The 72,089-nt window shown below is 44.8% G+C and overlaps 1 protein-coding gene across 1 annotated transcript; it reads left to right on the top strand.

The window, feature by feature from the left end:
* The first annotated feature begins 32,859 nt into the window (after window positions 1-32,859).
* Window positions 32,860-58,996, top strand: dipk2ab (divergent protein kinase domain 2Ab). Its single transcript, XM_053412888.1, has 4 exons — window positions 32,860-33,305; window positions 39,277-40,165; window positions 52,170-52,473; window positions 56,627-58,996. Exons 2-4 carry the CDS (start codon window positions 39,512-39,514, stop codon window positions 56,971-56,973), a joined length of 1,305 nt encoding a protein of 434 aa, XP_053268863.1. The 5' UTR covers window positions 32,860-33,305; window positions 39,277-39,511; the 3' UTR covers window positions 56,974-58,996.
* The last annotated feature ends 13,093 nt before the right edge of the window (window positions 58,997-72,089 follow it).

The raw sequence follows: 72,089 nt of genomic DNA, 5'->3' as shown, positions 1-72,089 counted from the left end.
GTCCGGTCCCCTCGGGAATCGAACCAGATGGCGGCTGTAGATTTCACAAAGCTGTTATTATAGCACAGCTTTAACATGTGATGAGTGTCATTAGCAAGCTGATGGCTCTTTGACATCATGGCTGTGGCTGCAGTGCATTGTGGTCCACAGAGGCTGCTGCACAAAATAGATTTCTGCCTGTGTGACAGTTACTGTAGATGTTTTAAATAGTGTTTCACTTTCCTCCTGTTAAACTACGCTGTATCTGAATGTGATGTCAAGCTGCCTAATAGAGCTCCAAATATATTCTTTCAATTATTGATTATAAGCTGATTCCAGACATGCACTGAGCTCTTGAGTCAGTTGCTCAGTTCATTTTCCTGCCAGCCCCGAGTACAATGTCACAATGAGAGAATACAGCAGGAACATTTCCAGAGGATTTAGCATGAATGTGTGGACGTGTTGACGACGGAGATAAAACTGAATTAAAAACCAAAATTATACAAATATCTTTAGGACAGAAAAGATGGTTGATAACACAAACAGTTTTTAAACATCACGTCCTGTCTCCTGAAAGCTCCAGACATTTTTCTTGCTGTCATGAACGTGTCTGACCTGGACAAGCTCCTCCTTCATATGTGAAAGAGAAACTATGGAAAATCTCCAGACTCAGTTTTTTCAGAGACTGTAAACTGTTGTAGTCATTTGGAATTAGCAAAAGATGCTCGTCATAGTTTCATTAGCTGATTAAGTTGATTTCTCGGGTCTTGGGAAAAAGAAAAAAAAAAACACACACTATTAAACAAATCTTGCATCACTGTACATCCCCCATAGCAATTTGATAAAGGAATTTGAGAGTGGATTTTCCCATTACCAAGATTGGTATACCAAGAGAAAGAGCACAGTCCTCTTTCAGTGGAGTTTCTAGAACTAATAAGATTTAATCTTCAACCTCAACAGGGATACAGTTCTTAATCCTCTACAAATTAAAGCACTGTAAGCTCATTACAAACGGGCAAACATCATTTTTCCACAGAGCTTTGCTGCTCAACAGAAAACAAGCGACTGTAACAATAATTAAAAGAGCCGTTTAAATGTCACAGTTTCACCGTGAGAGCAAACGCTGCACTGCAGCATCTCAACCTGCAGAGACCTGACGGTGCTGAACACCTCTGCTGAGCTCACACCACCTGGGTTAGGTTCAGGAGAGAAGTGGCAGAGGAGTGTGCAAATCAGAATAATGGCCGACGGTGTGGAGGGGACGCAAAACCATCAGTGAGGTCGGAGCTGGGGCTCCACAGCAGGGAGTGAAGACGCTCCATCATGCAGCAGAAAGAAAGGACACAACTGCCCCAGTAAAGAAAGAGGGCTTTGAAGACCTGGTGAGGAAATGTCAACAATAGGTATCCCATGTAGCCGAAGATGGAAATCTCCCCCAGGAAGCTGAGGACTTCAAAGAGCTGCAATTTATAAAAAAAAGGGATTGAGAGGATCGTGAGAGAGGAGGTCATCCCGAGAGGAGGAGACGAGTTCAGGGTGGAGGCTGTGTGTGTGTGTGTGTGTGTGTGTGTGTGTGTGTGTGTGTGTTTGTGTGTGTGTAGCAGGGGTGAATGTGAAGGACTCCATCTGAAATGGGTAAACAGGCTTAGATTTGTACAAACACAACACATCCAGTGTTGATGTTATTCCCTGATCCTTTGAGGCGGCAGCTGAAAACGGACTCGAGGATGAAACGTGTGTTTAATAATCATTTTCATAGAAAACACAATTCGGAGGCTCTTCGTGGAAACATGTGTGAAGAGGAGTAGAATAGATTCTCTGCAAAGATGACTGGTAAGTTCCTCATGATCACCTCCTGCTCTACAGATCCTGCAGTGTTTCCGATTCATTATCTAGACTGCAGCGGCCCGCCATATGCTAATATGTCCTGCCACAGTTTCATAATAGACCATAAAAAACAAACAAACAACATGAGAGATCTCTACCTCGGCTGTTTGCTTCGTTGCAGCATTGTATAGCTTTGTGTTCGCTCACTCATGCACTCGTGGTATCGTCCACAAAGCTCTTACAGTCCATGCAGACGGTCAGACCTCATAGTTTCAGCTGCAGCTCTCCCTCACACTTTTTCTTCATTTCAGTCTTTGTACGTGTCACTCAGAATGTTTAGTGCATGAGACCGATGATCGTGCGCCCTCACTTCCACCATAAATTGAATTCATTCTGTGGGAACAATGGTCCCTGTAATGGTCCAAGGCCATATCTAAGAGCTTTTTCCTTCAGATGTAAATATGATTTGAAACACTTCAGCGTGGCATTTCTGGAGAACAAATCAAACACTAATGAGTCCCCTTGTGTTGTGTCTGGATTGGAGCAGATGTTCTGATTCGATCCACAATTCATAACCTTTTGTTTGTGTCAATAAAAGCAGCTTCGCTTTTTAGCCTAATTGAATAAGTGCACCATTTTTTTTTTTACCCCGTAAGAGCCACATCCCACAAGGACAAGAGGCGTCACGAAGAAAAATAATTCTCCCACTAGATTCTCAACTAGTGTCCGCTCAAGCTAAATCACTTTGAGCTGCAGCTGCACGTCCAATATAAATCATACGAATGTGGATAGAGGTATCGTGCCAAGTGAACACGCTGCACCACACACAAACACTCACTACTGCAAACCCAATCCACTTTATGGGGGAAAAAAGCTTGGACGGTGCCGCATCGCCTTCTAAAGGGCCTTTCTGCGATAAACAGTTAGCTGCGCTGTGCCACCGATAATGAATTATAAATGAACAGATGAGTACATGTGTGTACTGCTGATTTAGCTGCTGCTCTGATGTGAAGCTCGCCGGGTACCGTGCGGCCCGGGGAGAGAGCTGGAGACTGCAGACACCCAACTGGACAAACAAATATAAATCCACCTGCCTGAAGCTGGTCCGGTCCTCAGAGGAGAAGTTATGAATAGTGTATCTTGTCTGGCTCAAGTCACAGCACCTGGAAAAAGATGAGGAAACATGCCCAGTAAAATAAAGAAAACTTCAAGAAGGAGATTAGACAAAAAGCCACGTCTATTACACAGCCGCCATATGTCAGTAGCCTCCGCCAGGGAAGTTCTGGTTTCATTGTTATTGTTTGATTACGCAAAAACGACTGAACCGACTGAATTAAAACTTTGCAGCCAATCCAGTAATTTTGTGTTTATTTTTATTAAAATTGCAAGGTCTTTGGTGTGGATCTGGATATTGATCCACGTGTTCTGATAAAGAGCCCTTCGGCCTTGGCTAGTTGTAACTGTGGGCATAAATATTTGAAAACAGCAGGGAGTTAAAGGAGACATGATTCTTTTTCGTTTGATATGTTTTTTGTGCATGTAAAAGTTCTGCAAAGATAAAAAGTTAAAAGAGGAGATGCTGCATTAGACAATATGAGGAATGATTTTTCTGAACAATGTCAAACTTTCTAGTAATAACACAAATTTAAATTAGCAACCTTGATATGAGCAGCATCTTCTCCTTTAAAACAATACGCGGGATCTGATTAGTACACAATATGCACATTTACATGTTCCTATATGCACGTGCACACAGGGAAATGTATGTTTGTGCTGATTTAAGCAGCTTTGGGGTTTATTATAATGAGAATATGCTGCAGGAGGTTCTCTCATCACTGGAAAATGAGCTGTGCACTGCCCTGAAGGCCAAACAGACTCCCGGAGCAGCTACATCTGCATTCGGTTATGGTAAGTATGTGACACCAGATCAGACCAACCCTGTATCCACCCATTGTCATGGTTCCAGTGGATTGCAGCTGGATAAACAGATGAATCCGAAATGGGCTTTCCAACCCAACTCACGCGTCCTCATGTTTCTGCCCATAAACTGCACTTCCATTTTTACTCCAGAGACATAAAGCTCTGGGAATAATAAAAGCCAAGGGATGACATCAGCGCAATACTGTAAATCATGCCAGATGAAGAGAGGAACAAGAGAATAATGAATGACAAGAACAGTACAGGAGAGATAGAAAAAGAGAAAGAGAGTGATTATGAGGCCGGCTGGATCGGAGACACAGAGCATGAACGGTGGGTTCGCTGCCTCACAGGACGTCCGTGCTCTGCTGCAGAAATTCAATTTCACCATTTATTTTTGTTGCTCCCCTCCGAGGGAGAATCACAGACGACGGGGAAATGTGAAAATACAGGGATGGTTAGCAATAGTTAGAGGGCAGAGCTGGCAGTAATAAATACAGCAGCAGAGATAGAACCTGGGATTCTGGCTGCAGAGTGAAGCCAGTCCATTACTCTCTCTTTTCACCGCCGCCTTCGCACTGAGACGCCGACCTGCACATGCATGGCGCCAGCACCAGTAATCCCAGCCCACAGGTTCCTTTCCAGTACCGTCTCATGGAGCATGCCAGTGCAGCATCTCATTTTGGTGCTGTTTGGTTTCAGGGCAAAAACAACCCCTTCATTGGTTTACATAACACCGACAGACACATCATCCACGTGAAGATTCTTCCACACGGGGCCACCAGGCAACACATGAGACGCATCCCATAATGAGCAGTTGTGAGGGGGCACAGGATTAATGACAGCGGGGCTCCCTGTGAGGCTGAGGGTCATTAGTCCCACCCAGGGGCGTCGTTAGGCCTGTTTTAGGGGGGCTGAAGCCCCCCTAAAATGTGCTTCAGCCCCCCAAAATAATTATTGTGATTTTTTTTTTTTTTTAATTAAACTATGGTTTTACACATGGACAAGTTATTTATAACTCTAACATGCTACATGTCATTTTAAATTGACTTCAGGGCCATGAACATGTCTTCTGATCTGATATTGACCTCAAACATGAATAAATTGAAAAAAATGTGTATATATACAGTAAATATATAAATGATAATGACTTGTTAGTGTGTGTGTGCGTGCGTGTGTGTGCATGTGTGTGTGTGCGTGAGTGTGTGTGCGTGTCAGATGGGCGTGGTCAGTGTGATGGGTGGGCCCTCAGATGAGATGATAGTATTATTATTGTATTGTTGTCATAATTAATATATAGATTTGACCAAATGTAAAAAAGTTAAGAAACATTGTTTGTCTATGCTCTGCTGTGTTCATACGAATAGTAGCAAACTAAATGAATCACACTGATTTGTTTCACTCCAACACTGTGTTAATTGATCAATGAATCCTGTGTGTATATTCAGAAAGACAGAGGTAGATGTTACTATACTAGTTATTTTTATTCAAAAAGTTTAACATATTTACAACACATCATTAGATCATTTCAAATATGTACAAAGGGGGACAGGGGAGGGGTTTGTTTTGAGGAGTAGAAAAAGGGTGAGGGCGGGGGCTTCTCCACCTCTTCTCTCTCCTCCAGCTCATCTCGGCCTCCTCCTTTCTGTAGCTCAGTCCCATAGTTGGAGTTTTCTCCTGATGCAGTTTCGTTTCCTTTCGGCCCTGAAGCAAGCACCTTCTCGTTCTCCTTCTCCATGTTGACCTCCACCTCACTGCTCACTTGTGAAGACTTGCTTCCAGAATTTTTGCCTTGGCCTGACAGTCAGTGAGCTCGGCCAAGCAGTCAACATAGGCCCTGAGGCGAGCATGCCCTTTCTCTACCTCCTTCGTTATGACAAGATCTTTGTCTTTCAGCTGGTTTTCCAGCTGCTCCACCTTCTCCGTCAGGGCCTGGATCTCATTCTCCTTCTCCGTCTCCATCTCCCTCTCGGTCTCAGTCTCAATCTTAATCTCCTTCTCCTTCTCCGTCTCCTTCTCCTTCTCCTCCTCCTTCTCCTTCTCCTTCTCCTTCTCCTTCTCCACCGCCATCTTTATGATATCATCTCTGTCTTTAAGATGGTTTTCCAGCCGCCACACCTCCTCCTTAAGAATCAAAATGTTCCTGTTGGCTCGGAGGATTTCGACATTGTAGATCGTCACAAGTTTCTCCTTCTCCTTGTCCTTCTCCTTGTCCTTGTACTTCTCCTTCTCTTTCTCCTTCTCTTTCTCCTTCTCCTTTTCTTTCTCTTTCGCCTTCTCTTTCTCTTTCTCCTTCTCTTTCTCCTTCTCTTTCTCCTTCTCTTTCTCTTTCTCCTTCTCCTTCTCCTTCTCTTTCTCCTTCTCCTTCTCTTTCTCCTTATCCTTCTCCTTCTCTTTCTCCTTCTCCTTCTCTTTCTCCTTCTCTTTCTCCTTCTCCTTCTCTTTCTCCTTCTCCTTCTCCTTCTCCACCTCCACCTCACTGCTACATCCTGTATCAGGATGGGGTGGCTCCTGGTGCAGCCTTGCTTCCATCAGCTTAATCTTGGCCTGACAGTCAGTTAGCTCAGCAAGGCAGTCCAGATAGGCCCTGAGGCGAGCACGCCGTTTCTTCACCTCCTTCGCTATGACAACATCTTTCTCTTTCAGCTGGTTTTCCAGCTGCTCCACCTTCTCCGTCAGGGCCTGGATCTCATTCTCCTTCTCGGTCTCGGTCTCAATCTCCTTCCTCTTCTCCTTCTCCTTCTCCTTCTCTTTCTCCTTCTCTTTCTCCTTCTCTTTCTCCTTCTCTTTCTCTTTCTCCTTCTCCGTCTCCTTCTCCTTCTCCACCGCCATCTTTATGAACTCATCTCTGTCTTGAAGCTGGTCTTGCAGCTGCCACACCTCCTCCTTAAGAGCATTGATCTTCCTGTAGGCTGTGAGGAGTTCGTCATTGAGGATCTTCAGAATATCTGGTTTCTCCATGGTTCACCACAGAGAGTAGATGTATCTTTTGAAGAAGCTGTTGGATGAGTTGATGCACTGTTTTCCGAAGAAGTTTCTGCTCTTGTCTGGAACTTGAAGTCAAAAGGCTTTATGTCTGCAGGTGACAAGATGAAATAGTGTGTAAGATTTAGGTGAATTTGATCAATCAAACATTCAATATAAAACAATTGACACAGATAGAGACACACACAGAGAGAATGAGAGAGAGAGAGAGAGACAGACTGGCTGGTTTAAGCGAGAGATTGAGAGAGAGAGAGAGAGAGAGAGAGAGAGAGAGAGCGAGAGAGAGAGAGAGAGAGTGAGAGTGAGAGTGAGAGTGAGAGAGAGAGAGAGACTCCCCTCCTGCTACGTGTGTATCTGGTTGCCATGGAAACTCAACTGAATGCAACTGCTCTCTCTAAATCTAAACTCTGAGTGCACCACTCAAACAACTATAATTCACAAACTATAAGTCCTATCTGTGAAATAAAGACATCGGGAGAATTCCAAGACTTTGCCGGATACACAGATATATTTGAAATTTGTGAGAGTAAAAAAATGGGACCGTGTGAGCAAGTTATGCAAGTTGATGCTCCTTCCAGAAATGTTTTCTCTGAAATAACATTAGAACCAATAGAGAGGGATTGTTTTTTTCCTTAAAGGAGGAAAAAACTTAAGCTTCCGTCAACTTGTCCTTCAACACATTCAAACTACACATTAACCAAAAAATCACCAGTAAATTTTTTGGGGAAATAAAACTTCCCTCATCAATCACCATGGCACCAAGCCCCTTTGATTTGAATTTGAATCTGAATTTGATTGGCAGTGATGGAAGCTGTTGTTTTTTTAACTTGTCTTAAATACTAAAGTTAAACACCAAGGTTAATCTTCCCAATGTTACAAAACACATCGTTTGGTAGAATAAGATGTGAAATGGGAACATTTCCTGGTGCTACAGGTGTTTTGTCCACAATGCCTCGCTCTGCCTGGCCTCGGCGACTTAAAGCTACTTAGCATCACGTTAACACATATCACTCATTAAGATAAGCAGCAGAAAACACAAAAGAAGCCAGCAACAATATTTTCACATTTGTCATAAAAGCAACAGAAAACCGCACATTATCAACATGTAACAGCAGAAGCTTCATATTATACAGTGGTTTAATTTCAAACTTGAATAATGAGCCTGAATTGTATTGGTTAGCATGCTGGGTAAATACAGAGAGAGGGTGAGACATGACTTACCTCAGTCAAGGTCAGAGTGCAATAGCAGCTGTCTTAAAATTTAACAGTATTTAAAGCAATCAACAGCCAATCAGAGGTCTCCTATCAAAATACCAACTTTGATGCTGTTCATCAAAGCATCAAAGGAGGTATTGAGAGAGTGTCCCTGTCAATCAAAATAATCTTCTATTTCAAATCTTAGCATCTGGTTGCTATGGTGATATAACCACCTACTGATGAGGAAGTTTTGCGATCATTTATTTCTGTAAATAAATTTGTTTCATTTTGGTGGACTTTTAATTGCGTCATTCTTGCAGCATCTGATCTTTAATTTTTTTAATGGCTCCTGTCTTATCACCTTCTTGTCTTAGTATTTATATATATATATATATACATATTATATATATATATATACAATATATATTTACATATATGTTTATATACATTAACATATGCATGTAATAAATGAAACAAAATACATTGTTCATTTCGTCGTGTAACTCTTAGCCGCAGTATTTCATCACAAACGAACATGTGAACATTATACAACCAAGGATATTTCCAAACAAAATTCAGACTTAAATAGTTTAAATTTATTTTACCAAGAGGTTCATGTCACACTGTATGGAGAATATTTAAGATAAGACGATTTTCTACAACCACAAATTCCATTGCACAAGTGTTTTGCAGCAGAAAATACCTTCATAGGTGTCTATAGATGAGAGTAATACAACTCAGAGCTCAAACAAAACCTAAAGAATCACCGAGACGGATGACCAATTACAATACATATGATTAACTGGATATGAAATGACTTCTACAAGAGGATATGACATTTTGATCATTTTGCGCAGCCCTAGTTTTCATTGAAATGCTTGTTCTCTCACATGAAAATACTTTGTTCTTTAAAATGCACAACAATGTTTGTCAGTAGGACTTCCTGATATCTTCCTCAACGATGAATGGACACACATTCTGTTCATCCACCGACTGCCCTACCTTACACATGGCATGACAGTATGATTTTGAAGGTCGGATTTCAAAAACATCTCAGAGTTAATTTTTACTGTTTTAGATTCTTAGTACTGGAGATTCTTAACATCTTTCTGTCTAAAGTTGATTTTAGGTCTATTTAAGAAGACGTGTACTGTTTGTAGTGATCTATTAATGCAAAATGAAACAAATTGGCAGCTAACATGGTCTATCAATGAGGCTTAACTGGTTTGACCGCTATAGAGGCTGTTGGAATATATGAACTTCATTTGTTTGGTTAATCTTTATAGTTATTTCTAGTTTCTTGGTAGTTGTTTGTTCTGCCTTAAAAGATATAAAACAAGCACGACGATCTCCATGACTTTTATAACTTCAGACGACAAGAAATAGCAAATAACGATTCAAAGGGAGCAAACAACATGGAACCTCGAACAAACACAGGAGAAATGATACATGTAAAATGATTTAGAACAGTCAATTATATTAATGATTAGATAATAAGATATAACAAATACGATTCTTAGTTTCAAAATGTACTCAAAGGAGAGACGTTTAAATGTGCAAGAGTATTGACATTGACAAATGTGACAACTGAAACAATAACATTTGTATTGGAAGCTATCAAATCTGCACCATCAGCAAATGTAGTCATCCTTATAAATCCTAAACATCTCATTTAATTCAATTCAAAAATATATCAGGCAGCACTATTTTGACATGTGACCATCAAATACTACAAATTGCAGCACTGACTGAGCTTTCTCATAGGTTTGACCCAATAGTTAATACTTTCTCTGGGCTTCAGAAGAGACTTTCCCTTTAAGTGCCACAATAAGAATCCTTTTCCAACAGTTTGGACATCTCCATCCAGGACAGGTCCCACTTTACCTCCGTCACATCCAACTTGGTGGCAGGAAGCACCCCTGCTGGAACTTCCTGTTTGGAAACTGGCCAGCAGCTCCAAGTGCAGAACTTCTGGTACCTTCAGGAAAATACAACAGGCAGTGAATCATTTACTTCACCACCTGTTGGGCTTGTCGTTCATGCAGTAGAAAGTAGGAAGTCAAGACGGATGAAGATTTTATAAATACTAACCTGTACTGACAAACGAGCTAAACAGTCAAAGGAATGACGATCAGAAGTAGAACCCCACATGAAGCAATGATCCATTTCCAGGAACCTGATTAAGACGACATAATACTTGTTTAAATAAATAAAACTGTTATAATAACAACAACAATTGGATTTCCAATCATCTTGGCAGTCAGATGTAGTAAGTGTCAGGAAAGGGCCCACTGTATTTTAGTATTAAGCTGATCCAGTCATTTTTTAACTCTTTCTTTAACATTGTGCTTTTAAAACGTTTTCCTAGGGAATAATTCTTGGACCTTAATGAAAAAAATCTGCCGTATGTAGAGGACTGATATCTATGAGTGTGTGAAATTTGGTGCAGCTTGATTGTATTTAAGGGGACTGCTGGGCCTTGGTGAATATGCGCTCTACTGAGTCCCATTGTAGTTTCTTTCATCTCATTAGATCCTGAGGGATCTTCCTGATGAAATTAGACCTTGATGAAAAGACAGAGCAGGACAACCAAAAGGCTTCACTCAATAATGGAAAATGTGTTGATTAATATTGAGTATTTCCTCCAAAACAAGTAGATGTATATGAATAAGAAAAATACCAGTGGAGGCTGGAGTCTCCTCTGATGTGAAGTTTCCTAAAAGAAACAACAGTTGATATGTGACACTGATCCACTTCTATAGAACACACAGCAGAGTGATGATGTTCAGCTGACCTCTGTCCGGTCTCACTGATAACCAGCTCTCTGGACTCTGCAGCTGTCTGACGCACACCTGTAGAAGCCTTCATCTTCCCGTGTCACATTCTTAAGAGTCATCTTTATGACTCGGTCTGAACCGGACGAACTGTTAGAGTCAATCAATGCTCTGTTTTTAAAGAAGCTGGTTTGTTTGTGTTTGCCGCTCTGATGCTGATAACACAAGGTGACATCGTCATCCGTAAACACAGGGGAGGCTTGGGTCTTCAGAATGATGTCGCCATCTGTGGAAGAAAAATAGAAGGCAAGATTGAACTCTTACTTCTTTTAGCCCCTAAGGATGCTGAATGTTTGCGGGCGCAAACATTCAGCATCCTTAGGGGCTAAACCCCCCCTTTCTTTCAACCCTAGAAACGCCCCTGGTCCCACCCTCACTAAACTCTCGCAATTAACCCAGACAGGCAGAGCCTCGATTAGCAGAGGACACGGGGGACGAGTCCCATCGCTCAGCGGGGCCACGTCACCCCACATGCACCGTCACAGGCCGGTAGAGGGAGAAGAGCTCTGCAGGTTGGTTCTGTAGGTAAAGTTTCGCACCAAGAATATTTAAGGTTGCATTTTTAGGTCAGTATCAGAATAGTTCTTACACAAGCAGTGGATGTTCTCAACCTGCCTGTTTGGAAGGGGCTGTTTGGGCCGGTGCTGATGCTGGTTGCACGTTATCTTGCTGAAATTGAGAAAGAAAGAATGACCTGCAGGAATTGAGCTGTGGCAAGAAAAGTCCGACGAACACAAAGAGCAGTTCACCTGTTTACTCAACGTTCAGTGAATCTCAAACTGGAGTATCAGTTTTCATAAAGTAACAAATACAATCTTCAGACACAAGTTTTCAAAATAAAAGCTCTGTAATTCAGCTCGATATAAAGTATTTTAGCAACAAAATTAAGAATGTGCTTTTATTTTGTGGACAAATTGCTTAAGATAATGATTCTGTGAATGGTGTCGCCATGAGGGAGATCAGCATCTGCGACACACACGAACACTCAGGTCAGTTTGATGTTGTTAAATAAAAAAAATTCATAATTATCAAAAGGATCTGGCAGAGCAGAAGATAAGTTCATCTCGGTCCACAGACTGAGGCACGCTGCCCAAGCCCCTCTGACCGCAAGGCACTGTTTATACTGTTTATACTGAACCTACTGTGTGTGCTAATCACATCAAATTCAAAACTGCACATGTCAAGTGTGAAGCCTAAGACACGTGTTCCAAATACACACAGACTTCTGGAATCATCAGCTGAATACAATTGGAGTCGAAATTATATATTTTACTATCAGCTCTGGAAATCCAGAACAGAAAAGTTGAACCTCTGCACTAAAAATACCCAGGGCTGTTTCAGCAGATACTGAGAATCACCGCCCCAGGTTGTATTAGCTGCTGTTTGCCTCCCACACTGAGCAGCATTCAGTTGTGGTGTACTTTATAGACAGGGCATGCGAGTGCAATAGACAAAGGTCAAGCTATTTCATTAAAAACATCTCCTCCTCCTCCACAGGCCACTGGGAGCGCTGCCAAGAGCGAGTGAGTGGAATCCCTCCGACACAATCAGGGCAGGAGGGACAGCGGAGTTACAGCGTCCATATGCATGGCCACATTCATACGTCAGGGGCTGCATTATGACCGGTGGACAAAGAAAGCTGTAAATCAGTCAAAGTGAACACAAAAGTGCAGTTTACAGGGAGTGAAACCTGCCCTCGGAGATGGATAAAGAAGTCAGTGCCAAGATCGGAGGAGCAGGTCACGCTGTATCCATTTTTCTGTGACCTGAAAGAAAGATGGGACAACATCTAGGGCAAGAATGTTATTATACCTCGCTGCTATCTTGGGTTCCATCTCCAAAACTAAAGGTACCAGCGTGTTAGGACACAAGAGGGCGGGACACGGTTTCAAAGTGAGTTATGGGGGTGGAGCACCGTGGAATCGGTACCTTCAGTTAATACTCGTTCTTCTGGGCTCATATTCATCAGGAATAAATAAATAATATGTTTTACACCTAAACACTGATGGCCTTAGTATTTTTCCCATGATTGTCTGCATTGTGTGCAGTTTTCTGGTGCCTGCAGTTTTCCCTGTAGAGAGAAGAAGGCCTTATACTTTCTCATCTGTACATTATTGACTCGCTCTAATGCCAAGGACTCAGAGGGTACGCTGTGTGTATGTTAGGAATGTGCACAAGGAGTGAGTTGGTTTTTAATTTTCCGTGAACACGCCTGTGTCTGGACGGCGGAGACGTGCACACATCGTTCCCGGGTTTATGTGGAGCAAGTGGTCGCAGGTGCCTTCGGGGGGGGGGGGGGGGGGGGGGGGGCAGGGCCTGCCAATCAAACAGCTGCTGGTGTCACCGATGCTGTTGAGGGGGTAAGCGAGCGAGTCCACGTCGCTGGGAAGGGACGGCTGAGGGGCACTGGTTCACGAAAAGGGATTTGTGTTCTGTCTGACCTCCGACTCACTGATGTGACGACACGGCACACAGGCAGACTGTCAGTTATATAGCCCTCATCAAGGAGTAATGCAACAGGGTAAACAAAGCAGGTGACTGACTATAGGGCCCCTACCTGAGAAGAGCCCCCCCCCAAGAGTGATTAATTGCGTTAGTAAAACCCCTCGAGTTCAATGATTTTCTATGTGTGAAGCCTCTTTACAACTTAGACAACAATAAAAGACAGACAATGCATCTCCACTTCCTCCCTCTATCCAGAAATGAAAGTATCCCAGGTATAGAATTAAAACCAAACTTATCATTAAAACAATTTATTTTTATAATTTGAGTTTTTAGGTTGGTCCATGTCCCATCCACTAACATGGAGGCTGCTTGATTTATGAGTTATACAGCAGCCAGCCGAGAAGTCATTACTGAGAACCTTTGGCTTCACTTTTAAGGAGCAGTTATGTTGTCTATCTATATATAGTCTATGCTTTATCCATGTACATGTACTTGGTTTATAATTTTCATTGTAAAGGAATACTTTTTTTACATACACACTGCAAGACGTGCAGAAACATTTAAGTAGACGTCCAGTTTCTGAGTCCACTTCCCACTCTTACCCTTCCACCATCCAACCCCCTCCAGCAAAACGTCTTTACACAGACCTGCAGGCAGAGCACCACAGACTGGACGTTCTGGATTTGTGATAGTGACACAGAAACTGAAGATGTGTCTGTTTAAATACTGTAAATATCACAAGTTTAAAACGGTTTGTTGCTCTGTGTCCCCGGCTCCCTTCTAAACACCCTGCTGGCTCGCAATAATGAAAACATCCTCGGTCTCGATTGTTTCTTTTTCTAATTAACTTAAATGGGCACTGTGAGCAATTACACGATAACCGAGTAAGTGCATTACAAACTCAATCTCCTTAAGAAGCTGGTGTCTGAAGGACGGCACACAGAGCGGGCTGTTGCTGTGGTTAGCATCAGCAGAATCTAATAAACGCTCCCTTTGTGCTTTGCCTGCACCAGGAGATCAGTCACTGTAAATAGGAGCCGAGCTCTGCCCCAAACCTCCCGTGACACGTCCTCATTTCTCATCCCGGAGTCTAATTACGTGAAGATCAGAGAGAAGCGCCGGACAACGGGGCCAATCCAAACGTCATCAGAAGCCATCGGCGTGATTGACGACCCCTCCGCAGCCATTAATGTCACGGGGAGCGTGTGAGACTGAGCCGAGTTGCTTTTGTTGATAAAGAAGGTTTGTTAGAGAAGCAATTACCAAGCGGAGGAAGTGGATAGATTGCAGCGGATGCCGAGGTGATAATTGACTTTGGGGGTGCAGAGGCAGAGATGGCGGGGGGGGGGGGTTTGAAAAGGATATGAGCTCTGTTATGACTGTGAATATGTAACCCAAGAGGAAGGCGCCGACGAGCACTCCGAGAAAATGTCCAACCGAGCGGAAAAAAAGGGCGGGGGGGGGGGGGTCAAAGGCACCCGTCTGGCTGTAGGTGGTGATGGAGCCGCGAGACAAAATGTGGCACGCACGAAAGAGAGAGAGAGACACATTTCTAGAGAATGTGAGCCGGGGCCGGAGCAGCCAGCATAAATTCACACGCTTTTTATCCTGAGCAGAAGACGTCCAGTGCAATTTATCGGGGGAGACCTTCCTAAGAACACGTGCCCTTCTTCAGAAGTGAAGTCTTTTTACAGGAAGATGATCCGTTCGCAGGTATTTGCCAGACGTCTCCCGGTGGTTAGACGGGAAAACTGAGGGAAATACTGTTGTTCGCAGAGACGGCAGCATTGTGCTACTCACGCTTCGACAAATATTTACTTTGGGGTTGTGTGGTTGGGGGGGGAGCTTCCTGGTGGAAGTCAGAGAGTGCAAGAGAGGCCTCGGAGGGAGGAGAGAGAGAGGGAGAGAGAGAGAGAGAGGGAGGGCCTGAGGTGAAGCAAGCAGTGACAGGCTCCCATGCGAGCAGCTGATGGAGCTGGCTGCCTCTTTGGAATAACAGCATTTCTCATCCACCCATGAACTCCCATCTGACTCCTTTAAATGACCGTCAGACATTTTGAGTTATGCCAAAGCAGCGTGAGGATGTTGTTTCCCGTTTAGGCTTCCTCCATTTTCTTAAGTGACACAGCTGCTGAGAGTCAGGATAACACAGGACGTTGTTACGCGGCAGATAACACAAGACAGCACGTAACATTCTCCTGAGATTTCCCGGAGGGGCTTTGAGAAGTCAAGTGTCTGAGTCAGTTGCTCTGGATATTTTCTGTCACTCTTCCAACCAGACCCCTGGTTAAATATCCACGTGAGAGGACAGCAGGGAAAACTCAGCGATGACTTTTCTACCACGTGATGGACACGAAACTATAAGAATACAAATATCTCAGGAATTCAAAACTAGATATTTTGAACACGTGATGTCATGTCCTGCCTCCCACATAATCTCTTTAGTCCCGCTGAGGTCAGATCCTCATCTTCATTTACTGGATCATAGCGAGGATTTTCAGCTTGAGTTACACTGAGAACCAAAACCAGGACGTCAGGAAATAGATCATCAATCCTGAATTCTCCACCCCTCGCCTAAATGTTCTGGGAAATCTCCTGCTACAGTCCTGATGTGTGAAAGGCAAAAGAAGTTCACCCCTGAAAACTTCTCAGTTTGTTGAAGATCCTCACGGTGTCAAATCAAAAAAACAATTGATCAAATGATCCAACAGTGTGTCTCCACTTGTCACGCTGTCAGGTTAGAATTAGCACAACATGCCGTAAACTCCAAAGGAACAGGGGGAATTATCAATCACGCTGCTGCTAATGAGCTCAGCGAGCAGGAAAAGGTAAAATCTATTATCCCCTCTGTGAACATAAAGACTCCAGGAGTTTCAGTACATTCAATATGGCCCCGAGTCATTTAGCCACGTGTGACCCCCACTGGAAAATGCATCTCCAGACGTCTGGTGCTGCCGACTCCCAGTGGAAAGATGTCAAAACAGGACCCTGGTTGAATGGGGACTGGGTCAGGGGGGGGGGGCTGCCGGAGCAGGGAGCTTCGTGGCTGTGAGAGGGCACAGCAGCGTAAGGTCGAGCTGCTCGGGGAGCTTGTTAAAATTCCAGCGCCAGGACCCCGCGCTGCTCGCTAATAAGGGCCGGCTTTGTGCACGGGGCCAGGGCCACCGGCAGGCCAGCGAGCCGGTCAAGTGACAGGAGGTGGCGTGAAGGCTGGTCACGCCACTCCAGGAACAGACACTGCACTATCTGACTGTTTGTCTGGGGAGATGTGTGGGTTCCAATCCTCTGTGCCTCTGCGCGAACGCAACCATCTCTGCCTCCTTCTCTCCCTCCATCTGCCTGCCTGTCTGGGCCCTATTGGTGCATGTGGAGAAGGAGATGTCAGGGAGTGCAGGTTCTCTACATGTAATATGTCAGTCTGTGTGAATACAACATGCAAATATGGACACAGCTCTCATCCGCTTCCTCTCCCTTCCACCTTCATCTGCTTATCTGGCTTCCTCTCCGGGAACGTGGGCCTGTGTGAGTTCTCTCCCCTCCTCTCACTCCAGCTCTCCTCTCTCCATCTTGCCATCTGTGAGCACGTCTCCTTCGCTGGCATTGTGTAAACAGAGCAGACAATGACTGCAATGTGCGCGAGGGGGACAAACCTGAATTTTTGGACACAGAGAAAGACTGAAAACAATTTAAATGTACGGAGAAGCAATGGCTGCCTTATAACTGAGCTTGTGGGCGTTTTACTCTTCATTCTGTGGTGAATTTGACAGCAGCAGCGTTGGCCCAGTTCGTTAGCCGGGAGTCGGTCTGGGCTCTGGCAGTGAGTCTCTCCGCTGAGTACCTTAATGAGATGCTGACAGCGCCAGGGGCAACTCTCTTACGCAGTCCACCGCATAGACTCCGAGGCTCTCGTGCTGTTTTGTTTTTTTTTGTCCATTCACACCCTCTTGCTTAAAGCTGGCAGCATTTACTCAGCCTTCCCTCCCCCACACGTCCACCTCCACAGTGCCAACTGGAAGAGACTGAGCTCCAACACAATTAAACCCTGCACGCCGCGAGGCCCGAAGCGAATCCTGAAGCGAGATGCTCCCTGTGTCGGGGACGATGGCCGTGGCGTCGTTTCACCGTGCGCTCGCCAAACGGCAAAGTGTGCCTAGGTCCTGGTCCACACGCAGCTCTGACACCAGGCCAAGCACCGGAGCTAAAAGAGACGAATACAAAACAAGGGTTGATTGAAGAACGCACAACACCTCCTCTGCTAATCACGTTGGAGATAAACCCTCTAGCAGAAACCAGGGGAATTGATGATGGAGTGTGACAATGAAAGCTGACAGAAGATGTCACCTGAGCCAAGCAGAGACTCGTCCTGCCCGAGCTCAAACAATACACAGACTGAATTTAATCTTTAAGAGAGGAAACAGAAGAGAAAGATTGATTGTGATTGTTACTGGTGACGGAGAGTTCATCTGACTGGAGGCTGGTAATTATTCTATTTAGATTCACTTCACCAATTTTCTAATCGATCTAATATCTGTGTGGAGTTTGCATGCGTAGGTTCTCTCTGGGATTCTTCAGCTCCTTCCCACAGTCTGAGGACACGCTGCTTACCCTGTGATACGTGTGTGTGTGTGTGTGTGTGTGTGTGTGTGTGTGTGTGTGTGTGTGTGTGTATGCAAGGAAGTGATTTTTTTGAATGAGTAAACAGTTTGCCGTGTCATTGAAAATCTTTTACAGACAAACTGTATCGGCCTCGTTTACATGCACATTATTTACCTTTTGACAATAACTTCAATACTTGCTAAAGTCAGAGTGTGAGATTCTATCGTTTACGTAAAATTCCTGCTTTTGAAAAAATCACAGTCCTACCAACGGCAGTAATAACTTTGTCATCAGTGATTCGCTGGCAGCATCAACAGATCTGTCTCATGTAAATGAACAAACTGCTTCGATATTGTCTGTGTAAATTTGGATGTTGATAGTTTCCGGCTGTTTCCATTTCCTCATTGTCGGTGCTGCAGGTGTTTCTGTTTCCTGTGCTCGTGTTCAGGCTCATCAACATGAATAAATGTGGGTTTAATAAGTTCTATTAACACACAACTTGATTCATTTGTGTTACAGATTACAGTTATTTCTAATTTTCTTTTATTAGTGTAGATGTCGAGGATAATCTTTAATCACAGACATAAAAGAAAGAACATTTAAAAACATTTTTAATCTTTGAATAAAACAGTTTAAAAATGAGCACATTTTAATAGTTATCCATATTCAAATTCTGGGTAAATTAAAGCCATCATTTTTTGTGTGTGCTGTACTTTGTTTGTGTGCTGTACTTGCATATTTTCTATTACCATAGCACCGACTGAGGCAGAAATTTTAGTTTATGAACATTTTGCTCACATGATTTGACTATAAATGAAGTCATTAGTCATTTAGATTTGTCTGTATGGCTTGCTGCCGGTGGTTGTAGTTTCTTCATAAAGTAGCTCAAATGCATGTGATGAAAAACACATGCACAGTAAAACATCAAGGGGAAGATGCTGAGCATATGAATGAGAGCATGCACACACACACACACACACACACACACACACACACACATCAGAACAGCTACATGTTGATACTGAGTGACAGGGAGATGAGTGACATTGACGAGACGGTGAAGTGCTCGTCAGCTCATCACTTAGTGACACCTCAAGAATCTATATCTCCAACATACAGGTTGTATTAGCACTATCTTTACTGGTACTATAGAACTACATATAGAGACAGAGAGACTGATAGATAGATAGATAGATAGATAGATAGATAGATAGATAGATAGATAGATAGATAGATAGATAGATAGATAGATAGATAGATAGATAGATAGAGCGAGAGAGAGATAGATAGATAGATAGATAGAACGGCAGGCCAGCGAGGGCGTCGCAGCCGGGATACGACCAGACTGACAATAAGAGCAGTGGCGAGAGAGCAGCCCCTGGACCTGTTGTGACAGATCTGGCTCTTTTGGTCATTGACAGGTTTAAAGCTCTTCCTTTATCTGGAGAGGGTGAGGTGGGCCCTGGAGTCAAGATGGTTCCATATCCCTGCTCCCATAATGCCTGGCTGATGACAGCGTGTCGTGCACTGCTCACACTGCAAGGCGGGGGGGGGGGCACACACACATACGCAAGGGTGCGGGTTGGCTGGGTTGTCATGGCAACCCCGTCCTACAGCTGTCAAGTGTTCATCAGTTTCCACAGCAACACCATAAGGTGGAGAGAGTAGACAATTATTTCAGACATGATACAGTTGAAAGGGGGGGGGGGGGGGGACGGAAGCCTCATTAGGTCAAATTACGGAGGTTTAGCAGAGGCAGAGCTCACGGCCGCCCTCCGTCAGAGAGCTGGGGATTTGCTCGCTGATTCGACCAAATTAGGCAGATGTAATTCTGAAAGTGAAGCATTAGCAGGGCGATAACAGTCAACAGGGAATTACTCTGATCTCCCCAGCTCTGCACAGAGAGTGCTCAATGTTTTTAGGCATTAACGAGTAAAACCAACAGGGGTCAGAAGACGGCAGCGGGGAGAACCCTGCGGCGATCTTAGCAGAGTTAAAGTAAAGAACTTTAAAAACCGGTACGTCCAGTTTGCTTTGATTCACTCTGAATCTCACAGTTTGCTCGTCAGGACGTGTTCCTCTTCGAAAACACGACATGTAAATACCTATTAGATGCAATTAGAAAAGAAAAGCAAATGCACATTATGTAACTTCAGCCACTAGGGGTCTTTTAATCAAAACAACAATGAAAGACCCAGTTGGCAACATTGGGAAGCAGCATGGGATCATGGGAGTTGTAGAAAACACAAATAAATAAAAACCTACTCAGAGATGAAAGAGAAAGAGCAAACAAAAAGAAGTCTTTCCTTTGAGGAGTTAAGTGAGGGTTTCAGCCGCCTCTTGTCACGTCCCTGAGGCCAGCAGAGGAGGCAGCACAGCAGGCGCTCCACTTTGGGACCTGAACCTTGTTTCCGAGAGAGGAACAGGTTTCACGGCTGCACAGCTTCTGGGACTTGTATAAAACTAACAATTTAAAAATCAATAGAAGAACACAAAAGCAAACAAATGAGGGCAGGCTACTGTCGTCACGAGCCTCATAAAAAACACATTTCCAAATGACGATCAGAGGGGATTATTAAAACTGTTACTCAACTGCTGTCAACGGGTTCATAAAAACCCAGGAAGACTCAGTCCAGTGTAAAACATCACAAGAGGAGTATTCACATTAAGATGCTGCACACAAGCAGTTCAGTAGTTTCCTCTCCCTCCTTAATAGTCAATGGAGGCTGGAGACTATGTTTTGACCTGATTGGAAGAAATATATATGCCCCCAAACGACCAGTCCAGTTGTCATGTCTTTGAAATACGAGTGGGAAAAGAATTAGAAAACTGCACACTTCGAAATCGAAGAAGTGGTAGGGGGTTGGTTCAGTGATTGTGAAGACAGACATTGATTTTAATATCCGAGCGGACGTTTACCACAAAGAATTAAAGTCTATTTAGTCGGATACAACTTTTTCTAGGAGAATGATTCCAACAGGCCCCAAGATCAAAATCTTTTTAAAAACTGCTTAATGACAACTGTGCAAACTTCAAGTTATTATTTCCGGTGACAAAAACAAAAGTGAACACTTCTTTATATAAAGCATATTTAGATTAATGATAAAATGTGATGAGAATCTGGGTTAACTCAACTGATAAATGATCCGGATATTTACAGAAGCTTTCAGTCTTTTAAAACATTATTTTTAAAAGCAAAGCTCCAATAAAAACTGAATTTAACAGAGATAAGAAACATGGATAAACAAGGATATACTTAAAGTTGTGAGATTGTGAAATTACATTACATGTCATTTAGCAGACGCTTTTGTCCAAAGCGATTTTTTTTTTAGTACACTAAACATTTATGAGGGGCCACTTAGGGGTTCAGTATCTTGCCAAGGACACTTCGGCATGCAGATGGGGATGAGTGGGGTTTGAACTGGCAACCTTCATGTTGGAGAACCCCCGCTCTACCCCCTTGGCCACAACGCCCCAAGTGCTACGTCTGTATGTGTTATGATTGTTATGACAACTCCAATACAATTGCAGGACAACATTTATACACAAAAGGGAATCAGGTTCTCCAAAGCTTCTGAAGCAGTTGTGTTTAAGCTGCTTAGTGAACTGAATCCTGCTGAAGGCAGATCAGTTACAGGGAAGATTTTCTACACATGCTCCAGAGGGGATCCCTTCTCTATCACCCATGTGATTAATGTCCCGATTTGTTCAGTCAGGTAGTGCTCCATGTAAGCTATAAATAGTACAAGTAATTCAAATGTGACCCAAAAAGGATACAGACCAGTGTCCAGTGTCCATTCAAGGGGCTCTACTAGGGATTATATAAAGAACAGGAACTGATGAATGAATATATTTCAAACAATAACTTTTTATATGAGCTGCAATATGAGCTGCAGTAAACAACAGAGAAAAGGTGTTGATAGAGGTACGTTTTGTGGTGTGGTCATCTTTTCTTTGCAGAAAACAACCGATACAGCAGATCACTGCATTTTAATAAGGAAATTAACAATATGCGGTTGTGTGCCACAGGCTGCTATACTGGGCCCTTTATGTTTTTATTACATATAAATGACTTAAAAGCAGCTGGCAAATGCAGAAATTTCATATGCACTTTTCAATGTATATACATGGCTATCAGATAATAGACTATGTAGAATAGATCTAACAGAATAGATTATATTAAATTAAATAAGCAAGATCACCTCGATAATACATTTGGAAAATCCCATAAAACCTTTAAAAATCGTGGCTGCAGTTTAGACGGTACTTACGGTTAAATACCACTAAAAAGGCAATAAAATTACCATAAATTATCGTATAATAATGCAATACATAATTAATAGTAACATACTCTATTTTTGGTAGCTGCAGGGACATAGTAGTTAAGACATTTGTGGTAGTGCTGTGAAGTCCCTGTACTAAGATAAACCCAAGAATCAAGTGTCTACCAGGGACAGTTCAATTCTTCACACAATAGCTGTAGTTCTAGTTTAAAGTCATTTTGATTACACTGCCATCTCCTGGTAAACGAGATTATTACAACTCCATAAAAACAAAGGCTAAAAGTAAATGGAAAAAACTGAATATTAAATGTCCACTTATCCCTATCTATTTTATAAAAAATGCTACTCCTACAACTTCTTCAGAGAAAGCTCCACACCGCCTGTTTTAATTAAATTTATTTGATTTGCCTGAACATGTCATAATTAAAGATGTAGATGATCAGATTCAAATTAAATTTCAAACGATTCGCTTTAGATATTTAAAAAGTCCTTCTCAGATAAATGAAAACTCCAAAAAGCATATTGAATTAGTTCTGCTCGCACTATCTGCTACTCCCAGAGGAACCGAGCATCAAGTCACTAAAGCGCTCAAATAGCTGGACTATCAAGTATCTCTCGTATTAAGAGAAAAACAGATGAGAGCAGAGAGGCAAATAAATTGGGCTTCAAAGCTCGGCCGGCCGCCTGTGGTGACTTTCAACGTGTTCTCAGCCTCTCTGTGATTCCAGTCGGTACGTGACACAGAGCTATTACATGTGAGTTATTACATGGATGAAAAGCCTTATTCCTCAGCACTTGTGTGTTTAGAAAGTCACTGTGCCTCTGTGTGTGTATGTGTTTGTGTGTGTGTGTGTCCCGGCCTGTTGCTTGGCTGCTTCGGCCCCCCGGGTGAATATAAATGTGCCAGGGAGAGAAACCAAAAATCCTAATGGCTCCCCCTTCAGAAAATCAAATATTTGGGACAGCACGAGATGGAGGCAGCCTCCGGGTCTGGGAGCTCCGGGCCATCAAAGAGCTGCAGCGTGATTCTAATCAAAGTGACGAGGGCACCGGGGTCAGCGGAGATGAGCCCGGCGTGTGTGCGTGGTAAAATAACTTCAGTCAGCGTGACGGCTGCACTGTAATGTACGGCTCCTCTCTGACACTCACCCGGATCAAACGCTTATTGGTGTTAATAATTCATCGCTGAATGGGGACATTAACATTGCCAGTGACGCGGAGTCGCAGGACGCCTTCTGACATCCCTCTTGACTGCTGCTGGAGAACACAGATTATATCGTGGCTCCACTCAGGCGATGAATTCAAAGCAGTTACAACTTCTGGTAGGACATCGTGACTTTGTTCTTGCGTGAAGCCAAGGCTATCAATCTCATTTATCCATCACTCTGCAAAGAGGGGGTGAGTACATGTACAAAGTCAGAACAGGATGTTTAGCATTAACGTGAAAGAACATAAAAAACTGGGTTTGACCTTTGTAAATATGTAACCCTCCATTAAAACAAGAATCTGAAATGCGGCAACAAATCAAAAGCTAGTTGATTCAGTCTCATCATGTGGTGCAGCTTTGATATTTTGACCTTCACCAAGGAGGTTACGTTTTCCCCACCGTTTGTTTGATTGTGAACAAGATTACGTAAAATCTACTTGACAGATTACCATGACACTTGGTGGACAGATGAAGTACAGGTCACAGAGGAACCCATTTAATTATGGTGGGGATACTGGACAGGTCGCCAGTATATCACAAGGCCGAGATCAAACCAGTTATGCTCACAGCTCCATTGGCTGCTGGGCCCGACTTTACCATCAGTCGGCTGCAGCCGTAAATGCAGGCCCTGTGCTTAAGGACAAACAGACAGAGGGATACACACTAAGATCATCCCGGCATCAGTCACTCCTCTATAGCCACAGCAGGGCTTCCCCCAGAGCAGTCTGGGTAATGGGGCCAGACGCTACCAGCAGGGGAGTTGACCCGTTTCCGTGCAGCGGCTGTTTCGTGCAGGTGAACTCGCAAAGCTGTGACTCTGCTTGGTATTAAATATAGCTACTGTTCGTGTGTGTGTGTGTGTGTGTTTGTGTGTGTGTGTTTGTACCAACAACATCCGACCTCCTGTATACACACACACAGTTCTACAAACTACAAATACTTTTTAACCTCAGCATCAAAACGTCTTCACCCCTGGCATCCTTTTATCACAGTAGTATAAACTCTGACATAATAAAAGGGCGAACGAGTGATGTGTGTGTGTTTGTTTCTGTGTGTGCGAGTGCACAGAATCACCCTGAGGAGACTTGGGGAAGGGCACTGTGACAGAAATAAAAAAGAATAGCATTGTTTTTATCAGCTCTGGGGCGTTGCAGTAAAATAAACCTTGAAAATATAACTGTCCCTGAATGCACCACTTGCCCTCCCCTATATAAATACACTGTACACTGATTCAGCGTTTAACACTGCAGGCCAGCTTCTCTCTGGTAACCGGTCCACACTAATCCTGTTACTGTGGAGCATCCCATAATGACCAGCGTGCCAGCTTCTCCTCTGGGGATCCTGCCTGTCCACTGGCATGGCTCTGTTGCCATGGTGATGGCACACGACCGACCTGTCCCCAAGGCCTGGACTTTAAAGCAGCGTCCTCAGAGACAGGCACACATAGAGAGAGAGAGAGAGAGAGAGAGAGAGAGAGAGAGAGAGGAGGATGGATGGATGACATTCTCTTATCTCCTATAGGTTTATGGCAAACTGCCTGAACAAGAGACAGGATTGGTCGAGTCGAGGTGTCCTCACGTCCAAGAATGTGCATGTGACTCAACATGTCAGACCCTGCCGTGCCTCCAAGGAGAACTGTAAGGAGAATGAGCAGGAGTAAAGAAAGAAGGAAGGAAGGAAGGAAGGAAGGAAGGAAGGAAGGGAAGAAAGACATTTTAATTCTAAAGCTCAAGAACATGGACAAAACTCCGAACAGTAAAATGATTAGAGAGCGGAGATAATAACATGAATAAAAAACCAGCACACAAATTATATATCGGCACCTTTCAAAGTGTCAGAATATAAATTATCTATTGACTTTACATTTTATATCAAGAGGGAAAAACTTAGCCCATTAAAAACTATTCATCAAGTCAAGGACGTTCTCACGAACAAAAATAGACAAGAGTTATGAATTTTTCAGTCTGTGTGAAACAAATCAGGGAGACACAAGAGTCTGGTTTGCAAAGACCTAAGTTTCCTCCAAAGTGTGAGAGCGCCATCTAGCTTCCTGAGGCCAGAATAGCAAATCTGCTCCCTTGCACTGTAGCAAGTGTCCCAATCCAATACGATTGACTGAAGTTCAAGATGTACGCCTACATTGCCTTAATATATAATTGATTTTTTTTCAGTGTGCAGTTCATGCACACTCCTGCACAGAGGTAATTAACCACATTATTAACGGTGGCTGTATTTCCTGTCAGTCAACTCCAGGGTCTGTGGTGCTGCACAGTGGAACAGCTGAGTGGGACACTTGTGTAGAACAGAGCAGTCATTAATGTTATTAGCTACAATCTGGGCTTTTCCTGCTTCACTGACGCACTGCACCAAGCGAACTCTGCAGCCAGGCGCCACAACAAGAGGTTACTGCAGATGTTATCAGACGGCCACAGAGAGATTCTCACGAAACAAACAACACCTCGTTCTGCTATCGGGTTTGTGCAGCACACATATTATATATTATTCTTTTTAAAGTTGAAAACAGTTATCAACATTCAGACTTTTGTTTGCTCATCCAAGCACCGGAGCGTCCAGGCTGTGTGTCTCCCTCTCTCTTCTCCCTTTTCTCTCTCTCTCTCTCTTTTCATCTCTCTCTCTCTCTCTCTCTCTTCTGTAGTTTTGTGCTTTCTCATCTTTCTCCTCCTGTTATTCTCTGCAGGTATATTCAGCTGCAGAGCCTGGATCTGTGATTGCAAACCTCCTACTGGCCCCATGTTCCTGCCCCCTCACCTTCTGCAATAAATATACATTTTACTCTAATTAGTGCTAATGTATTCTATACTATTATTATCATTATTTTTGTTTTTATTATTTTGACCTCCTCTATTTAAAATTACTTTAAATCTCTATGTGAGACCTGCATTGTGCAGACGGTCGCTCACAGCCTGAATCTGGTTCTTTATGAAAGAGGATTTTTCTTTATTTGCTACTGTCGCCAGATACTTGTTTATTATGGGAACTGTTAAATCTCTGTACATAATATTATATAGAATATAGAGTAGACCTGCTACGTATAAAAAGTGCCCTGCGATAACTCCTGTTACGATTTGGCACTTTCTATAACATTGTAAGGCCTCGATCTTACAATTATTCTTTTGACACAAAACAAATAATCTCTCCCCTCTGCAGTCTTAACTTTTGTGTGTTTTTTTATTGTGCTAATGTGTGAATCACATACTGACCCTACAGTCACACAGGTCAGAGCAGGTCCCACATTCTCATTTAATCGTATCTACAAGGGACTCCAATTAATCAATAATCATTTGAATTTCACGTTACACTTTAATGCAGTCTTTTTTCAAACTGACGTAGCTCCAATATAAAAGTAACAGCCCTCAGATGAAGCCTTCCCCCCCCCCCTGATCCTGCAGACGTGTCAGGACAGCAGTCTCACCTGATTAAGGGTGTGAGCTCCATGGAAGATGATGGGCAGCAGGGACAGATTGAAGAGGACATCAGGATCAGAGGTGTCCTGTAAAAAGACAGAGCTGTGATGTCAGTGACTGACAGGACTCCGTGGGGAGAGAGAGGACTCCGTTTACTATGTGTGACTGACACACACACACACAGTGGACACATCCACACCCACACACACAGTTCCCTTCAGCAGCTGTGGTTAACGTGCCACTGAGGCTATTTTAGCTGCAAAAACTATGGATTCCATGCATCTAAATGAATATCAAGTATCTCCTCTACAACAAACCTGCCACTAGATGGTGCATCACTTCACCCTCACTCACCTATAATATCTTTAGTATGTGCATTAGCAGTCTGCCCAAGTGCCCTGACTCAGATTTCCACAGCCGATTAAAGCACATCATAACACAGAGTGAGGAATCTAACCGTCTGTGTCAGTCTTCACCACCGGGGCTCCCAGCTTTCATTAGAATGGGAATGAGCAGGCACCATTAGTGTGGCCGCACGTGTGCAGAGAGCAGATGGAAAAACATTAATGCAAAAAAATCCAACCTTCAAAATCACAGATTGCCTCCATCACAACACAGAGAGGTAACCAGAGCACGGCGGCTTTCCTCCCTTTGTTCACACGGAGCACGTCCTCCTGTCTGTTTCTCATCCCTGCGATGTGATGCAATGCGAGCCACTCAGAGCAGGTAGCCTTTCATGACCTTCATCCTTCAATCATTTTTCATGTGTATTGTGGGCGCACGCACTCCGAGGATCAACCCGCTGTGATATTCAATACAGATCAAATCCAGTGCTACTTTCTTTTTTCCTCCCCGGGTTCCTTCATCCCACAAGGTTCTCCCAACGTTACACCAGGAGGAATTAATTCAGATCCAATTACATTTTATTCCAAAAAGCGAGATGTGGTGATGCTGCCTGCTGAAATCAGACTGTGGCTACAGACCTTTGAGAATGGCCTAGATTCACCCCCCCCCCCCCTAAAAATCAGACAAAAAGGTTGAAGCCGCCTGAGTAGCATGAATATTTGGATGAATGAAAAAGGAGCCTGCCTCTGTAAATGTTCTATTTCTGGGACCCGTTGAATTCTCATTCGCACATGTATGTGAGGCTGTGGAAGATTGCATCTCTCCTTTAATTACCAGCTCTAATGCCGGAAGGCCCCATATAGAGTTTGCAGAGCTTCTCGGTGAATCACACTTGAAATGGTTGCTGGAGCTACAAATTGCTCCTATCCCTCTGCCGCTATCACCTGCCTCAATATAAATGACTTCTGTGCAGCTGCAATTACCCACACAGCACAACAACAATATGTACGTTGTTGTTGTTGTTTTTTTGCAGCCTGCGCCTGACAAATGCAGAGCTGCATGACAGAGACTAATACGGACACTGTAATCGATAAATTATGCATGTGCTGGTGGTTTTTATTCTAAGGACCACCTGCACCACAGAGTCAAAAGATGGAAGTGTGCTGCATGCGCTAATTGCCTCTTCAGTTGAGCAACACTAAATTTAATCAGACCACAAACTTTAATGCCTAACTCCCCGGTGGCACATAATGGACTCGGTAATGCAATGAAATCCTTATCTCTGCCTGCTCGGCCCCCATATGCAGCCGGCTTAATGGCATGAAGGCTACACCGAACGCCATGACCGATGTAATGGCCTTTGTGGTACCCTCTGCTGGTGTGCTAATGAGATCCCGGGCATTCAAAGGGACCAAAGAGTCCAGGCCATTAGTGAAGAGTTACACTTGGCCCGGATGATTTGTAAGGTTCACGGTTCATTTATTCCCTTTCTTTCGGCTTGACGTGTCCCTCCGAGATTAGGAAATGCATTTTCCAATACACCCGCTCCGTGTCCCACAGTGCTTGTTGGTCACCGTGCGGCTGGATCCCCGGCTCAATGCTCGGCCTCTTTCATGTGACAAACCCCTCGGATTCCAAGGATATAGTATGACAGCAAACCAGAAACCACAATAATACTAATGACAACCAGAGGCCCATCTCAAGGCTTAGTCTCCTCTCCTCTACAGTGAAATTAGAGTCGCTGACTAATTCCAATTTTCTGCTGTGGCTAGTTTGCAGCACAGATTTCCGCTCCAGTTGTAGTTAAAGCATCATTTTTGTTGCACCTCAGCAATAAATATAAAGCAAAATACACTTTATTTTGATAAACTGTTTAACAATCTTTGGATGTAGAGGTGAAATGAAAGACGAAACATCTAAAAAACATAAATCCTCCTCTTAAAAACACAAGTGTCTCATCTTCTTAGTAGAGGAACATATTTTGAGGTTGTGCTTATTCTTACCCTGCCAAAGAGGTTATGTTTCCCCCTTCTGTTTGTCTTTTGGTTGGTTTATTGGATTACAAGAGGGATTAAGCAAAAAACTACTTAGCAGATTACCACGAAACTTGACGGAAGGATGCGGTACGTGTCAGGGAAGCAGCCATTAAATGTTGGTTGTGGATCTGGGGGTGATCCAGGAGAATAATTCATGGATCTTTACGAAAATGAACAGGCATGTTGAGGGGACTTTTATTCATGAGTGTGTGCAATTTGGTGCAGATCCAACTAAAACTCCCGACCCTGGTGAATTTGAATGTGATTTAATTTGGAGACTGTTGGGCCTTGGTGGGGGTGTGTGTGTGTGTGTGTGTGTGTGTGGGGGGGGGGGGGGGGGGGGGGGGGGGGGGGGTGCTCTCTGCTGAGTGGTTTTGGAAACACAAAGTAAAATGTTAAGGTGTTAAGTGCATATTTTTAAATAACAACAAAACAATATATACGATTGATGGCATACTACATTAATTATATTGATGACATAGAATAAAATACAGATTTTTTACAGAAACATAATGATGATTAACGTTGCAAGTGTACAAAAATAATAATTGCAAACAAACCAACAGCACCTCCTTCATAAAAATAATGGATTGGTGCTAGTTCAGCTGTCAGTGACTTTACACAGCATTGTTGTGCTTTGGAATGCTGTTTACAACAAATACTCCCCTCCAGCACATAACGGATATTCACATCCATTACTGTGTCCCAGGGTGAGATGGCCATCTCTCTCGTTTTTCCTGCGGTGCAGAACAATCCGGCACCGGCGTCACAGGCAAGATTATTTCATTATCTGAGTTCTGAATGTAAACAGAACAACTGCAAGAAAATAAATTGTGTTTTTGCACAGTTTGTCTGCAGGAACTTACTTGAACATAAATGTTAGAGTAAAGCCTTCTTTTGGTTCCTTGATCAAACCCTTTTTGCTGCTCCATTCCTCTCCTCTCTGTATTTAGTCTTTTTATTGGTTTCTGTGTTTACTTGTCGTCTAATTTCCCCTTGTCGACAAAGCACGCCTGCAAATGTAATCTCTCCTATCTGTTCTTCAACAAAAACCTAATATAGGTTAAATTGCTCTGCTGTCCCCTTTTCTCTGTGCACCACCACTCGCTTCTTTCCCTAATAAAAAAAAAGCCATGCAGGTAATTTAAAAGAAAACCAATCACGGGGAAGCATTAGAGGAGACGGTGGAGGTAAATAGCCAATATAGACACGATGGGACCAAATATAGATGTGATGAACAGGAAAGAAAACATTTTTCAGCCATAATCAGGGGAAAGGAAAACATTATCTTAGGTTTGTTTTCACATGTCCCCACTACAATATCAATTATGCAGCTTATTAAATAAAATGTTTTATCATGGTGCCTTTAATGTGTCATGATGTGCAGCACTAACACACTAGAAGTGCCTTTTCTTTTCTGTTTGTTATGTGCATCTGCAGAGAAGACAGTGACAGTATGAAGGGCTGATGACTGTGGACATCTTGGGTTTGCTTTTCCCATGCTCCTTAAGCAATGCACGTGTGATGTTGACCCCAGAATCAGACCTGCAAAGTAAAGAAAGAAAAAAGTATATAATTTTCATCAGTCGCGTTTAAAAATTGACAAAAATAAAAATTTCCTATGTAAGATTATACAACAAATTATTATTTATGTGGCGCATTTAAAACAATGACAGTTGTGCAAAGTGCTGCACGATAACTTAAATGAAATACAATCAAAAAGGATTAAATAACTAGTATAAAATAGAATAAAGTGATGTTGATGATGATAAAACCCTCTGAAGGACACTTAAAAAGCTTGAGAGTCTTCAGTCTCGTCTTTAAATGTATCACATTAAAGAAAACAATCCTGTAGCAGTGATAAAACAGTGGTGAAACTGCAAACATTTAAATATTGCACTAATAAAGTTTACTGCAGGCTGGTGAGCCCCTGACAGTTTATGGTATATGGAAATAACTGGAAATTAATGCAGCATATTCGTTGTCATTTGTTGAGCCAGATTTGATTTATCACCATAAAACCAAATAACCGCCCCAACATCATATATCAGAGCTTTATCGTATCGTATTCCTTAACTGTTCCTTTTGGCTGTGAAGATTAATTATCTGAGCTAACATATACATCCGATTTTAGTTGCTGAGTTAAATATGAATTTTCCACATAAATGAGTCCAAACTATGTTCTGCAACTTAGAACTGAAGTGTTGTTGGATTGCTGCTTCCGTCCTTTATATTCTAAACAGGCCACTCACCATAAAACACTGCTCCTCCTGTTTCCTCTAAGTGTTGGAGCCTCTTCATACCGAGGATGATGATCAGAGCCGGGCTGAGCGATGAGAGGACGAACAGAGTTGTGCTGTTAAGGTCACGCTGCTCGACATCTTCGCAGACCGCAGGTCAAACATTTCGGAAAAAAGTGGTGAACTCAGTTTAGCTGCAGGGACATCATCAGCAGCAGCAGCAGTCCAGACTGAGGCCTTCACAGCTGTTTGGATATTTCATCTACTGGGGAAAAGGTCTGCAGGTTTTATTGTGCCAGTTTTCCCGTTTAAAATAACAAAATTCTATATGTGTGACCTAAATAATTTTCTTGACCGATTTTTTTTAAATAGATTTAAAGATCAGGGGCTTTTTTGCATGAAAAATGTCAACAAGGGAAGCTCAAATCCAAAAGCATTTAAACATGTGAAATAAGAACTGATTTAGGCCTGGTCACATAGTTCACGTTTGTCGACTCACACTGTTTATGTCAATTTACCTTTTCTACGTTGTCAAACACTTGCTATATAGCTCATAAAGCATTTGAATATAGAGTAACCTCTGCAGTCGTAACCATACCCTCCAGCAGGTGGCGGTAAATACAAACTAATGCACGCTGTGTTCGCACGAGGCCCTGACGCTGGTTCCTCCCTCAGCTCAGAGTAAATCAGTCATGGAGCTTCATTAATCAATAATCAATCAATTAATTACTCAGTCAGACCATTAGGGTTGATTGTGACTCATTCTAAGCTTTCACTTACTTTGATTTAATGACAAAGTGTGACACAAATGTAAAAAACTAACAAATGCTACTGCAAAAACTTTTCAAAATGAAATCAGGCCTTTTGCACCAAGGCAAAAAAAAAGAAGGTAAAGCAAATCGAAACTATGTTGGGGCTATTTTTAATATATAGAGTACAGCCACAGTTTCAAAGCCCAGTTAAATGTCTATACACAGTTAGTTTTGCATTTCCTTTACCTGAGATGTGATGTTTTGGCAACATTGTCCCTTCACATTTAAGGATTAAGTGTTATTTCAAAACTGATTTCTCTGACTTTTTGGCCAAGTTATGTCAACATAGGTTACTTCAAAGATCTTCATGATCATTGTACCCATGCTGGTCCAATGATATCGTAAGAGGCTTCTCTCTCCGGTCAAAAAATATAACAGTGTAAAAATAAAGAGAAATGTGAAATAAACAACAATAACATCAGCTAATAACTAAATACAGATAATATAATAAGGCATTCATTAATAACACACTGCTTCCATCATTTTAAATATGAATATTGTGATGATGTTTTATCATTTCTCCCTGTTAGGATTATGTTCTTGGCACATTATTTTATATAATACAACTATATAATGAACTTATTCACCTCTAAAGGTTTTTTGAACAATATAAATGTTCGGGTGAACCCTGAGCTGTGGGCGGAGCTTCAGACCAGACAGCATTAGAATAATCGCCTGGCAACCCTGGCCGTAAAGCGGCGGCGGATGTCGTGAAAGGGAAAAGAGGCTGGTGTTGAAAAGAGTCGAGTCCATTGTGGAGTCGGAGAGGAGTGAGCCACTGCCCCGGAGAAGAAGCTCGGCAACACGGCTGATCTCTGACCGCACACGGACCCATGAGAGGCGGACTGTCGCGGACGGTGTGGCGCAGCACAGCCGGCGGTGAAGAGGAGCGCGTCGTCCGGTCGGAAAGCACCGGTACGTGAAGAGTTAAGACCCGACACCCCAACTGTTTATCCGAGGAGCTAGCAGGCTAGCTGGCTACATACCCGGGAGCTAGAGAATGGGGAGCCCGGGCGAGTTCGCCTGACGGAGCCGATCTCCGTCGAGCTTCCCCCCCCTCCCCCGGGGGACGCTACCGTGGCTGTGGACGGCTCCGAGCCTCCGTGTTCCGCCGCAACTTCGAGGGAATGACAACCGGCGAGCGATAAGCGTTTTGTTCCAGTGAGAAGTCTCCCAGGTTTGTTCCTCACTTTGTTTCCCCTCCGCCGGGTCCGCGGTGAACTTCAGCCCCGTGAACCCGACCCACGCAGCGGAGTCCCCGGCGCCTCGCTTCGTGCAAAACTAGTTCAAAACAAGGGACGGCGAAGGAAGCGGGTTCTCTCTCTGGTTCTCGCTCGGCACCAGTGTCAGAGCAGGTTCGACACATGTGATGCATCAACAACACAAAGAGTTGTTAACATCAACACAACTCTTATCAGATTGCCTGCATCCTCTGAACGGGGGACAGTAAGCGTTTTGTTACCACAAATATCGCTCATGGTGGTTGTGGTGTCATTTTTCTGCATCTCCAAACGATCACGTGTAAGTGTTACAATCGGGCTACAGTTAATCTTATCTTCTGCTGCTGCGTGCATTAGACAACATTAGCCCTAAGATACGATTCAACTCTATTGGTTTATTGAAGTTTATTTCCACTACAAATTGATATAACGCACAGAGCTGCAGACTGCTGTCCTCGTGCACGATCCCCTGTGCAGCCCGGGCAGATGTGGATGATGTGTTGGAAGGATATGCATCGTCCCTAAAGCCTCGTTTTGCTATTTGCATGCAGGACATATGCAATTCAAGCAGCAACACTGGTTATAAGATTGTATTTACTCACCTGAGGGTCAGTTTACATTTAAAACATGTGGCTGCAGCCGTTTTTTTTTCTCTATATTGCCTCCCAATTAGTTGTTTACTCAAAAAATAGATATAAAACTACTGTATCTCAACAGGTTTCCACTCGGCCGACCTGATTTGAATTGATTTTCCCTGTAATTTCCCTCCATGTTGGTGTGAGTAAACACAAGGCTGAGAGATTTGCTCGTCGGACAGAAAGACTCGGACTCCAGACTGAGAACGAGGGGGTAATTCGTGCTAATGGCTCAAATTGACTTGAGATTTCTGTGGAATAATAATAGTTGTGTGCCTCATTTGTGTTTGTGTGTGTGCTAAACACTGCCCTCGATATCTTCAAGGGGGAACAAACTGATTCCCAAAACACTCCCGACTGTTTTGGTTCGGATAAAGATTATATTAAGTCGCGAGGAATTTCTCCTGACAATCTGATGAATGAATGCATATTTATTTTTCACAAGACGAGACTAATTATGGAGGCTTTCTGCAAGGTTGGTCGACGAGGGAACTGTGAAAATAGACCAGTGCACTTAAGATCTGCTGCTGGTGGTTGATTTGAATGTTTCTCGGCGGGGGAATGTTTTGCAACGGGAGCCTAAAACCTCCCACAGGAGCTGAATATTTAAATTTTTCGACCTCCAGACCCACCAAATCAAATGGAGAAAAAACAAACAGTGCTACATTAGAAGTGACCTCAAAGTAAATGATAAATGTCTTATCAGGTCATTAATCCTGACCCTGACCCCCATCCGCCTATTCCAAATAGTTTGCATTGGCAGCTTGTTTGAATCACCTCGTGTGCAGCCTCACATCGACAACGCATTTCCTTTCGCAAGAGCACGAACATGAGATTCCTCGTGCGTCACAACTTTTTCAAACTTTTCGCTGAGGGCTGCTGTCTCGTTGAAAATGCGCAGCTGTTTGAATTAAACAAAACCCACCACGCTCTGCGCCGAGGAATCCAGAGCAGAGTCGTCCCAGTTCAAGTGTGTCCTTCCAAACAGCTGCGGTGCTTTGGCGCAGAAGCAGATATCATTGATATTCTCATTAAAATCTCAGGCGCTTTGCTCGGGCCAGAGATGAACACACCGACGCTCTTGTGTGTGTGGGGGGGGGGATGCTGCTAATTGGTGTTTATATTCTGAGGACTCTATGTTCCATGAGGCGTGTCATTTGTATCTATCCATCACTGTCTACGTCTCTGCTGTACTCAGGCGGTCCCACTGTGGCCGAATGTTTTTGTGATCAAACACTATTGACTCCCGCAGTCGATAACCTTGACAACAGTAGTTCCTCTCTCCAGCTAGATCCACTCATTGCAATGGAAAAGGGTGGGGGGGGGGGGGGTCAGAGGAGGCTTTTTCCGATCTTTTGAGTAAGGCGTCGTGGTAATGCCGGCACCGGTCTCCGGAGATGGGGGAGATGCGTTTGTGTGTGTGTCTCCATTCAGAGATGGAGAACTGCTACTCTGTATTCAAGTGATCTCTTTCCATTCATTTCCATCACAAGAGCAATAACCCAGAGCTTCTCTTACCTTGCAGTCCATTAGCTATACATTTGTTGTATCTCTTTTTCGGCTCTCTCCTCTACTTCCTCCCTCACTGTATTCCCGTCCTTTCCCACCACTTCCTCTCCGCCATACTTCCTTCTGCATTTCCAGTGGAATTAATCAAGCGTGTTCATGTGTGTGGCTTGACTTCATTATATCATAATGAAGTTTAGCCTCAGGTGCAGTGAAGGAAACGGGTGAGCCCGGGAGTAGCCTTGCACTCTTATACCATTATCTCAATCCCGTTTTTTTTTTGCACAATGAGCTGAAGGACAGATTATTCGAGGAGGAAATTTCTTTTTTCGACCTCCTCCTTTCTTATCTTGATTATTCTGTCAAAATCTAAGTTTAATAAAGGCTGTAATATTGGAATATTACAATGTCATCTCCATCCTTTTGTCATTCTGTTTTAAGCCGACATGGGGCCTTTTGCTTCATCTTGCGCCTTTTCTGTCCAGTAATGAGCCATTTTGCGGCTCTTTAACATCTGCCAAACTTGGAACATTTTGAATGCAAGACTCATCTCCCATGCATGAGGAGTCAGGCATCTTTTGATTTGCCCTCCTTTTCTTTGCTTCCCTTCCGAAACGCTCACCATCCGTGTACTTTGTAGGCCGAGAACGCTGAAAAACTTTCTTAGCCCACTTTTGGCAAGCGGCTGTGCACGATGAGAGGTCATTTGGTGCTTGTTCTAAACAAGCTCCCCTCTTGGTATTGTGCATCCCTCCTTCTTCCCGGGTGCAGAGGGAGCAGAGGCACCGTGGGGAGGAATGGAGGAGGGGAGCTAATTTAAAACACACTTTTTTTCTCCCAATGAGGTTTGTTCAAAAGAAAACACAGCCTTAAATTTCACTGCCCGTCTATTCCTGTGAGTAACATCTGCGTTGGAATACAAAGCGTCTGGCTTTAATTTGGAGCCAAAGTGAACTTTACCCTTGTCGAGAATCTGAGTAGGCAACCTTGCTATAGAGGCCTATGCGGTCCGCCCTCGTCTCCTCATGTCATGCTTCACATACCTTCCAGCGATGGGGTGGCATGCAGCAGGAGAGAAAGTGAGGCAGACAGATGAATTGTTCTGCAGGTGCAAAACTTCACAAGGAGCAGTCTAGTGTGGTAATTACGAGGGGAAAATATCCCCCATCTTAAATTAACGGTGCCATCCTTCCATTAACGCTGAATGTTTCTGTCTCATTCACACCGTTACTGTGCGTGTAATAGCAGCAGCAGCAGCAGCCAGCAATAAAAACGAACCTCGTAGCATTTCACTTCTCATGCCCCTCGGCTCCTTGCTAAACAAATGTACAGGATCAAGGATAAGCCAGCGCTGCCACATTTGTGGTGTCTCCCTCACACGTGAGCGTTTAACACCTGGGTTGTCTCATTAACAGAAAAGAATTGCCAGGTGTAGCTTACCCTTTTCACTCCAGCAGTCGGTGAAGTCATTGGCACAGTGCACCGAACGCTCCACAGGCAATTGAGGCCTAACTCCATCGACGAGTAAGGAGCCTCGTATCCTGCCGGTGTCAGCCTCCAGCTCATGCATCACATTATCCCGGGCTGTCAGGGTCTTTTCGCAGGGTCTTTGCTGCAGCTTTACTGTTGCTGTCCCTCCACTTTCTCTCAGGGATGAGGAGGTGAACATCTTTTTCGTGGGCACCTGGCTGAGGTTATGTCTCATCCTCTCTGAGCCCTTCGCTGATCCTAGGCAAATCTCTTATCTGCTCCCAGGATCTCGCAGCCAGGTCTGCGCCGTGACTGCCTGTGTCGGATGCTAAATGGCACTTGAGTCGAAATCGTGGCGCTACAGGATATTCTGCTTCTTTTTTTCCTCAAGCAGTCAGCTTCATCCTGTTCCCCTTAGTAGGAGGCAAACTTTATTTTGACTGAAGTTGTTGTTTTGGGGGAGTTTGGCACACACACTTTTCCATCTTTCCTTTCCAATTCCAAATGACTGTTGTGGAATTTGAATACTTTTCTAGACGCTGTTAGAATATTGTGTTGGCCTTTTAGTTCATCCAGAATGGAGTGAGATTCATTTATCAGACTGGAGACAAGTCAGCCTGATGTGGACCAGCAGCTTCTTAACTTCGATGTGGGCTTAAAATTACTGTCATTGTGCTTCATTTTAAAAGGAAAATATATAAATAATCGTTGCTATTTGATTTAATACTGAGTTTTAAATGTTTTAAAGATTGCCTCCATTAAAAAGCTGTAAAAGGATCCCTGGTACTCTCATTATCCCCATCTCGTAATGGTGAGAAGAAAATCCTATGCTCGCTGTTGAGTTGATTTTAGAATTGTGGTGAGAAGAGAAAAATGTATGAATCATGTTTTTCGTTTCCTTTAAAAAATAAAAAGCAAGAAGCAAAGCTGTCTGCAGCTTCCCTATTTGGATATGGTCTATTTTTACATTACTGATGTTTGGCCTGATCTGCTTGAGGTATATTCAGACAGAGGTGTGAGGTAAGAACCAGTGTATCCAGCTTTCTTATCTGACAGTCCACAGCTGATATCCCCCCCCCCCCCCCCCCCCCCCCCCCCCCCCCCCCCCCACACACAACCGCAGCTCTCTCGGCTGCCGGCGGCCCCCCTCCAAATCTCAGCCGCTTTTCGATCTGAAAGAAAAACGCAAGGAACCCCATCGACACGCGCACTAATCACACTAGTGTGCCTGCTCGTTAGCCAAGCCCTCTCAAGTCAGCTGTCCTAATAGGCATGTCCTAATGAGCTCTAATTGAGGATGGCTAATTTGCATGGCCTGAGTCAGTCTTTCTTAGAGCGACTTAAAAGATTCATTTCCAAAAAGCTGATTGGGTGTGCTAACATGGCTTCATCACAGGGCGGACTGCGGGGGGGCCCTTGTGAGGCTTTTTTCCGAGAGCATTGTGCTCGTACTGCGAGCCCAGATTGTGGTCTCTCTCTTCCCCTGCTCTGTTCTTCCTCTGTCACTGCTGATGTCGATATGCCTAATGGAGGTATTCACAGACCCCCCCCCCCCCCCCCCCCCGTCCGCTCTCAACCACAAATGCTGTTTTAGTGACACCAGCAATTTTCAAAGAATCAACTTCAGAGCATGATTAAATCGAAGGAGGGCAGCTCTGATCAAAGGTTAATCTACACAGTGTAACTCCCTTCACAATGAAATGTATGATTCCTCCATTGTTAAAGTGAGAAGATGGAATAATAAGAAAAAAAATCAAGACTTCTGAGCTGTCGAGTAACACAGACGCCGAGTGATTTGCTGTGCATGGAGGAAAAGTGATGGATACTTCTGTAGCTGCTGACGGGGAGTCCACTGAGGAATCATCCGCATCACATTTTATTTATACTAGGAGAGGACGTTGTACATTTCCTCCTAATTTGATCACTGCCACTTTATTTTCCCCCTTTAACATACTTGTTATTTATCGTCCAGTGTTTCGCGAGTATACAAAAAATCTCAAACAGGCACAGGCAGGTTTTATTGCATTGGCTGTGGGCCATCTCATCTCAGCTCAAAAAGTAATGAAATCTCTCAAATGACCCAAGCAATTCAAATTTGTGAGACCATTTCATATGCCAGAGAAAGTGCTGCTTTGTTTTATTGAAGGTATCTCATGTTAGGACGTAGGGTTTGAGGTTGCAGCCCCAGCAGAAGAAAAATGTAACCTTTCTTTCACTTAATCACGACCAAAAGGCCAATTGCAAAGTGTTTATAAAAGGTTGTTTGCTCTATTTGCCCTGATGTAATATGTTCTCCTCTCTCGCTTCTTGATTTTAGGCCTGCTGGCTCGAGGTTGCACAAAATACCTGAGAAGGGAGAACATGACTCACTGGCCTCTACCAGAGACCGGCACGGGGCAGATGTGCCAACCCCGCCCCCGCTTGCTGCTTTAGAGGCTCCCTCGGTTGGCCATGACGGAGAGGCATCGAGGTTAACTCTCGGACAATCATCTCAATACCTCTCCTCCCCCCCCCCCCTCAAGACCCTTCCTTGCTTCTAGCCCTTCCCCACCATGCTGCGATTCCTGCCCCTCAAACTTGGTCGCCTGTACCGCTGTCTGAAGCTCCTGTTTGTGGTGGGGCTGTTCGTCGTTCTGTTGATGAACACACACAACCTGTTCGCCTCCTTCCAGAAGAATGAGTTGACTGACCGTCGCTTCATCAACCTCAACAAGTGTCCCGCCTGCTTTGGCACCAGCTGGTGCCGCAAGTTCATGAACGGTCAGGTCTCTTTCGAGACCTGGGGTCGCCTGCGATTCTTAGACGTATTCAATGTCAAGAATGTTTACTTTGCACAGTACGGTGAGCCCAGAGAGGGAACCCGTCGTGTGGTGCTCAAACGTCTTGGCTCCAACCAGGAACTGGCCGAGATAGACCAGAAAATCTGCAAGAGGGCCACAGGCAGACCGCGCTGTGACCTCATCCAGGCAATGTACAAGACTGAGTTTGCCCGGATCAACGGCGATGTCCGCCTGCTCACTCCAGAGGTGGTGGAGGGCTGGTCCGACCTGGTGCACTGCCCCTCTCAGAGGCTGCTGGACCGGGTGGTCCGCCGGTACGCCGAGACCAAAGACTCAGGCAGCTTCCTGCTCAAGAACCTCAAGGACACAGAGAGAATGCAGCTGCTCATGACATTGGCATTCAACCCGGAACCACTCGTACTACAGGTACTGTCTGTTTGAACTTTATTGAGAGCAATTTAAAGCAATGTGTTTTTTATAACCGTTTTTTTTTTTGGCCATTTCAACTGCTCCCTTTCACTGTAGTATCTTTTGCACAACACCAGCACTAAGAGTGAATTGGTCCGAGCACGCTAAAGAAATATCTTTCTGTGTGATGGCTGCTCGCTTTATTTGCCACATATCTTCAGATTTATCAGAGCAGCTTTACCTGCAGGTGATAAATCAGCAGCACAGGGAGGTGGATGCAGGAGATGACTGATAGTGGAAGATATCTTTTTGGTTCGTTCAACGTCTCTGTGTGTAATCATATCCCAAATATTATTGAGTGTATTGACATTTTGTATTACATTTGTCTCCGGAGATGTTTTAGTCTATTTACTGCAGTGACTGAGTGCTGCTGTAAACATAACTTTTGCTGCTTCTTATTAAAAGTGATAAGAAGAACCTATAGAAGTACCTATAAAGAACCAGATAGGGTGCACTGTACTGTTCAGAGAGACATAACAATATATGGCTATCCCCTGGTGGGAGAATCCCTGGTGCCTCACTGCTGCAACCTCAACATAAGCTTTCCAGAAATGTAGGGAAAATCGTACATTCACACACTCAGCATGCGAACATTTGACCTAAAAGTGGGATCCCATGGTGCAGGTTCCATTTGGCCGATCCGATATAGCCCCAGATAGCCGTCAGCTGCCCTCAGAGTAATTGGTGTCAATTTGGTGGTGGCTGTGAGGTTAAATTAGCTAGTGCGAAGGATTTGGAAGGCAAGGAACTGTAAACGCACACTTAAATATTTCTTTATTCATCTGAAGTCATATTGCCATGACAATAATGACTAATGTTATCGCAATTGCAGATTTTACATGTACCGTTGAAAGCCATCAGAGGCACAGTGTCTGGGTTAACGTTGCTACAAAAGAGAGGAGCATCAGTACAAAGCAAGCTAGGGTGGAGGCCCATAAAGCCCCCCCCCAGTAAATTACAGGGTGGGGAATCCTCCTTTTCCTTCCTCCCTTCAAAGATCTGAGATGAACCATTACACCCTCCCTAAACTCCAGGCTACATCGAGACCACGTTCCCGCTATCTGGAGCACGAACATTCCTCCATGCTTAGAATAGAGAAGGGGCTTAAGAGCGGTGGCCTCCCAAAAGATGAGAGATTTTTGCTGGCGGCAATACTGCATATTTAACACTATATGTAGGGCAATTCTGAATTATTAAGGGATGCATCTGTAAATGATCCAAGTTGTTTTTAATTTTGATATAAGTCTGTGTCCGGTGGATTCTCGTCACTCTGTGGGTGACAGCGATCTCTCTACAGGGCTCCCAAAATCCAGCTTCTTTTTTTTTTAAGGCTTTTGAAAATACTGCGACTGACTGGATATCATCCCATCTCCATTCTGTCATCCTGCATGCCAGAGCTGTATATCATATAAGCACCATCAACTTCCCCTTTCCCTCACTGATTTCCAAGCAGCCAATCAATTTCAATTTCAATCCGGCATTGACCGCGTCTCGTGAGGGAGACAGAACAACAATGGTCATGGCCCATGTTGAGATTCAATAACTTACTCTGACCTCTAACCTCCCCCACACAAACACGCACAGGGTCGGACACCTCCAGGCATTTCAGAGGACAAAAGACAAGATCAGCCTTTTAGTTTGGGCAATCTATAAAATCTGATTAGCCTTGTGTGGCAGCCCGCCCTTCCCCCATCCTCCCCTTTCTCCTCCTTTCTTTCTCATTGCATCTTTCCTCTGTCTGTGTCACCCATCCCTATATCTCTGTGTACGCTCCACAAACCGGGCCAGATAATTCCATCAGTTTTTAATGCCATTATGCCCCAGTTGAGAAGCTTGGTGAATCACCCCCCCAACCCCCCTTCCCCCCGTCCCTTATCTACGCGTACATGACGCACACAAACACGTCGTGTGCACACATTGTCTGCAGCTCTCCTCACTTCGCTCCCTTGCATGTTTACAGGGAATCATGAATTGTTGATCTCATCCTGAACTTATGACCTGTGGGCATTAGAAGGAACTGTAGGGTAGGTGAGTCTGTGTGTGTGTGTGTGTGTGTGTGTGTGTGTGTGTGTGTGTGTGTCTGTCTACTGGGCTGGGGGTAACAGATGGTGAACAGGGATTGTGGGGGATGTATAATGTAAAAAGAATTGTGCTAGACATCTCAGAGAATCACGGATCCTGAGGGCCTTGACAGTTTCGTCAGCATCACTGGACTCTTGAAAATTGAGGAAAGAAATTTGCAGAGAGGCTGAGAGGGCCTATGCACAAGGTTGGGCAGCAGTAGACCATAAAGAATTAATGGCGTCTATGGAGACTTAACAGGAGACGTGCTGTACTACAACACCTTGGTCTCCTCTTTTTTTTTGCCAGAGGTTAGTTCTGCTGTGTGGGGACTGATTTTAACAAAAGATCCAGAAGTCCTGGCTGGAAAATGTCCGGGTATTTAATGAAACTTGATCCGCACTTCAACTCTGTCACTTAGGCTTCTAGTCAGGCCTGTAGAAATGCTGGAATTTGCGTGGTTGTAGTCAAACATCCCTGGTAAGTTCGAGAGGCCATCGCGCAGTGTATAATTTAAATGTTCTATATTTAGTGTAAATGATTCCTACTGTCAGTCGTCGCCAGAGGTATGGTTTAGCTCTTTTCCCTCCCGTCTCTCCCCTCTGGTTTTCTAGAGTTAAATATGTGAATAGCGTTTCGGCTGTGCGCTCACTAAGCTGCACTCTCTCTTAGAATGGCTTCTGTTTCTACTCTTTTGAAGCCACAGGCAGTAAATCGGCCCTGTTTCACTATGAGAAACCAGACCTTTGTCTGTGGGAAACAATCTGCTGTGTTGTTTTCGGCTCCGGCCAACAATGTGTTTTCTGTGTGCTCTGCAGTAAAACAAGCATGTATACACTCACTCACACACAACACCCCCACTCCTTCGTCACGTGGAAGACAATTTGGCTTTGGGGAACAGATATTTTTGGAAGACAAAATGACGAAAGCCAAACAAGAAAATCCTTGTGCAGTGGGAGGGACTTAATGCAACTTCATCTGTTTCTGCTCTTGTTTCCTCTGAACCAATGGTGTTTGTCTGAAGTTTGCACAGATACAGGTTCCAGCTACTATGATCAGTCTAGTTATGTTGAGGGGGTTGTCTCTCTGCCACCAGGAGAAACCTATATATAACTGTTACATATTGTCTTGTGTTGTGTACTTGTTTCCCACAATGTTCAGACCCACAGAAATCCCATGTTTTATACAAGGTAACGGGACGTTTCATTTTCGTTGTCTTAAAATTGGAGTCATATCCGCTTTACCCATCTCTTTGCACGTCTCTGCTATAAGATCCCGGGCAAACGATGTGTGGTGAAAGAAAAACACACTGGCTTGGCGTGAATAAAAACTTAAATACAATTTGATTTGTGTCGCGTCAGGACATTTTTTGACAACTCCCATGATCCCTCTCTGCTTCACAAGGTCATCAAACTAGATTTTATTGTATTGTTTGAGCTGAGATCCCATAGGGGTTGAAGCTACATACTACATGCTTAATTTGACTTTGTTTACACAGAATGCGAGTAATTTATTCTAATCTCATATTTTTGTGATCCTTAGCCTCTCTCCTCTGGTGAGATGACACATGGATTCATCAGGTGATGGTTGTGTTTGATGGAGTACGTCTGGCCCAACCTTAAATTTGTTCATTTAAGCCTAGTCCTCCCTTCCAAATGATTAAGCTTGGGGAGGTAGCCAGGAGCATGTGACTGCACTTGCACCCATTTGGTCCTCATCCCTGTCTTGCTCAGTGAAGCTGAGAATAGGTTGCGACAGGCCTGTGGGGTTAACTCAGTCAGCAGTACTCTTATGTCCTCCAGACTCAGATCTGTGCTCTCCCAGACACCCCTCTCCCTCTTTCTATTACCGACCTCGCCTCCTTGCACAGATCCACCTCCTCATTCAACACCCCGGCTTCTCCGGACATGGGGACATACCCGTCCGAGGTCATGAGCCCCTCACACCACGTCTTTTCCCAGAACACAGAAGACTGACACTGATACAAAATCAGAGAAGAGACAGAACACGGAGATTAGAACTGATGACCTCATCTCTATTCCTCCAAAGATTTTTTTATGGAAAACAAATTCTTATGTAAACATCTCCAGTTTCTTTATAAAAACACACCAGTCCAGTAAGTAGCTTGTTTGAATTTGTCTTTAAAGGGGGGTTGATACCTCTTTGGTATGCTCTTAGTTTAATGAGGCCCTTCATAATCTATTATGATGCTCATTTGCTGCTGGAAGCAAAGCCAAATTCAACAAAATAAATTCACGGGGGTTTCCTGGCACAGAATGAGACAAACGTAGAAACTCAACCGTGACCAGCTGGACCTGGCTGTATTTTAGAGTTGGAAAATACATTTAAATGCATCGGGTCAGAAGTAAATGTGCTACCTGCCCACATCAGCTATGAGTCCGGTAATCCAGTGACTGTGTAACTGGAATAATAAAAAGTATGATTTTCGCATTTGACCATATTTTAAACTAAACAATATAGACAACCCAGTTTTTTTACATTCAACCTTATCTGCAAGACCGAAGCAATTATTCTACAGTGGTGAATAAAATATAAATTTAATATTGTGGCAAAACCTTTGTAATTGAATGCAGCCCATTAAAGCAGCCCTGCTTTTCTGTATGAAATCTCTTTCAGACTGTCTCAGGGGCTTCACAGGTAGTTTGTTGTAGTGTTTACTTGCACAATACTATGAAATATTGAATTTTTTCTGTAGTGGTAAAACATGAGAGATGCACACTAACAAAGCTGCAGTGGTCACAAACCGTCTGCAATCTATTTATATATGTATATAAAATCCCTCTCTTTTCTGCATGTTCATGCTCTGACAAAGAGTGGACTGAATCTCTGCCGTTTATTTTGTCCGTGCAGCAGCGATAAAAATCTGCAATCTTGTGCTCTGGCTTTCTGGGTCATGCCTCTTTCACAAAGAGGATCAAAGCCTCTTTTGTTTTTTAGTTTTATTTATTTCTTTTCATTTAATCACAGTCACTGAATGCTACCCTGGCTTAAGCGAAAGCCGTCTGTCTTAAAGGCCGGCTCAGTGGCTGAGGTCCACTGGTAAATGCTATTTAAGTTGCTAGTCTGTGATTAGTACCTTTTTTGTTTTTGGGTCTGGGGGATTGTGGTGCTCTTAGCACATGAGAGTGGAGGATGTGTACGCCGCTTAACCCTGCTTCAAGTGCTCCCAAACCCCCTTTCATTATTCGTATAGGCCTTTGTGTACGGACTGAATCCTGTTAGGATAAGACAGGGAGTTATCTGGGCCCGACTCCCTTCTTTTGGCTGCCCTCGCTGGATGGAGGCCCTAGTGGGAATGGGAGAAGAGGAGGAGGAAGAGGGGAGCAGAGGGTTGTGAGTGTGTGTTGTACAAGCCAGGGCCTTGTGGTGTTTTCCCCCTATTTGAATGAGCCAGACTGCTTGTGTTACCATAATCCCTTTCTCTCTTTCTCCAAAAACACACACACCGAAAGCGCACACATGACAGCTGTGTTTGGTTAGGTAAATGCCTGTGGCCGAATCCCCTCCCGTCTCGCTTCCCTCTCCCACCCACCATCTCCTTTTTTAGATGTTTATCCCCCCCCACCCCCCAGACTCCTACTGTTACAGCCTGCACCCCAGCCTACCTTAAGCCAAGCCTCCTGAAGATGCAGTTCTGCAGCGCTGGAGAGTCTTAACTAGGTTCACAGCTCTCCCTGGGCCACTTAAGATTGCCAATATAGATCGGTGACGAGTGGCTCTTTGTTGTGCAGCGTCCTCTCGAGAGGGCTGGGGGACTAATGTTAGAGCAAAATATGCTTTTTAGCACACCAGCTTCCCTCTAGTAGTAAAATCGTCAACTGCATTAAAGCACCAACCACCTAAGTTATTGTCAGAAAATATGGGGGATAAGAGACATACTGCAGTATTTTCCTGTTTTAAACATTTGTACCCTTGCAATTCCAACTTAATTTAATCCAATTCCCTTGTGGTGGTGTAGTTTTTAGAGGCCGCGTCATAGGCCTTCACCTCTTATCATGTTAGAAGTATCCTATAGTGTGTGAGATACCTAATTCCTCCTCCTAGCTCTAGGTCGGCCCGATGCTGCAGAGAGGTTCAGGTGGAGGGTCAGTGACACCCTCTCCCTTCTCACTACACCACCCAGCTGCCCCTCAGATAATTAGCGACTGCTCTGAAATACACAACCCTTGATGTTGGCCTCAAACCCACAGGCCTCAGGTCGGCAGCCAAGTTTCTCTTGGGTGCCTCCCCAGGCCTCGTGGGCGGCGATACCACCTAAACTGAGTCAACACCGCCGCGTATGACTTAATACATTCCTCGTCTTCCAGCAGAGGGGATTTATGAGGTGGCTCTGTGCGCGGTGGCTCAGGTTCAGGTCAGCCCAGGGTTTCAGCTATCGGCGAGAAGCAAAGTGTGTACTCGCTGCACTGTCCTGTGCTCTCATCCCTCATCCTGCTCTCATTCGCTCTCTTTACAGTGCAGAGGCGCCGCAGAACCCAAAGACCTATCTAACCCATTTCTATCACTGCTTGGCAGAGCTCACCTAATGATGTGAGTCTGTGTGTGTGCACTCTCTTCCCCTCTGTGCCATACAACTGTATGTGGTCGGCTTCTCCACCTGACCTCTTGGTTTAGATTTCTCATCCGAGTATTTTTTGACCTCTTACTTTCTTATTGGCTCTGACTCCTCCACACGCGCACACACCCGCAAGCCCAGCAGTGGTATTTAGTTTCAGTCTTCTTCATTCAATGATTTTCCTCTTTCCCAAGACGGCTGCCAGACTGTGACTCTGCACTCTTTGAACTGCCCGTTTGGTAAAGAAAGAGGCAGGGCCTTTTCTCAATTCAGATGCATACACTTTGCAGTCTCTAGCCACTCTTCCTTCTCCCTTACAGACACGCTGCTCAGAGAAGGCGTTTCCTGGCTTCTATGTCGGGAACAGACAGCGTCACTATTCTGTATTGCAGGGTTTGGTGGTGGGGGAAGAAAGTAAAGTGGGGGGAGGGGGGTTAGTAAGAGAAGCAGCAGCATGAGATGAGAAACAAGAGAAGAGGAAGGTTGAGCCATGTGTGCCATGAGGAGAAGACTTAGCACCGGTTCCCCCGTGGGGCCTGAGCTCTCGCTGCGGACCAACCGGCTGGATTTTAAACTTCAAGTGGCCAGCAAAATGCCAGACGGGGCTCGCCACACATCCTCCCAGACCCACAGGGTCAACAGGAGAGCTGCACAGAACAGCAACATGTTTTTTCAAGTCAAGACCTAAGTGGACTCAGCACAGCCGAATAGATGTGACTCCTTCTTAACACAAAGCTCTTTTTAAACGGGTTGAATATTGTTCATTTTATCAGGGCTGAAACGTTTTTTTTTTTTGTTGCTCTGGTTGTCGTCCGCCAGACTTCCTCAACTTCACTGTTTGATCCCCAGACTCCTGACGAGTCCTGTCCCAGCTTGTTTGCTATGCGGCGATGGGGTTTTGTTGAGAACTGAAAATGTTGGGAATTTACGCCACACCCCCCGAGGGGTTTTCACAAGCTGTACACATGAAACACTTATGTGGCAAACTACCAATTTCCTTCTAGCTCTAAGTAGATGTGGCTGCAGGATGAAGGCAACTGCTTCCTTTAAATCTTGCGTTTATAAACACAGCTCTGTGTGTCCACCATATTTGCCCGTGTGCGCTTCTGTGTACGTATTTGCGTGTTTGATGGACCAGTGTTCTTTGCAGACCGGCCAAGCCAATATCTTGGGAGCTGCTCATGTTTACTCGGCCCCTGAATGGAGGTTGTTATCAGCCCTGGTCACGTTGCATGTTCTCATTCACACACACACACACACTCTCAGATCCAGTTTCACGCAGACACACACACATGCGCACAAAGAGCCTCTTTCCAGCCCTCACACACACACACACACACACACACGCATACGCCCACGCCCTCCCCCGAGTGGCCCAGTAAGAAGGGCATGCCTTTGTCAGCAGATGTCAGGGCGCAGGTGTGTGTTCCTTTGCCTCTCGCTCCATTCGTTTCATCCTCTTCTCCAGAGGCTGCCCATTTGTCTGTGGCCCTGTTTCATTTCAGCCCTCTCCAATCCACCCCCCCAAGAGGATGCCAGTATGTCTGTTGTGTTACAGCGAGGGGAGTTGAAACCACAAACACCCCCTGTCAGTGCTACTCAAGTGCACCGGCGCAACCTTTGAGATGTGATCAGTCCGACTTGGGCCCAGTAGTCACTGAGGTCTTCTTTAATGAGCAGGATTTGTTTTGGTCTGTTTTCCACTTCCACTTCCTTACGCCTCCGGAGCCAGCCTCATCATATCTGTAACGCAGCATGACCTTCTCACAAAAGAAATACAGACAATGAGAGCATTTGATACTTGGTTTTATAAGTTAAAGGTTTTGCTGAGCAGGAGATAAAAGGGTTTTATCTAACTACAGGGAAAAGAAGTGATAAGACCTTTTTAAAAGCAGTAAAAGTCGCTGGGATGTGTCATTGGAAGTTTTGCACCTTCAGCATTTTTCAATAGCATAACATAGGTAAAACTCACTACCTGTGCCGTCCCAACACACATAGATACACACACACACATTGCCTCGTAAGTCTGCTCAGAGATTGTGCAGTGGATGTAATATTAGACTGGGCCTTCCAATTTATTTCTCCCCCCCTCCTGAACGCCTCATTGCGGATGTTAATGACTTCTGCAGAGTAACCATTTAAAGAGTGCTAAGGGAGAATGATTGGTGGGACAGGTGGAGTATTTATCAACCTCTGTAATGGGCAAGTTGAATCCAATGCTCAGGTGCCCACTTCATGTGCTTCCCTGCACTGTTAAAAAGCTCTCACCTTTAGGATTATTGCATATAAAATTTAAATGAAGGAAGCTCATAAAAAAAATGGCACCAGAGGTTATAAGTCGTCAGGAACCCGATAACTGAGCGAGCGCAATAAGCCTGTCAGCCCCGTGAATGAGCGACATCTATGTTAAGAACCGCAGAAGAGGGATGCACAGACTTGAAGGCGTAACAGCCGTTGACAGTGTCTGAAAGTAGCCGTAGGGCATTCTTCCTTCTCCTCCCTCCCATCAGCCCCCCCCCCGTCTGCTGCCGCTCTACATTTGCTTCCATTCAAGCTGCAACCTGACAACAAAGAGAGAGATGTGTTTAGCAGGCAGGTCTTTGCTGGTTTATTCCTTCTGTCCACTGGAGCGGAGAGGTGAAAGACACTCTGTTTGTCTCCTGTGTTTGCCGTCTCCATCGCATTCTCCCTCCCAACAACACACCACTGCGCTTCCCGGCATCCATCCATCCAGCCGCCCTGTGGGGATGGGAGACGGAGGATGGTGTTTCACAAAGCAGGTTTAGCCGTAACATTGGACAGGCTAACTTTTGTCAACAAGACCGAGAGCCGCTTAGATTTGCACCAACATAAAGCGATCTGAGGTTTGAATCTGGGTCAAAGGGAAGCGGGCCTAATAGGGATATACCACCAACTGATCCAGCTTGAACATAATCTTTCTGCACCAACTTCAAAAATTAGCAAGCCATTTCCGATATTCAGCCTGTCAAGTCTCTAATCCTAAAATCTCTTATGTGGGAATGCCTGTTAGCTAGCAACATCTCAGAAGTCTGGGATTGTCTCCTTTTCAGCCAGTGCACAGTATGTGGACGTGCAGTCAGCCCACCATTATCCTTTGTTTCTCAGCATCTGCTGGAATTCCTCACTTTTCTGGAGACGCGTCTACCTTCTAAGATTCTTCTTTCTGTCCGGTTTGTTACATTATAAAATGTAGAGGACGGTTATCAATCCAAGAGTTGTATGGTATGTCATCGCTAAAACTAGGGATACCAGGCACTGACAGACTGGATGCCAGCGGTGCTTTCTAGACAGACTTCTGTCTGGCTCACAATTGATTGGGTTGCCTCAGGGAAATGGGCTCAACCAGGACTGCACTAAATGTAACTTATCATTGTCCTCCCCTTTTGGTGAATCTCTCTTTCAAGAGATCCACCCTAAGGTATAGCCTCACACAACCAAAACAGACGTGTAAACGACTGTCTCTCTGTCTGTATCATTATCAAGATCTTGATTTTTTTCATTGGTAAGATTATTCCAAGGGTGTTAGTCCAGTCACGGACCCCTTAGCCAGGCGTTCTTCTCCTTCATTTAGAACTGCAATCAGCTTGTTCCATCATGTACTGTAGCACAGGCGAGATCCATATGCTTTGGCCTTCCATGCACTTAGCAAATTATAGCCTTGTCAAGGGGCGTAATAAAGAAGCTCAATAGCAGCTTAGTTTGAGGAGTGCCTGTGATAAAAATGTCTCCACACTAGTCGAAGTTGTTCTAATGAACCCGCAGATCGCTGCATAGTCATCCGTTGACCTACCCGGGGTTTTCACGTGGACGTCTTTAGCATCTCGATGTGGTGGGAGTCCAGCGATTCTCTTTGAGAAAGAGTGGCTGCAGAGGGGAGGGGGGGTTAAATGTATGTTTCTAAATAATTTGTATGTCATTAAAGTTTAAAGGGATTTCGGGCAGCCATGCATATTTGACCCACGCCTGCCTTCTCTCTCTCGATAGACATTGAAAGCTGGTGAGGTATTGAGTTACCAAAAGCGTAAAGTAAGACGCGACAGTCATAGTAGTTCACACTTTACCTGCAGTGACCTGGTGCGTTCCCCGCCGTATCTCTGATACGATTGGCTTTCAGAGAGGGGGGGCTCCTCAGGCGGCTGTGCAACGCGAGGGCTCATGATTCTCTTTTTGCTGCACGGTGGCTGCCTGCCAGACACAGCAGCCTAAGAGAGATTTGTTACATAGGAATTGTGGTCTATCATTAAGCTAGCATATGGCTTGGTGTTTATTGTAAAAGATGGAGCTCTATGGCAGGTGGTGGGGGGGAGTTATCATTAAAGACGGGAGCTTATCACTTGTAGCCAAACTCATACAGGCCCCCGAAAAACAAACATTTCATTCTATTATTTTTCATCCATTGTCCCACTCCATTGTGATAGCCTGTGGAAATGAAATTGACCAGGAGAAAAGGAAGATGGGTTGGGAAAAGTGCTCACAGAAAGAAATGGAATGAGACTTTCTGAATCCCTTAGCAGGAAGTTTGCCAAATGCAGCTTACCAACACTTTGTTATGTGTGTGTGTGTTTTCCTGTGCAGAAGTTAGTGGTTTCAGGTGACGGTGCATTTGTTCCGGTTTCTGTTTTACCTCAATAAAATGTTGTAAATCCAAGAGATTAAGGTTATTGTGCAGCAGCAGTGATGTCGCTCACTGCGAGCGGTACTACCTCATTGTTAATATTTTTTTTAACCAGTAATACACCGTGATTTTTCTGTCAGCATGCCCAAGCTGCATTAACTTGGTTAGCCAACACCAGGCTGCAGCTTAAATCGCCCCATTGCTGCATCACAACACATCAGGCTTTCCTGCTAACTGCTGCTACCACGAATCTCCTCCTATCAGTTCTCTGGAAGCACCGAGTCTGGCAGGATACATCAGTTCATAGCTGTAGGGCTTCACCACAAACTGGTCTTTTCTTCTATTAAATTGAATCTGTGATACCCTGCCCTTCAGCAGATTTTCAATTGTGTTCAGAATTGTGCATCAAAAACTACCCAAGACTGCACATGGCCACCGTTTGGTGTGTGGGATTTGGGGTCTCTTTTTCTTCTCTCTCTCGCAATTAAGAAAGTGATTTGTGTGAAAGATAAACAAATTATTTCTGACACTCTCAAGGTTCTTGCAATTCATCTTTTTTTTTTTCCTCTGCCTTTCAAAGTCAGTAGGGTATTTCTTTCAGCCAATCCTCCCTACACAGCTTGACACCTTTTTATGTGCTTCTAAATCAACAATTTCTGTTCTCATTCATTTCTGTTTCTCCCTCCCAGAGCTTTCCGTCAGACGAAGGGTGGCCATTCGCCAAGTACCTGGGGGCATGCGGGCGCATGGTAGCTGTCAACTACGTGGGCGAGGAGCTGTGGAGCTTCTACAACGCGCCCTGGGAGAAGAGGGTGGACTTGGCGCGCCAGCTGATGGACATCGCCGAGCAGCTCACCAACAACGACTTTGAGTTTGCCCTCTACCTGCTCGACGTCAGCTTTGATAACTTCGCGGTCGGCCCACGCGATGGAAAGGTCATCGTCGTCGATGCAGAGAACGTTCTTGTGGCAGACAAAAGGCTGATCAAGCAGAGTGAGTGGCAGCTTCCTGAATACATGTGTTCTCTCTCTGTGTGTGTGTGTGCGTCCAATGTCTAATACAGCTTTTCCCCCAGAGTTGCCATCACAATTCATCTTTGTTCCCAAACATGCATGTGCATCACACCTTTAAACCACCTGTGGCTGTGGAGCTACCTAAGGAGAGAAATGCTGCTCATTTAACATTAACACTTCATTTGTGAGATTAGTGCTTCTCTAAAGCTGTAAAAGGTGATAATTAACCATTAATTCCATTCCTATTATGACGCACAAAGCAGCGGTGGCTCCTCCTTTCCATCGTTCAAACTGTGTCACAGATTTTTGCAGAGCTTGATTCAACCGTTGACCACAGCTTCGATTCTCCAGAAAACACTTTGTGAACCACGTCAACTGTAGCTGATGAGGAAGTGACAGGGGTTTGAGGAAAGGCCTCGGGGGACAGACGGCTGTGGGCAAATCTGCACAAGCATGAAGCCTCCTTTCCTCTAAGAATACACTCCTCCAGCCCCCTTCTGCCTTCGACATACAAGCGTCCCCATCAAAGCAAAGATAGCTGGGATAACGAGCCATCTCCACTGCCCTAGTTAATTTTTTTCCCCTCTCAGTATAAACCTCATAACAAGACTAGAGAGAGCTACACATCACACTATCTCTGTCTTACCCCGGCATACCCCTTCCTGGGTTTACTTCAGAGAGACGGGTGACCACCCAGCCGGGGCTCTTAGATTCGTCCCTTCCTGTCGAAATCCCAATTAAGAGGTGAACAGTTGTCGCGAGGTGTTGAGGTTCCACTCGTGCTGGGCGTTAAAACAACAGTAATTACTGCAGTATGATTCTCTTCAATAGCAATGTGACAAAAGTTCTAAAATATGTGTCCATCTGCGCTGAGGGAAAAGCACTTCATTTCAAATGTTCCAGCTCAGATTTAAAAACAACAATTACTGTCTGGTCAGGAGCAGTATTCTAATAACATGATGAATCGTGGCTATTTTCATCATTATGACGTTGTTTTTCATATCGTCTGACATTTGATTTTACCTTAGGGGCTCATGAACCGTCTGCATGTGTCTGTGTGAAACAGTGTTTGTCTATGTTTATTGGTTTGAGGGAAAGTATGGTAATGTATTCATCCTTGGATAAAGTAAAATTGTTGCCCAATTCGAAGATTCCTATACCAGAGAATGGCAAAACGCTATTTCACATGTCTTCACTCCACTATGCCCTTGAGTTCTTTCCCTGGAGTTTGTACTTTACTTCTTGTGAGATTGTTGGGTTTTTGTGTGGCTCGCTCCGAAATGTGTATATTTACCTTATTGCCGGTAGCTGCAATTTCCCGCCCTGTCACGCTGGCCCTTTGCAAGTCCTAAAGCACAATCCAGGTTGAGACTCCCTTTGTCTGGCCCGACACATTTAGAGCTTGACAACTCAAGCTGCTTACCGTGGCCATTCAGAGTTTAAGCCTCGGGAATGTTTACGTGCTCCCTGTGTGTTTGTGGGGTTGGATTTGTTTGTTTGTGTGCGCCCCGGAGTAGCTGGAAGAAGAGAGTTGAAGGCGGTAATGAGTATTACAAGGCCACAGCCACGTGTCGGACAGCAGGAGGAAATAGGCGCGGTAACCTTGCACGGCTCCACGAGCGCGGAGAGTCCAACCCCCTGCAATTAGAGCACAAGTTGGAAAAGGCGAGTTCAAGTGTGTGGCGCAAATCTCATCAGTCTAAACTGAGGCCAATTGATTTGCAGATCAAATGCACAGAGAGCCGCGCGCCGTTCCACCCTTTCATCGCCGGCATCCATATTGATGCGGTGGGTTTGTGGCGAGATAAAACACACGGTACGTTGAAGTCGCGCCGTGCGCCCGTGTGTTTGCACAGTCCAGTGGTGCGAAAGGAGCCATTCCCCATCATTGAGTTTATGGCGTTTTAGAATGGTTTCAACCCTAGTGGTTTCTGAAAACACATGCTCTATAATGTAACACACACATACACACACACACACACACACACTTACTTACTTCATCCACGCTCATTCTTTTCTCCCCCTGACACGATCGCTCGCTGACTGAGACACACACACTCACACACACAAATGCAGCAGCACTTAAAACATTCACACACTTGTCTTTCTCTCACATTCAATAATGCACCCTGAACGCAGGCGGGCATTGTGAAAACCAGCTCGTACTCCTGAATGCCACCAGTAAGGCCACGCTAACAAGTATTTCAGGCCCAGTGACCCCTCTCAAGTGGGGGAGCTGGGAAGGCAGAGGAGTGAGGTGAATGTTTACAAGTCCAACTTCAGCTCCTAAATGTGGAAGACTCCAGATACGCAGGAAACAAAGGAGGCTGGTTACTCATCACTCTCCCAATTAGTTATTGTCGAATCAACTGAGGCTTTAAACGAGGCATCATGGCACAATAATAATAATAATACATTTTATTTGTAAGGCACTCTTCATCCGAGAATCTCAGAGTGCCACAGATATAAACAAATAAAGTGTTGCTGAACAAATTAGTCTTTGGAACTATTCACCGTGAACTAGTGAATCATATGTTTCTTCAGACATGGAACTCGTTGCTTAGAAAGAACTATAACACGAGGATTAAATACAAAAGATAAAAAAGGTCTGATGTGGTTTAGTATGAAAATATCGTGGGCTCCATATTGGGAAGGATTTTTCAAATGGGGTTTTCAGCAAGTCATAACCTGGCAAATATGCAGCTACAGGACCAAACCATTTAAGAATTTAAACCACAATCCCTCTTTATAAAGCCTCTTTATCTCAGCCAATGAATGAAAGATTCAAGCTGAAAAACTACACACCTTTTTGAATGATTTTATTTGTCAAGAATATGAATCAAATTGAACATGGTCAGTCTCTTTGACAAGTAGTCACCCTGAATTGAAAAGGATTTTGTTTGGAACAGTCAGACCTGCAATGAGAACGGGGCTGAGGTGCAGGAAAATATTCCTCAGTCTTCTTTTAGCTTTTGAGTTTGAGTCAGTGTTTTTTTTTTCCACCTCTTCGTCCTTGACTTTGAACCTTCTCCTCCCTCCTCTTCTGTTTGCTTTCTGTAAGTGTGTGGTAGTTCGACTGTCTCCTGATGCCACCTGTCAATCAGTGCTGAGGCGTGATGCATGGCCGGCTGTGAAACATTAATTGCTTTGGCCTCACTTCACTGCTTTATGTGCATATATGTGTACGCATGCGAGCGCTTGCGAGCTCGTGGCATGCATTCCCTGGCAGATCCATCTTCATCACCTACTCTGATTGAGGTTGATATGCCCCTCCTCTTCGGGGGCCCACAGGGGCCCCTTGCTAACAGGGCAGCGCTGGATGTTTGATTGAGTTGTTCTGATGAGCCAGAGGAGAAGTGCATTACAACGCTGATACACTGATTATGTGTTCGCATCCTCTGGGTCCGCCCCCTCCCAACAATGTTATTGATCTGCTTTTTAATGCACAAACCAATAGCTCTCTCTCATCATGCAGGTTATTTTCTTGGCTCCCTGCTTTACCCTGCACAAGCCTTTTAAAGAGGAAAAAAACATGAGCTGAAGAAAGACTTTTATTTGCTCAATAAATCTGGAAAGTGGTTCATTTCTTTCAAACGATATTGTAGATGACTTGTTTGGCTTTATGCTTTTTAAAAGAGTTTCCTGTGGGGGCCAGCGGGATGACGGCAGCGAAACGCTTTGGTCCTAAAAGCCTCTGATCAGGTTGATTTCTCGAGTAGTCATTTGGAATGAAAATGTGGAAAAGCTATTATTCATCTGGGTGAGGTGCAGTCATTCAGTGGATTGTAATCACTCCTAATCAGCTCAGTTTCAAATCTTATTACACAAAACGGAAAGGCATCATCCTGTGACCTGCAGGTTGGTTTAACTCCTACGCTGTTTACAGAAAGTTGTTGAATAACCGCTAAAGACCTTTTTCTTTTTCGAATGATTTTCATCAAAGTTTTAAGACCTGATCTCATTACATACTCACTTGATGGAGGCTGTAAAACACCAGCTACTGACTCAAATGTTTTTTTATATTTGAAATGAATACTATGCCTCTACGACCATCAATGTTATTGAGTTCTTTTTATGATCAGTATATATTTATTGCTGTGAGTTAATGTCAGTGTCTCTTCATCTTCTTGCAGACAAGCCGGAGAACTATGACGTGTGGTACGAGAGCCGCTTCGAGGAGTGCGACCGGGAGGCCTGCCTGTCCTTCTCCAAGGAATCCCTCTGCTCCAGGGTCACCGTGGACCACAACTACTATGCCGTCTGCCAGAACCTGCTGTCGCGGTATGCTACGTGGCGGGGCACCACCGGGGGCCTCCTCCACGACCCTCCCGCCCACATAGCCAAAGATGGACAACTCGAGACTCTGCTGGACGAGTGCACCAAACCCAAAAAGCGCTACGGCCGCTTCCAGGCGGCCAAGGAACTGCGCGAATACCTCACACAGCTAGCTGCTGGCTCCGCCTCTGCTACAGCCAGGTAATGAATGGAGTTGGCGTCAGCCTTAAGCACTGAGAGACTGGATTCCTTTAGACTCTTTATCTCCAGACTCTTGAGATCCTGGTTCTTGTACATGATGTCATTTGCTCCCCCCTGTGCACCGGAGCAGGAAGGTGTTGGAGGTCATGCATCAGGAAGTGTGAGAATCCAGCTTCAAAGCAGATTTGTTAAAGCTCAAGCTTTTTAACCGACTTTGCTCCAGTGTGAACGAGCAGCGAGGCACTAAGAGATTCTGCTTAGAACCAGGATAGAGAGGGGATAGAGGTAACTGCTCCTCTATAGGGGTGGGCCTGCCATGTCTTCGGGGTGGGGGTGGAGTGACAAAGGGCTGTGACGCATCCCCTAAACGCATCCTTCACCGGACCCAGGCTAACGCAAAGCAGAGCGTCCCAGCGACAGCAGCAGCAGCAGCAACATCACACGGTCATGACAGCATCTATTCAGAATTGTCGTTGTTTCATACCACTGAAACTTAACACCTGTTTCATGTTGCCCCCAGGATCTCTCTCTCTTGTATTTTTTTATTTTATTATTTTTCAGGGCTGAATCTGAGTAGATTGGTACATTTCCATTTCTGCTGTGCCATGGCTTTTCTTTCCTCTGTAGCATGACTGCAGGGAAGGTGGAGGTAGCATGAATCCCCCGCTGTCAGGCAGCAGGGAAGGCCAAGCTACTGCAGGTAGAGCGGAGAGAGAGGCGGGCGGGGGGGCTGGGGTTTTTGCTTTTCATGCGGTAGAAACCGAACACCCTTCACGGCTATCGGCAATCATACGGCAATCATCTTCTTTTTTTTTTTTTTTTGGGTGTTATTTTCCCTTTAATAGGAACCAGAGCGAGTGAGACAGCAGCACATAGGAAGAAGGAAAGGGAGTTATTATACAGTGGTGGTCCCTTGATGCAGATGTGCCTATACCAAAGAGGCTATATATAATATTAAAACCCCCCCGAGCAGTACATAGTGACAGCACCTCTCCCTCCAGTTGTTCCCCATTTGAGTTGCCCAAAGGAAACCGCAATGTGTACACAATCTCATGTGAGCTGGCAGGCCCGCATACTGATTTCCTCTTCAGGCAAGAACCAAGACTAAGATTGGCAATACTCGATGCCACATCAGCCCCACTGCTTTGTAAATCTCCCCTAGGATTGATAAATGACGATCAGTTAGGCCGAGGCACGTTTTCCTTCAACCGGGCCGCTAAAGAAGCTCGACTAAAAGAAAAGGAGATAAAAGAAGGTGATTCTTATTAGGACGGGAAAACATGATAAAACCGCCAGTTTCTCCTTTTTTAAATGTCTGTAATTGATAAATGAAGCCTATTGTTCGAAGCTCTCCCGCGAGTGCCGGGTGCCGTGCGCTCCATCGAGTCCGAGGTATAAAAAGGGAATGAAGATGTTCAAATGTATTTTACCTTGCTCCGGAGCTGGCTTCTGACCTGCACTTTTCAAATTTCGCAGCCCAGAAATATCTGTTGAATATTGAAATGCTCGGAACGACTTGGAGGTCGGGTTGATTTCACACACAAATTAAGGCATAACGACAAATATAGGCTCATTTGACTCTGATCCCACTGGCTTTGTGCGTGATCCGTCTCAGTCTCTAGATTCCCAGTGGAGTGTTGTGTAGCACAGTCAATCGAGGGGGCCGATAATCAAGTAAATAGGAGCCGCTCCATCTAAAGCAGGAAGCACGTGGCGCTGGTCGGTTCGGAAAAGCAATAAAGAGAAGTTCGGCTACTGTATATGTGGGTCTGAAGCTGCCCCCCCCCCCCCCGTTCGCTGTGTCCGATGCATTTCTGTTTCCCCACGTCTGAAGGAACCTGGAGGGATTTGTACGTGCATAACTAACTGTTCACTTTTGTACTGTAATTCTTTCTTTTGAGTATTTTATCAGCATTGTCTGATTTTACCTGTGCCTTTCATTCAAAAGTTGTATTGACAACTTTTAGTGGGTTTAAATATTGAAATAAATGAAGATATATATATATATAGATATATATACAATTGAATTCTGTCTGGACTCTTTATTGATTCTGTCTCACTCTTCCTTTCTCGTAAGTTTGATGTTACCTTTTTTATATTTTGATTCACTGACTCACAGCTGGATTTCAGTTTCTGCCAAAAACCCATTTCAGTTTTTTCCACATTTTTCCTGCTCGGTTTTGATCTTTCATATCCTCATATCTCCTCTTATCTGGATCCCAGCCCAAGTTCTCTTTGTTGTGCTCTCCATTAAACTTGGACGCGAGTCCTTCTCTTTAATCCATATTTGGAGAGATCATTTTTTAAAATTCACTTTGGCTGGATGTAGGATTTTTTTGTTTTGTTTACAAGGACATCATATTAAATTTAAAAGCCGTTCAGAGGAACTTAAATTATGAAAACACAAAATGAACATTATCGTGCACTCCTCGTCTCTGGGATTTTATTTTTTAACTCTGCTCTTTCCTTGCTCATTATTATTGTGTGTGTTTGTGTCGTCTTTGCTAATTTAGCTCCTCGTGCTTGCAGCGTCTCAGCCTGGCGCCCGAGTCCAAACCAAAATTAGAAGCCACATGACGGACACGCTCTCCCCCTCTTTCTCCTTCTCATTTCCTCATCCCTCTCTTTCCCCGCATGGTCATTTCTCCACCTCTTCCCCTCGTCCTCTGTAATTGTGCCTCTCTTTGACACACCCGCTGGTTTGTGTGGAGAGCTGATGTCACACTCATTGTGGTGAAGTGCTGTTTAGCCCTCTGCGCTGTAGCTACACTTAGCCCGGCTGATGAATGGCTCCGGGGGCCGGCCGGCTGTAAGAAAACACCACAGAGAAACGAACGAGGCACCGGGGCCGCGCTGCAGCCACACTCAAAAGTTTAAATAAACATGAGGCCATTTCAAGGTGCAGCCACCAGGGACTCTGTGCATTGGACACGGGAGAGGGAGGAGGAGGAGGTGGATGTGATGAGCGGGCGGGAAAAAACAACAAAATGAGACGATATGGTCGAGGAGGAAGAGCTTCTGGAAGTGTGTAAACTCCAAACTACAGCAAATACAACCCCACAAATTTCCTCGCTGCATAATCCAATTTGCTGCGAGTGAATCCGCCTCCGTAAATTGCAGACTTACGTGTCAAGGCCACAAAAGGAGGCGAGAGCAGCTTATTTTGTGTATATTGTATTTTGCAGCCACAGAGGAAGCACAGATACGGATGTAATTCACCTGCCAGTGGTTTGAGACCAGGGGCAGCAACACAACCAGGCAGGGGAAGTAATCGTCCTGTCTGTCATGTGACTCCCCTTCGTCATATCAGCCGGCACTTTTGCATTTAAAAAAAAGAATCCACCTTCGAATTCCTGCTTATCAGCGCGGGAGGGGCAGGGGCTCTGAAAGGCAGAGGTGGAAACCATTGTCAAAATGTTCACAAAGCACGTTATCTAAATCTCTACACGACTTCAGCCTCGTCTGTCACATTCCGAACCTGCTGAACCGCCGATTTCTCATTCAGGTCCTGAACCGAGCGACGAGGGGGGGAAAAAGAAAACCGCTGCATGTGAGACTACAGCAACAAAAGAGGATGAAAAATGGGCAGTGACAAAAAGAGAAGAGGAAAAAAAAGAAAAGTAAACTTCCTTGGGTTGGTGTTGCTCGGCTAACGTGATGTAAAGTCTATTTCATGCTCTGGCAAGCCCCGGGGAGAGGCAGCCATTTTTAGAACCGGAATGACCTATATTTTTTCTCTCTTCTCTTTTATTTTTTAAGTGGGGGGGAAATAAATTTGGCCGGTGTGGATGGTGGGATCTGAATAACAATGTGTGGAGCGTCCGCCCGCGTGCACGTGGCCTCCCCTTGTGTTTCGGGGGCTTTTCCGGGTTTGGCTGCGGATCAGCGCGGAGCTGTGAAGACTCTTTGTGAGCGCCTCCTGGAAAATCATCACTAATGCAGCACAGGAGTTGCTAGAAGCAATGTTCCTGTCAGGCTGCTTACATCCCTTCAACATGGTTATGTCACTCTCACATCTATTATGCCTCATTTAGATACTGCTCTGCTTTTTTGCTTTTAAAGCTGCCGTACACTTCAGCAACACACATAATAATAAATCAGCACCTTCTGACATCAGCAGATGGACAGAGAAGGGATTCCAAGATAACAGATAAAGAAGCAGATTCTCTTTAAAGTTCTGCTGAGGAACGGTTTTTCTTAAATTGGGTCGGCAGGTTTTTCATATTTCTGCACGATTTGGGGTGAGGGGTGGTGTCTGGGAAGAGCAGCACATGGACACTGGTGTTTTGCGTCCATCACGTGTTATAAGTGTCGTCGTTCACTGTGAATATTCCGATCGTTTCCCCCGGTGGCTGGCAGGAGACGTTCTGTAAAATGTCCCGAGCATCTGACTCACACAGCCCCTTTAGAGAACGTCCCGACTCCAGCTCATGTCTGACGGCAGCTCCATCCATCTGCAAAGCTTTGGGCCAAGATATGAATAAACTTAAGTCTCTCGCTTTGCTTTATGACCTTTGAAGTTCAAGAAAAATTACTAAACTTTGAATGATTCATTTGCAAATGATGTAATGCTGTTAATTAGCATTCGAGTGAATGTCCCGGATACCGAAGAAGGTCTGGTACAAGTTGTCGAAGGAGAACGAGGCAACAAACAAAGTTGCAAAAAAAGGACAAATCAGCAGTTTCCACATCCGAAAACCCCAAAAATTAATAAATTACTCAACGTGTTAAAGGGGAAGTTGTCTGGAGAAATCACCACAATGAGGAATAACAGTCACAGGATGAAACCGACCGGCAGAGAGGTGACACACAGTGTTTAAACTACTGATCTCGCTGCGGCACAGTTTTCTGTACATGCTCCTCCCTACATGCTGTTGAACTGAAATCTCCCAGAATGCTTTGTCACAGCAAACATGACCCCCCCCCCCCCCCCCCCCCCCCCCGAGCCCTTTATCCCTCCGCTGTCCTCTGTTTACTCTCGGTGGACGTGTTCACCTTCTACCTTTTCACCTTTTCACCTGCGCTTGTGTCTCGTACATCTCACCTGACACCCACCCACACACACACACACACACACACACACACACACACACACACACACACACACACACACACACACACACACACAGTGAATCCAGCAGGAGACCGGCGTGCTCACAATCCCATTACCCACCCATGCTGCAGTTTAGACCCACATTATTATCTGCCTTGGAGGGACTTGCTTGGACAGATGATTGGAACTCCTCATTTCCCCCCCACCGTCCCCCCTCCCCTACCCCCGCACACACCCCCCTCCCCCACCCGCGTCTCCCCGGGCACATTAGCCGACACCCAGGGCTATGATTATAAACATCATTTATTCAGCAGACTCACTTATCCGGGCTTGTATTCATCCCAAGCTTAAGACAAAATATCATCCGCCGCGAAGGCCGACGAGCCCAGAGCAGACAGTGCCAATCGCACGATCCTCGCTCGATGAGTCAGATTCCAATGTGCACATCTGCTCAAAAACCAACTCTTTATTTCAATGTATTTTTCAAGGCGTCTGCGGTGAAGCTCAGATAAAGAGTCACTTTTTTTTTATCCCACATATATATATATATAAATATATATATATAATATTATCACCGACCATATGGTGCGCTGTGCCTCAGACGAGATGTAAGAGGCATTTAGCACGTTGGAGATGAGGGTAGGTGACATTTGCAGTGATTGCTCTAACTGTTTGCGTTTCCACTTCAAAGCCCGAGCTGTCAGAGAGGGACGCCACCCGAGATAAGACGCATCACGCTTCCTCCCTATAGCAAGGACGGAAAACCCTATAACCCACAGCTGCATTAGGGCCCCGTTGCTTGCCCTAAACCTGTCCTGTCCTTGGGGGTGCAAGGACAGGACAAGTAATATACCTTCTCCCCCCCCCTGTCCTCCAGAGCATGGGCAAGGACGACTAATCGGACACGAGCGCGGACCCAGACCGACGTCCTCAACACCCTCTTGGGGCTATATTTACCCCTGTGTGACCTCACATGGCATCTGCACTGCGCAGCGCTAAAACCCATGGTGCTTTTCACATTTGCCCCGCGGGCAGCTGCCGAGCTGCAGCCAGGGCTCACTCCGGAGGCATCCATCACTTACTGACACTCCAGTGGACAAAATGGAACATTTGCTCTGATGTCTATCCACCTCACTGAGTGACATTTGACTAAAGCTGATAACACGATGGAAAGTTTCAACCCTGGGTTCTGTCCCCGTCGCAGGGAACAGATCAGTGCTCAGGCCGCGCTCAGCAGGAAACATGATGAAGTGACTGTAGGTCACATTTCTTTATATCCAGTGAAGCAAAGGGACCAGAGACGATGTGAAAACTTGGATCCTTCCTGTTTCTGTTGTCTTTAGTTTTTATTATTCTGCTCATGTTCAGGTTTGTAATTTTAGTTTGTGTTATTTATTTAAAAAGTTATGCATTATGCAAATGTGGGGCACTGTGATGTCACAATGACGCACAAGTCTAGACAAATGAGGAAAGCGTTTCATCGCACACTTTTTCACTTTGCATCCACAGACATCCTGTACAACACACCAGAGGAAAGAGAGACTGAAAAAACATGTTTCTCCTTAAAGACAAACCAGATGGTGAAATATGGAACGCATCTCATAGCAAAGCAGCCAAAAAAAAACATCCCTCCAGAACATACACACAATCAGAGCTTTTGAACATCCTCAATTATTCAAGATGGAGCAATTCACCATGATGTTTACTGCGTGCAACATTAAGCAGCCGCTCCTTCTCTTTAACATGTAAGAGATGCTTGGGTGGACACCAGCAGGTCTGTCTGGGAGAGGCAAAAGTGCAAAATGATATTTAAATAAAGACATCTCCATTCAGGAGCTGCCCCGTCCGTCTGCCGGGGTCAGACCTGCAGCTATTATCCTCATCCTGCTCTCCCCTCCGACCTCTCATCTGCCCACCGGCCAGTCTGACACACTGCTGATGGTGGAATGCACCACAGACGTGAACTAGAGCTCGCGTTGCAACCCTACTCCCTTCCAAACCAGTGACAGTCTTCAAACAGCTCTGTTAGTGCACCACAAAGGGATCCACCAGACGTCAAAGCAGCCAACAAGGAGCGACAGACAATTATTTCCAGAGTTTCCCCAGTCAGCTGCTGCTGCACCGAGATTGCGGCGTGCATGTGCAAGCAGAGCACTCCGGAGAAACTGCATAATAAGCAATTCAAAGCTGTCGTCGGAATGCTGAGACATGATGCACGCGGGCCTACGGCAGGGCCGGACGGCAATTTGTTGAGTAGTTATGGTGTCTGGCTGCCAAGTTATGTCTTTTTGCGTGAGGGTGTGTGAGAGAGATAGAAAAGGGAGAGGGCTGCGTGAACGAGTGCATCCAAAGGTTGAGACAAAAGATGACTCGTGTCTTCCCGAGTCCTGCGACGCTCAACTCCCCTAATATAACATTTCTCCAATCAGATTTTGGATGCTGTTAATTCTTTTTGTGGCATTTCACCCTTCATCATTAATCTCAGCGATGAATTAAGTCGTTACCTGCGAAATCTCCGCTCGAATTTCAATTCCACATAATGTGTCTCCCTCTTCTTTTTAAGATGATGTCGGAGTCGAGGGGGAAATGAGATTTGAGCACAGAGGAGCGAAGTGCAGACGTCTGACCTTGAAAGTGATACACTGCATAAATTGGATCCGGACTGACCAACCAGAGACTTTGCAGCAGGGGGAAGGAAGAAGAGTAATGTGTTGAAAGTAAAGCAGACCGAGCTGAGATGGGTAAATTAGGGCTGAACTGCAGGATGGGTCTCTCACTGGCTTTACACCATAATTGTGTTTTTTTAATTGCATTTTCCACAATGTGCTCAAATGTTAGAAACCTTGTGGGTTTAATTCTGTGCAGGCGACATTTGTGTTGAATCTGGACTCGTATGACACGTTGGATTTAAAACCCTTCTGCTCACCGTGACTTCCAACATGTGAACTAATCATCCTCACAGTGATACCTCTGAATAACACACAAGTTCAATCTGACATTTTGGTTCATCAAATTAACAGCAGGCTGCATCGTTTCTGCCAGCTTCTTCTTTTCCAATCTCTTCTGTTCTGGATGCTTTTGCAAATTCCGCCCCAGTCTTTTTACCACGATACCATATGTAGAGATCAAAGCTTTTTTTATTTAAATATGTCTGAACAAATTATTTAAGTCAGCCGGAGACCAATCAATTCACAGAGCTAACCAGTTTAATTAGTTTTAGGTTAATTAAAGAAAAACTCAATTTTTGAAATCACCAAAAGTTTTGAGTGATTTATTATTATTGTAAGCTGAATATGTGCAAATATTGATGTGCCTTTTAATTCATGTTTTGGTTCAATCAGATCAGAATCCCTTTGTATAAACAGAAGCTCCAGAGAGATGCTTAAAACACAAATCTCACCGGGTCAGGAACTGTGTGTGTTACAAACCGACCGTTCCCATTTTATTGTGTCAGACTCGCAGCCCGACACAATAAAATGGCTGCAGACCGTCAACAGGTGAAAGGGACCGGAGAGAAAGGTGCTTTATTCAGTGTGAATTGAATATAGCTTTAATCAATAGAGAGTTAAAGTCTGCGGCGGGAGCCTCGTTTCTTCTGGTCGGGAAAAGGTCATAAAAGAAAAGAAAAGGAGTCGAGGGAGAGGAGGAGGGAGGAGGAGGAAGGATATTTCTACTCACACGTGACGGAGAAAATAAAGATGCAGCAGAGGCCGAACGTTTCAGAGGGTTGTGAAGGTGTGTAGCTGGAGGGGGGGGGGGGGGGGCTGGGGGGTGCTACAGATCTAAGACAACAAACATTGGTTATTTTTGCTCTCATGTTTTTCTGTCCTCAAAAGACAACACTGCACATGGCGGTAGTATGTTCCCATGATGTTTTCCTCAGATCAGTCTGTGAAGTGCACAACTGACTAACTATCTCTATAATTCATCTAAAGCTCCGTATAGCATTTGTGTAATAAGCAGCTTGGTCTCCTCTATATGACCATTTATGTATATATATATTTATATAAGTTCATGTATAATAGATGCAGAAACCTTTATTTATTAATCGATCAAGGCAGATATACTGTGTTAGTTGTTGAGGGTCATTAAATGGCTCAAGGGGCTCTGACCAATTTGATTCTAGTTTCCGTTTGTGTGGGTGTGTGTGTGTGTGTGTGTGCTGGTTTGTGTTTGCGCGCCTACATATCTGCACGAGTGAAAGATGAGAACGACTGTGGCCTATTCTCTTTGTGGCGTCATTAAAAAAACATTAAAACAACATTAAAAACCTGAAAGCCACCGCCACGGTTTGAATCCGGTCAGGGTTTCTGTAGAAAACAAGAAGACGAGAGAAAACGTCCGGACTTCCTCCCGGAGCTTGGCTTCTCACGAGGAGGAATCAAACACATCAACACCGACGTGTCACATTCTATTAACTCCTGTATTGAACTTGATTGATCAATTTACGCCGGTGAGTGTGGCGTGGTGGATTCGTCCTGACACCCTGTCTGCAGTGAGGAGGAGACATTTGAAAAAACAAGCTGTTATTGGACTGGATTTGCTTGAACTAATAATGTGTTGAAGGAACTGTGCGTCAAGTCCCTGTGTGAAACCGTGGGCAGTTTCAGGGCCTTGCACTCGGTGCGCTGGGAGTTGATGGAAAGGTTCAAATCCTGAATGGGTAAATGATTTGTATTTAGACTCGCTTTTCTATTCTCAGCCACTCAAAGTTCTTTTCAGACAAGCTCACACATTCATACAGGGAATCTATGTGCAGCACTTTCTCTATCGTCAGCAGCAATTTGAGGGTCAGTGTTTTTCCAACTGACACTTTAACATGCAGTATTGAGGATCTAGGGATCGAACCTCTGATTAATGGACGACCCGCCCCACGTCATGACCCACAGCCACTCTCATGTCTGCGGAGGCGATCTCGGTTCATTCTGATGAAATAAGACAAACAATAAAATGCTCAAGTGGAGCCTGGAAAGGTTTAGAACCAAAATGTCACATCCCTCTCCCATACACTACAACAATAGAAATGGAGGAGAAAGGGATCGAACCACTGACCTTCTCGTGGGTGGACAACCCGCTCTATCTCCTGAGCAGCAGCCGCCCAAAATATCATTAGAGGTGATTAACAAAATCCACCAGTCAGTGTAAGTGAAGTCTTTGGATGCCAACACATCTCAAGTAATATCTTTACACTTTTTGTGGATAATTAATATGCTATTATAGCAATAAATCACTGCTGTATAATTTTCTTTGTTACACTTATAGTGGGAGTCAGTCCACTGTGGTGAATTCCCAGTGTAACAATGACTTGTCCACTAATCTGATCTATTATTGTGGCGATAAGTCAAAATCAGAACATAAATCTTCCAATGACCAGAAACAGCTTTCTCCTCATTTAATCTGTGGTGAGCAGAGATTCCGTGCACGTCCGGCTGCAGCTGATGATGATGATGATGATGAAGGGTATCATCATGAAGACGCTCCAGATGAAATCTAATACTGAAATAAAGCAGCAGAAAGGATTAGATGGGGCCAGGTGCTCGGAGATCACGGGAAGCAAAGGATTAGCCGGGGCAGAGGGATGTGGGTCAGACACAGCTGATAGTGAAACCGGCCCGGAGGTCTTCCCATAATCCAGCATGGACGGCGAATCCTGGTGCGGGCAGGAGAGGACAGGGGGGGGGGGGGACCAGTGGATTTGTTTATTTTTAACAAGGAAACATTGTTCTGTGAAAACCAACCGAGCGTTTTAACAGCCTTGTGGGACGTGCTTTTTAAGAAATGGCCGCAGACTGGGATTGACTCATGTTTTTTACGGCGTACAACTCCAGGGCCGTGCACTTTGACCCCGGGGGGGGGGGGGGGATCAGTCACTAAGAGGACAGTCTTAGAGACCATGTAGCTGATGAGGATTACAACATTAATCTCCTTGTTAACCCCGTGGCACGACACAGACTTAAGTATCACAACAGGGATGGATGTTAAGGATTCCCTGGCTCTGTCTGGAAAATCATATCAAGCACATTTAAAAGGCAATTTCAGCCCCCCCCCCCCCCTCTCATTAATTATGCTGCACTTTACCTCACTTAGATCAGACTTTTACATAAATCAATCAAACTGATTTTCAAAATAAAAATCCTGTCACATTCAGGGATAAAGACAGAGGCTGAACTACTGGGATTTTCAACTGCCAATGCGGAGATGGGGGTGGGGGGGGGTAGATGATATCATGGTGTGCAGTAATTACTGGCGACATGGCCTCGTCCTGCCGTCTCCACAGACATGGATTCTCCTCAAACGCAGGAAGTGAGATCGAGATCTGATCGCGGGTCAGAGCGGGAAGACGCTTCAGAAACAACCTTTCATTTATCTGATGGGGGTCAGTGGGAGAGACGCAGGAAACTCGGTGACCTACATCTCCTCCAGACGGGCGGCTGGTACCTTTCAGTCCCTGAACGGTTAAAGAAAAGAAAGAGATCACCACAATTACTTTGATAAACCACTTTCAAGGCACCCCCCCATCCCCCCACCCCTTCCCCACACACACCCATGGCAGCTACCCTAACTTTGAAAACGTTGGGGTGGGTTATTACATTCTGTTGTCCACACAAATGGGCACAAAGCGTGATCTTTTTGAGGAGGATTTTAATCAAATTTTGCCATCTGTGGTGAAGGGATAATTACAAAGATCCACGGAGTCATGTGGTGCAGCCGGGGGGGGCACGGGGCAGAAGGAGCAGGGATGATTATTATGATTGTCGTATCATCTGAATGAGGCTGGTGTGTGTTCCTCCTTGTGATCCCAGCCTCGGGGGGGTCAGAGAATAAGAAAGAGGATTATAACCCAGGAGCCGAGTAGATTAAACGGAGTCCGGCTCTCACTGTACACCACGGCCTCACGTCAGTCCTTCATCCCGACTCGGGATCCAAACACACAGCGATTACTGAACAGTTACACTGATTACCGGGGATCAGGTTCTGAAGGGGGCTCGTGGAGGACGGGTCTGCGTGCAGCTGCGTGTGGCACTCTGCAGCAATCACCAGCAATAATCAAAGGCAGCCAGTGGCTCAGAGAAGAACAATCAGCCAATGGCTTTCTGCTGCGTCGGCCCGGCCTGATTGGGCCCCAGCGATGCTGCAATCAGCGGCTATAAATAGACGCGGGTAATTTGCTGGAGCACTTTCTAAAAATAAGCACAAAACATCATGCAAAGATGGGAGCGGTGTCATCATCTGTGTTTCATTCTGAAGAGCAGATGTGGCTCCGCAAAATACAGATGTGAGTGATTTCAAAAGGCTGCTTCAGACTCTCTGAGCCTGGAATGATTCCATCCGCCAAGGAGGTAACGTTTCTTTGTCTGTCTGACAGAGAGCAGGATTACGCAAAAAACTATTAAATAGATTCCTACATAACTTGTGGAGGGATGCATTATGGGTCAGGGAATGGACCTATTACATTTTTGTGTGGATATGGATCAGGGGGAGGAACCAGGGGGATGTTTTCCCACTTTCTAATTCATCATATAAAATATTTTTCAACATTTTCAATTTCTCTGAGAATAATACATGGATAGATAGATAAATAGATAGATAGATATTGATATATATATATAGATAGATAGATATATAAATAGATAGATAGATAGCTATTGATATATATATATATATAGATAGATAAATAGATAGATAGATAGACAAACAGACAAATAGACGGATATGTAGATAGATAGATAGATAGATAGATAGAGAGAGAGAGAGATAGATAGATAGATAGATAGATAGATAGATAGATAGATAGATAGATAGATAGATAGATAGATAGATAGATATTGATATATATAGATAGATAGATAGATATATAAATAGATAGATAGATAGATATTGATATATATATATATAGATAGATAGATAAATAGATAGATAGATAGATAGATAGATAAATAGATAGACAGAGAGAGAGAGAGAGATAAATAGATAGATAGATAGATAGATAGATAGATAGATAGATAGATAGATAGATAGATAGGGTGTTAGGTAGAAGGTATTGTGCAGTGAGAGAGTGACATTCTCGTTTTGTTTGTACTCACTTGAAAAACAAACCATTTCACTAATGAACGACTGTCACGCTCCGTTCTGGCTCGTGTGCACTTTGCTCCTCAGAACAACTCAAATACCAGTGATCTCACGGTGAGTCCTGCTCTCGCGTGGGAGTTGGATGGAGCACGTTGATGCATCTGAAACAGGAGGTGGATCCGACCCCTCGGAGGACACAGGAGAGTACGCTGGAGGATGACATTCTTCAGCTTTGCATCACGCCCGGTGTTCACGGCAATCTGGTTGATGTGGAATGTAGGCTATCACTCAACTCTGCAATTTAACAGGCTATAATAAAGTGGCGGCTCGGCCTACAGGCACTCATTAAAGGAAGAGGTGCATAAACACAGAGGAGCCGAACGCCTTGAGGCTGATAATAAGGTTAATGATAAGATGGAGAGCCGAGGACCAGCAATTGAACGCCACCTTCTACTTCCCACGTCTCCATTTCTTTGTGTAAGGTCGGTCTCCTGTAAGTGGAGCTGTGGCTGTACCTCGAATCTCCGAGAAGCTGCAGTCAGACAGGCGGTGAACTCAGGAGAACCTCCGGGCATTCTCTGGACGGGACTAAACCTGACTCAATGTGAGGAGATAGCAGGAGATCACAGCAATTGATCGGTTATGTGTCCAGCATTCATCTCTGCAGCTGAGTTTATTTGTTGCTTCCTGCCTCGGCCTGCTGCACCATCCTCAGCTGGGCGCTCGAGATGTCTGGGTCGTGATCGTGATCGTGTCTGAGCGGAGAATCTCCCGCTGGGTTGCACGAGCATGAAAGGAAATCTCCGGAGTAAACTCCGCACCCAGTTCCCCGGACACTCTCAAACAAACTCAAGCTGTGATCGGAATGGAATCATGTAAAGGATGTGTCAGGGGGTAAATTTGTTCTAGATTCTTAGTAAGTACATTAAAGGGTAAAGACAGTTGGGGGAGATATTGTGTATGTGTGTGTGTGTGTGTGTGTGTGTGTGCGCGAGAGTGTGCGCGTGTGAAAGTCTGAGCCATGGTAAACACTTCAGCTCACTCAAGTGACTCCTTATCTAAGCATGGCAAGTGTGAGGGTTCATCTTATTAGACTTTCAGAAATAGACTGGAGTGAATCTCTCTCTCCCTCGCATATGGGGAGATTGTCAGTGCAGTCAGGGAAGTGATTTCAGCGCCGCGAAGAATTGAATTGCTCGGGGGGGAGGGTGGAGGGTGGAGGGTGGGGGGGAGGCGTTGGTTAAGCGAGGGGTTTAATTTGCTCTGGAGTATGTATTCTCAGACCGATATGCCAGAATGTAATTGGAGTTGGGTACAAGAGCCTCGAAGTTTTCATTTCCGATTTGAGGAGCGGAGGTTTGAATGGCATCGTCTAAACAGTGGGTTTTGAGCCTGTGCTGGATCAGTGTGCACGGTGGCTAACACAACTTATCTGATAGGGAATGTAAATAAAACTTCATCTATGGTGTTGTATTTGAATCTGATTAGATTATAAATGTGAAAAATGCAGCAACCACGCATGTTTATTCGCCCCCACCACCAAAAAAAACAAAGCCAAAAATGCAAGTCCGTGCGTTCTGATTGGCCGGGGTCACGACATATGGAGGTGAATGTCAATAAACATCGGTGCACCCACTGAGTCGCAGCCACTTCCCACCCACCTCTCCCAGTGGGATTTCTGCGTAATGATCTGGGGAGTCTGGACGGCCGTCTGCTTGGCTTCGCCGCGCCGTAGGGTACCGAGCTAAGTGAGAGGCGGAGAGCGGAAGGGGGGGGGGGGGGGGGGGGGGGGTTGTCGGGGGGGGGGCCAGGTTTCCTTTTTCCATTCCCGGCGAACGCCTTCCATCCTGCGCGGAGACGTGAGAAATTAACAAACACGACGTCCCGCAGAGATGAACAAAGGTTGAAGCGAGAAATCTCAATAAATGGCGACGGTTCACCGAACTTCACGGAAAAGAAAATCTGCATTTATCGCGAGGACGGGGGAGCCACAAAGA

Source organism: Pleuronectes platessa, chromosome 20, assembly GCF_947347685.1.
Source record: "Pleuronectes platessa chromosome 20, fPlePla1.1, whole genome shotgun sequence".
Lineage (NCBI taxonomy): Eukaryota > Metazoa > Chordata > Actinopteri > Pleuronectiformes > Pleuronectidae > Pleuronectes > Pleuronectes platessa.
Note: the sequence above shows the minus strand (reverse complement) of the source record. Positions and strands in the feature narration are given on the sequence as shown.

Bases quoted from the DNA above. Each gene is read 5' to 3' on its own strand.
- dipk2ab (XM_053412888.1), top strand. From the start codon at position 39,512: ATGCTGCGATTCCTGCCCCTCAAACTTGGTCGCCTGTACCGCTGTCTG. The intron at 40,166-52,169 runs GTACTGTCTGTT...TCTCCCTCCCAG, and splicing joins CGGAACCACTCGTACTACAG to AGCTTTCCGTCAGACGAAGG. The intron at 52,474-56,626 runs GTGAGTGGCAGC...ATCTTCTTGCAG, and splicing joins CAAAAGGCTGATCAAGCAGA to ACAAGCCGGAGAACTATGAC.